Source organism: Daphnia magna, linkage group LG1, assembly GCF_020631705.1.
Source record: "Daphnia magna isolate NIES linkage group LG1, ASM2063170v1.1, whole genome shotgun sequence".
Taxonomy (NCBI): domain Eukaryota; kingdom Metazoa; phylum Arthropoda; class Branchiopoda; order Diplostraca; family Daphniidae; genus Daphnia; species Daphnia magna.
In genome coordinates this window covers 9,933,058-10,003,983 of record NC_059182.1, presented here as the reverse complement: position 1 = coordinate 10,003,983, position 70,926 = coordinate 9,933,058, and the positions used below count along the sequence as shown (strand labels likewise).

Here is a 70,926-nt window from a genome sequence, read left to right as displayed (position 1 = left end):
TAGGTTTTTGGGCGAATGGGTAGGTCTTCTCGGCCAAAAAATTGGATCCGGTGGGTAACGGTTCCTAAGACTTTGTGCCCACTACCTACCCGGGTACCATGTGGGTAACACAATTTCGAAAACCGTTTCCATTATCCGGGTTCAAAACCCGGTTATCCCCGATTTCCTACCCGATTAACCGAGTTTTTCCCTGAAATCAAGTGACGCCCTTTGAATTTCCCGCCAAAAAAAATTTTTTTTGCTACCCTTCCTTTTAATTTAACTTGGGGCTTTGCAAGCCGCCATTTTCCAAGATGGCGGTGGGTATACCCGGTTTGCCCATCAAATCCGCCCAGCCTACCCACTTTGGCAAATAGACTACCCGGATCGCTCATGGGCGACTTTTTTTGGCGACGAACCGCGGGTAAACCGGGTTTTCAAGAACCGGGGCCGAGCCCTAAGTCAAGCATAGACAACGAGGTTAACAAGCACAAGCAATAAATTAACAAGTACAAGTAACAATATTGATCTCGTCTCTCAGCTTTACAAATCTTGATCCTGTCAAAGCTTTTGTTAAGATATCGGCAAGCTGCGCATCTGTATTGATGTAAGTGACGTCAATGACTCGTTCCTTTTGCAGAGCTCGGATGAAGTGAAACTTCACATCGATATGCTTCGTGCGTTGATGAAATTCCGCATTCTTGACGAGTTTAATTGAAGACTGGTTGTCACAGAACAGGGTAGTTGGCGTAGATTTCTGGAGACAAAAATCTTGGAGAAGACGTCTCATCCACACTACTTCTTTTGAGGCTGTGGCGGCTGCCACATATTCGGACTCGGTAGTTGACAAGGAAACACACTTCTGTCGTTGTTTTTTCTAGCTCACAGGACCTCCATTTAACAGCAGGGTAATTCCAGTAGTCAAACGTCTGTCATCTAGGTGCGAGGCAAAATCAGCATCAGTGTAGGCCACAAGTTCATTCCGAGAGTCAGAGCTTCCAAAAAACAATTCCATGACTTGCGGCCCCATTTAAATATGAGAAGATACGCTTGGCAGCCTCCCAATGAGCCTGAGTCGGAGAACTTGAGAACTATGAGACTTGACTGACAGCAAAAGCGATTTCGCTCCTGGTACAGGTAACAGCATAAATCAAAGATCCGACGGCCTCGCAAAACGGCTCCATCAATGTTGGACAAGTGGACATGTCACTATCAAAACCTTTTGATAGACGCGAAAAGGGATCCGCAGGAATGACACGAGTTTTGCAGTCAGACAGGCCAAATTTCTCCAGAAGTCGCTTGATGTAGTTTTCTTAAAAAATGTGGATAGTTTTCTTCAAACAGTCTCGAGCTATTTGAATTCCGACAAAACAATCAGCAGGGCCAGATGTAATCTCGAATTGTTTGGCTAGAAAATCCACTACACTGACAAGTTTTGAGGAATGGCTACTGCAGATCAAACCATCATCGACCCATATTGCGATCACTGTTAGAAACTTTTCTTCGTTGAGAACGTAAATACACTGATCCGCATTGCTTCGAACAAAACCAAAACTAGTGAGGAATCCGTGAAACTTCAGTTTCCAAGCTCTAAAGGCCTGCTTTAGTCCATAAAGGCTCCGTTTCAGCTTGCAGACTTTTTCTTCATGGCCATGAGAAATAAAACCCTCGGGTTGGGCCATATACAATTCTTCTTCTAAGTCTTCGTTCAGAAACGCAGTCTTTACATCAAGCTGTAACATCTCGAGATCTAAAACGTAAGCAATTGAAAGGAGAGCACGTAAAGATTCATATTTCACCACAGGGGAAAAGGTCTCATGAAAATCACTTCCTGGGCGCTGTGTGAAGCCTTTGGCGACAAGCCTAGCTTTAAAGCGACGAATTTCTCCTTGTCCATCAAGTTTCAATTTGTACGCCCATCTATTTTGGATGGCATTTATGCCAGGTGGTAAACTCGTCAGCGTCCACGTCTTGTTTTTTACTAAAGAATCCACCTCCTCTTCCATTGCATTCATCCAATGGTCTGCTTGAGGGGACTCGACAGCATTTTTGAAATCTTTCGGTTCTTCCACAACACCCGCTGCAGCAAGCTTAGCATATAACTTGTTTGTAGACTCATCAATCCACCTCACAGGTGGTCTGCGAACTCTCCGTCCAAGGGAAGGTTCTTGAGATTGATTAACTGCAGAAGCGCCGGTTAACTCTTACATGTCAACTTCGTCATGGCTAGTACTGGAGCAATTCACTTCTTGAGACTCTGTGGGAAGATTTTCTCCATCCTGAATGTTGTTTGGTTCAATTGGCATGTTGAATTGTGGTATTTGAGGCTGCCTGGTTTCTTTTCAAAACAGGAGTTGGCAACCAGATCAAAAATGCTGCTTGGTTCATCAATTTCAACTGCTCGATCATCCAGCTCTTAAAAAACGACATCCATAGAGATGAAAACTTTGCGATTTACAGGATCCCAGGCCCTGAAAGCCTTTTGGGTTTCACAATAACCCACATGTTGACATTTAATGGCTTTGGGATCAAATTTCCTCTTTCTTTCTTTTGGGACATGCAACCCTTCCATACCTCGTATGGAGTTTTACCTTCTACGGCTCTAGTTGCCACTCGGTTGAGCAGATATACAGCACAGTAGGATGCTTCCGCCCAGAGCTTCAAAGGAAGGGATGAGATATAGAGCATACTCCTTGCCAATTCCAGTACCGTTCTGTTAAGTCTCTCTGACACACCGTTTTGCTCTGGTGTGTAAGCCACGGTTTTCTCATGTCGTATGCCATTTTCACTAAGCCACGTTTAAAACTCCTTCCCGACGTATTCGCCACCATTGTCACTTCTTAGACAGACGACTGGGTTTCCAATTTCAACTTCAACCCTTTTCACAAACTGTTTGAAGAGATCAAAGACTTCTGTTTTATGTTTGATGAAATGAATGACACTATAGCTACTGAAATCATCTTTGAAAGTTACAAAATATTTGGCGCCACCAGGGGATGAGACTGATACCGGTCCACAAACATCGGAGTGAATCAGATCACCAATTTTCTTTCCTCTGGTACGGCCAATGGTTGAAAAGGAGAGACGGTGGTGTTTTCCATACATACAAACTTCCCATACCAAATCTTTTCTTAAATCTTCGCTGAGGATAAGCCCATCAGCCATGAAATTGTCAGCCATCTTCTTTATTGTAGAAACTGTGACGTGCCCAAGACGCCGATGCCAGAGATGTATTGAATGAGGTGTCGATTTCGCCAGGGCTGAGAAAAATTTCATTTGAGGTTTAGGTGTAATTGTTTTTCCATGACAGCTGATAATATCAAGAATGTTTAAATTATTTTCTTGACTCAAACCAGCTAACCGAACTTCGCCATTCTTGCTGATCTCAACTTTGCAACCTGAAAAACAGCTTTAAAACCATGAAGAGTGCCTGACTTGATGCTAAAAAGGTTGACACCAAGCTTTGGAATGTGCAAAACATTCTGAAGGACACCATGAATGTAGTTTCCATTTACGCCACACATGATGGGAACATCACCATAGCCAGCAACTTGTAACGGTTGAGAATCTTCACCAATGCCGGAAACGAACCAGGTTCCTGCTTTTACGGTAACGTAGTTGATAAAACACCATCTTTGGTCTGACATGTGTCTTGTCGCACCAGAGTCAGCAATCCAATATAGCTTTTTGACTTTTGAAAAGAAACTGTATGAGCGAAATGCATAATCACCAGACCAACCTTGACTTGCTTCTTCTTGAGTATCAGATGGCACGTGGTGGGTGAATTTAGCTTGCGTTTCGCCACCACTTAACTTGGATGATTTAGACATTTTTAGATCAAAAGCTCTTTGCCAGCACTTCTCTTCGATATGATTATCTCCGTCACAATAGTCACACTTCCTCTTGAACCTTACTTGTTTATTAGATATCTTACTTGAATCACCTTTGAGCTTAAAGCCGGACTGCTTGGAAAAAAAGACTGCATCTGAGGAGCTGCTTGCGCCATATGCTTTTTTCATGCTTTCTTCTTTGATTAAACGGGCAGTGAGAAGCTTTAGAGTCTTCTTGTTGTTCTCCAAATTCTCCCATGCTGACAACAAAGGCCTAAAACTGGGAGGAAGAGTACAAGTAATTTTCGTAATGATTTAAGCTTCTGTGAGAAGTGACCAAGGTCTTCAAGCTGTCTTGCAAAGGTTTCAATAGCAGTAACGTGTGATATCACGTCATTACCCTTCTGGTATGGATACTCAAAAAAATCTCTGAAGTAACGAGTGCACATTTTCAAGTGCAGCTTGCTCGTGTTGACTGGTTAGCCTTTTCCACATCTCATTTGCTGTTTTACAATCAATAAGAGATCGTTGCCATACTTCTCAATGGTGACCACAATAGCAACTCTTGCAGCATTGTCTCGATTACACCAGGATTTTATCTCTTCTTCATTGGAGTGTGACACACCTTGTGCGTCAACTGCGTTTACCAAAAAGGGTTTGGTTTCATCTCCAATTACAATCTTCAATAAAATGTGTTGTTCAAAGGCAAGAAATATTTGAAATTTCCAAAAAGGAAAATTAGTGCTATCAAATTTAACAACATGACTTACATCTTTAGACAAAAAAGAAACCACACTAGACGCCATATTGATAAATGGGGAAAACAAAATATTCTCAGTTATACAATTGGGTAGCAAACAAACTTTGTGCTGGGCCCATAACCTGTTGAGCTTTGGCCAATAAATATACAACAGGACAATCAAAATGCAGCGTTACCTTTTATTGAGACAACTGAAAGAGGACAGATTGTAAAACACTTTATATAGAAGTAGGTGACATTACAGACGACAGAAGGATTACGGGCAGTAACAGGCGGAAACCTCTGCTTGCCTCCTATTTCTAACAGAAACCTCAATCTTTAATTTAAAATGTAGTAAAAAATTGACAATTTCATAACAATTGAATACAAAAATTTTACTTTTTCTTTTAAAACGTCAGTCTCTTTGTTTTCTGGTTGATGTAAATCCGGAAAGAAATGTTCAAATCATAATATTGGATCGCAATTCCATTTAGAGCGTGCTGCTTCCCTTCCTTCCTCCCTGCGCGCAACTTTTTCAAGTCCAAAGCTTGTATCGGAATCGATATCTGAAGATTCGTACCAGTCTGAGAAATTCTTTTTCTTTTCGTCAGAAGCAATTTTGGCGTCGGAAGCATCGTTCATCTTCTTTTCCAGCAAAAAAGATTTGTGTTTATTGCTTTTTACAGAAAGAGGATCTAACGCACTGTAGTTATCGTTTTCGCTTTCCGACTCTTTTTTTATTGTTTTCATGTTTTTCATGCTTCTTTAAATGTTCAGATTCTATCCGATCTATTTCTGCCTCTTCTGCCAAAGGGTTGCATGAAAAGATATCATCTTCAATGTGTGTTTTCCCCTAATGAATATAATTAACAATATGTAGTATTGTTATTTCCAACATTTTATATTCAACATTTTTACCTTTTTGTTTTTCCTCTGAAATTGCCTCTTTTGTTTGATGCTCTCGGAACATACCCGATTGACATCGTGGCAGCCATTATATGAGAACAAGTGAAGGTGGATGCACAGGTGCAAGTTTGGTGCGGTTCTCCATTTTCACCAAAAAACAAAGTAACCGCATGTTTCTGTCCACCGTGTGTGGTCACTGCAAAATATTTTTGTAACGGAGCCAAGGAAATCCGGTTTTGTAGTACAATCAACTTTGCTCTACTAAGGACGGTGGAACTAGGAACGTATTTCTTGGACGGCCTATGGGAGCGCTAATCACCTAAAAATAACAATAAAGTTGAACAAAGTACACTGTATTTCATAAATAATATTCTACTTGCTACCTCGATGAGATCTTTTTTTTTCTCTAACAATTCGGTATCCAGATCAAACAACTCACTATTGTCGTCTTCTAAGGAGTAATCCTTTCTTAAATGCTCCCACAAAAGCCAATTTTCTCCAGCGGAATGTTTCGCCTTTTTGCATCGAAGCAATCGAAGCCGAACAATTTCGGAACAATCTTCTATGACTTCTTCCTCTTCATACCCTCGCTGCTTAACAAATCTCTTTTTCAATAGGGAGTTGAAAGATTTTTGTCGGTTGGTCTGAAGGAGATGGTTTACGCCGTAGTTTTTAAGCGCCCACACTCCCATATTTTTCATGTCTGGGTGTATATGTATTTCAAAATACAACGAAAATTCCTAAAAATAGAAGTATGATGTTAACATTTCATTTTGATGGAGTTGACGACATACCTTCTTCCAAACATGGCGTTGCAAAATTTCCAGACTTGCGCAGTATTGTTCGTTGTTTTCTTGATGCAAAAGTTCATAAAATTGCTCGCGGTACTTGGCTGTATCTGGCTTCGCAGTGATTCCAATACTTTTCAATTTCTTCTTAATATCTCTCCACGCGTGAATATGACATCGAGCGTGAGGTATATCTGGAAAAACCTATAAGAAATGAAGAGCATACCAATGTGAATGCATAACAGCTGGATTGATATAATATATATAATATACAATTATTATGCATTTTTACTTTCTTAAAAGCGTTAACAATCGCAGTTTCCTCACCCGTGCACATAAGTACATTTTTGGCGTCTTGTAGTGTTGGGATTTCTTCTTTTATGACATTGAAGAAGTATTCGTGACATGACTGAATCTTCCTGGTATGTATTAAACACGCCCAACCCATTGTTGGCATAGGGTTGTCGGGTAAATAAATAAATTCCGTGTGTCTAAAGGAGAGCCAACTTACGTAAAAATTCCCCGTATCAAATGTGGTGTCATACTCCATGATGATTGCTGGCAAATCGTTCCGATCAAGTAGAAGTTCGAATTCATGGGCCATTTCTACAAATAATACCAAATAGGAATTACACATATAGAATGAATAAATTTTTTTTTTAAATTGTGAGGCAGGCTTTACGTTGTATTAACTGTTATTTTTACTTTTTGTTTTGATAAAGGGCGTAGATGAGTATTGCCTGGTGTCTTACAACAGAAACGTATGTATACGTATATATACTTCATATACAGTCATGCGTGCAAGTTTCTTTATCAGGCTATATCCTTTCATTTTGTTTGGACTGAAGGGATACTATGGTGCCTACCATACCCTCGTTTTCTTTCCATTCTTCTCTTCCTCTACGTTTCAGTTAATTTTCCTACTTTTAATGTTGCACCTTTTTCGCGGGTTGCAAAGAAAGACAAATAGGAATAGCATAAAAGGGTACGGTAGGCACCAAACTATCCCCTCCATAAAAAAGAAATAGAAGGATATAGACCCATTTGCATGCTAAAGAAACTTCAACGCATGACTGTATACAGTACCCACCAAACGATTAGGTACACCCCCGGTTTTTTAGTGCATTCTTATGGCGCTACGGGTCTTAGGAAAACTTGAATATCTTTTTACTGATAAGGACTAAATTTATTTTTCTTCTTTCCTCTATCAGAAGAGAAAGTGCTCTAAAAGTTATCTTAACATGAAAAAATTGTAGAAGTTACACCCAGGGCGCTAAAGTATCGTTCACATGATTAGGTACACCACTTTTCTCGCCATAAACGCCGTGTTAATACCGGCGTTTCCAAAAATATAAATAAAATACTTCGAAACATCATTTAATTAATTTTGTTACGCCAAACGACGCGTTTTTCTTTACTCTATTAGAATATAGTGCATGTTTTTGAATTATTTGAACTAAAAAAATGCTTCCCTATACCCCAAAGTTGTTACACCGAAATGTTTTACAGAGAAAATTAAGATTTGTGCTTGTGCCACCAGGGGCACTGGGATCAATTTCAAGTGCTCAGATTTTTTCCTTTAAACAAAGCTAGATTTTTCGTATCAAAAAAATAAAATAGAAAATAATTGATTTTTTTATCATAAGAAGAAAGTATTTAATCTGTTTTGATTGTTGCCGTAATGTATAACAAAAAATTCACAGACATTCTTTTAGTTGTTGTTAATAGATAACTACTGCTTTATTTTTTTTTATTTTTCGTATTGACTGCTGGACTTAAAATAAAAATACGTTCAAGGGAAAAATTTGAACACGGTTAAGTTCTCCCCTTTTGCAAACAAATAAATTTTGACAATTAATAATGAAACTTAGCGATCGGCCCCAATTAGCTCTAATCGAGTTAACCGCCCCGCACCGATAAAGTGCATTCGCGGCTGAATTGAGGTGCTACTTTTTCAACCGGGGCGGTGCGGGGAAAAATTTGAGGTCAACTCGTTACCCCAAAGCAATTTTTTTTAAATGCCGTTCTTTCGGTTGCAGAGTAAAAATCGGGGCAGGCGGGTAGAACGAGCAATTATCGGGGTTGTTATCGGATGGATCGGGTGAAAAAGTCAATCGATTATGTTTTTTGCATCGATGAATCGATTGATTGCAATCGGAATAGCTTCCCTGATTAAGTACCTCGATTAAACCCCAATTGAATTCGGGGAGAAGAATTTTCCACCCTGAGCCACGCCTCGATGGCCCGAAATGAGAAACCCGATTGGCAAAAAAGCACCCCGATTGGCTCGAGGCCGATCATTAAATGAAACAATTGAAAATCTTCTTGGCTGTTAGAAGGAAGTCAGTAGAATATAATTTTCGCACATCCATTGCACTTCCAAGGTGACTAGCCGACGGACATCCCTGGAACTACCTATTGAGTACATAGATATCTATCGGTTAATCAGCCATGATTCGGACATCCGACGGCAGAAATGTGCTATATGGGATAGCTCTCTATAGATTACGGTCAGGTTAGACACAACAACCTCAATGCCCATCTCAGCAAAATCGACTTGAACGTTGAACCAAATCGCCGACATGGATGTCCAGCCATTGAAAACACAAGCCAAGTCCTCACATCCTGCAAACCTTTGGACTAACATTACAATCCCTTCAAACAATTCCTCACATCCAACAAAATTACCTGGGAATTCAATAATATCCTTGTCCTGAAAACGTTACTCACACGTTAAATCCAACTGGAAATTCATCAATTGCCAATGGAGTTCCTGCTTCAAACAAAACTTCACCCCATCCTCTGAGCACGGCCCGTACTGAAGTGCGTCCCAAGGACGCCAGACAAGGAAACAAAAAATTGAAACTGTGGAATAAATTTAGGCTCGATTAGAAATAACATTTCAAAAACTTACTGAAAAAAAATACATTTTTCGGTATAAAAAAGGATAAGTTCTTCACATTAAGTATCAAGTTCGAACACAAATTCTTAAACTAACAAAAAAATACAGAAAAGCCCTAGGCACGGCTAGGCAGCCAATGGTAAACGAAGAAATTTTCTCTTCTGCTTGGAATCGGGAACGCAATTTTCTTTAGAAATTTCAGCGCAATCTTGGTTTTTCTCTGGGAATTCACATAGCAAGCAAGGAACCCGGGGAGCGTCAAGGGGCAAATCAGACGCATCCTTGGGGGCGCCAAGTGGCAAATCAGACTAATCCTGATTTTCCATAAAGCCTTGCTTACACTAGAGGTTTTTTTTTAAGCTTTTAATTCCTTAATCTTTTAAGTTCTTAAGAAGTTAAGCTAAGTTTTTAATATTTCAACTTACACTGTCAAGTGACTTTTTTTTAAAGAAGGCGGAGTTAGTTTTCATGTGAACGCAAATAATTATAAGCAGACGAAGTGCTATTTTTGTGTTGATGTTGAGCGTCATCAAAATGGATAACTACGATTTTGACGTGTACCAGTGGAAAACCAAATGTGTTGTTGGATTCACAGCTCTTTTATTTGCAGTAACTCTACTTAAAAAGAAATATCTTATTCGTAAAAGACATCCGATAGGACGTCCATGGGAAAGATCTTTTAACAAAGAAGAAAACGAAACAAAGAAGACTTGGTGAAAGGGGAAATGAATCCCATAGATTCATAATAAGCAAATGGTTTGCGTTGGTTTTTCTTTAAGTCATCAGTCCCAGTGCCAGATGGATCCTCTTTATTTTTTTCTCTCCTCTCGTTCAACCAAGACTTCCTCAAATATTCCCATTTTGATTTTACGTGAGCACCAGCTAATAAAAAAGGACAATGATATAGTGATAAAAATGAAATTTTGTGTAATGTAGGTGATACTTACTGCAACATGGCAGTCTTTCAGCAACAGCATCAAGTACACGGGCATGAACTGTGACATCCTTGTAGTCATCACGAGAAATATCGTAAAGGACTGGATACTCTGACACAACCTGTATCATTTCTTGGATTCTTTCTTCATTCCATGGATATGTTGAATTTCTGTATAACATTAAATAAAATCAAACATAGATAATTATGTTTTAAGATACTTAAAATACTACAAAAGTATTGTTACCTTTTCTTGGCTGAAGATTTTACTCCACTTCCTGATGCTATGTCCAAATCGTAGATAGTTTTGACTGTTTTCTTTCTCGGAGACACTCTCTTTGGTAAACTTACAGATTTTTTCGGAGAAACAGTCTTTTTACTGTTAGTAATTTTATTGACAGACATTTTAAATTTGGAATTCAGACAAAAAACTTTGAAATAAATAAAACTATAAATATAAGAACCTTTGTGGTGGCACCAGTGCAAAAAAATTTGCGAAGAAGTACGCACTAGCCGAATATTCCTATTGACTAGAGCTTAAATTTTCCTAAAAGTTTAACAACTTAAAAGCTCAAATATCAAACCAAATTGATATTTAAGATATTAAGCTTTTGAGTTGTTAAGCTGTTAAAATTTTAAAAATTATTAGTGTAAGCCAGAAAATTAAAAGCTTAAGACCATAATTTCTTAAAATTAAAAGCTTAAAAGCTTAAAAAACCTCTAGTGTAAGCGAGGCTTAAGGCTCTGTGTAAAGTGTAGTTCTACGTGATTGCCGGTACGTGGCTACAAGAAATCAGGTAAATCAGGTAAATCTAGGGGCACATTGTTCTTGGGTCATTCCACGCGAAATCTGCCGATCGATGGTGCGGTCAAAATTGGGATTTCGTTCATTTTTTGGGTTGGGTAAAGATGGGCCAAAAAAAGTGATTCTGAAATTTTCAGAATTATCGCTTTATTAGTTTGGGAGATATAAATATTTTAATTTATGTTTTTTTTATTTTGCCGTAAACTGGAAAAAAACTAATTTTTTGGTTTTTCTTTAATTGTGTCTTTATTTATTATTATAATTTTATGAAACCTAAACCAATCGACGAAAAATTAAATTGTACGTCGATCTTACACATTTATTTTTATTTTTAAGAATTATTTATTATCGGAATTTGAAAAAAAAAATCAAAAATGGTTACACTTTAAAAATTAATATTAAATCAGTGCGACAGTTTAACAAACAGCGTAGAATTTTCCGAGAAACAAGAGTAATGTCTACATAACATATAAAAAAATTGGGAGGGTGTTTTTTGTTAATCGTGAGATATATTGCACTTTATTATCCAAAATTTTTGTGTTTTGTGCGCGTTTTTTCATCCCCCCAAGCTCTTTCGCTTCCTTTTGGTCGGCCATTTTCTACTCAAGGTTCGTTTCTACTATGAGTTAGAAAAATTCCCCCTTCCAAAATGGCCGACCGAAAGGAAGCGAAAGAGCTTGGGGGGATGAAAAACGCGCACAAAAAAACAAAAATTTAGGATAATAAACTGCAATATATCTCACGATTAAAAAAAAACACCCTCCCAATTTTTTTATATGTTATGTAGACATATATTTCTTGTTTCTCGGAAAATTCTACGCTGTTTGTTAAATTGTCGCACTGATTTAATATTAATTTTTAAAGTGTAACCATTTTTGATTTTTTTTTCAAATTCCGATCATAAAAATTTCTTAAAAATAAAAATAAATGTGTAAGATCGACGTAAAATTTAATTTTACGTCGATTGGTTTAGGTTTCATAAAATTATAATAATAAATAAAGACGCAATTAAAGGAAAACCAAAAAATTCGTTTTTTTTCCAGTTAACGGCAAAATAAAAAAAACATAAATTAAAATATTTATATCTCCCAAACTAATAAAGCAATAATTTTGAAAATTTTAGAATCACTTTTTTTGGCCCATCTTTACCCAACCCCCAAAAATGAACGAAATCCCAATTTTGACCGCGCCATCGATCGGCAGATTTCGCGTGGAATAACCCTCTTGCGGTTCCTACTAGAAGGAAGATAGCACGTGGTGTGGAGTGCTTGTGCCTTAGGAAAAACGTGTAGTTTAAAATGGAAAGAGAAAATAGAATTGAGTGTGGCGTAACGGAAAATTTTATATATTTAATTTTTCGGAAGGGGACATTGAACTGTATCTGACAACTACCATGATGGACAATCTGAACACGAGTAAGTACAAGTTTCTCTATGGTTCACGTTATTTAGGACCACTAAAATGTAACCGATTTTTTTCTTACTAATAGATCAATTATATATTGATGAACTGGTTAAAGGCGTCCAGGAAAAACTTCATTTCATGCTTCTTGAAGGCATTGATCCCACCAAAAATTGGCCAGGATCTTATAAGAAGTGTCCCACCAGTAAAATTCCTCGAGGTATTATACATACTCTTCATGTTAAGTCAGTTTTAGCTATATTGATTTTTCTTCGTTTCAACTAGCAGATAATAAAAGCAATGATGTAGTGGAAAGGGTCCACCATGTAACCCAAGGACGAAAAAAGATACATGTTGCTCCGCTTACACAAATGGCTCGGCAGTCTGCTGCTCTACCTGACTATTCAAGATTTTATGGGAACAATGTGGATCCCGATTCTGACCAAATTTACCACCTCAACGACCTAAACGAGGTGCCGAAAATGCCCACCACAGTCTTGCCCCCCTTAAAGAAAGCAACACCCAAATCATCGATTTCTGGTCCTGTTGAAAGGGAGTCAGAAGACGACATCGTCGACGGTCGGAAATGGAACCAAGAGGAGACTTTTACGCTGCTAGACATGACGGAGAATATGTTACCTCAGTTTTCCCTGCTAGATGTGAAAAACAGCTCTTTGGAAAAAGGTAAGATATGGTTTTGAAATCTACAATGTATTCCATCATTATTTTCATTATCACACCGTTTTCTAATAAATTTTTGTGTATTACAGATGGCTGCAAAATTGAAAAATAAGGGCATATCCAACCTTTCTGAAGCAGATTGCAGTGCAAAGTGGCACAACCTTAACCAGCGCTACCACAAACTGACTTCCCCGTTGCATAAGAAGTCCTCTTAATGCATAGCTGGATGGCCATTCATGGAACAAATGGATGCGTTATTAAAAAAACAACCCTGTTGTCACCCTTGAACATGTAGCAGAGGTTGTCGATGGCGAAGTACGAGAAGCCAAGGTATGTATGAAACTCTTTTGGTTATTAAACCGTTATTTTATACGTTCATGTTTAGGGAACCACATGGAGGTGAATCTCTAAAGGCCCTAGTTGCCACTTATAAAGAAAAACTTGTCGTATATGGCCAAAGGCTGTAGAACGGCTATTGTAGAACGCAGAGGAAAAGTAATGCGCTCTTTTCCCTATCATTTTAATTTAAAGCAATTCCGAAGTAGGAATGATATCAGGATAAATTTTTCAGTTGTTCACTGCAAGAAAAATTTATGAATTTTCGTTTCAGAAAAATAAATGCCTTTTTTTATGATTCCTAGTGCCGAACTGAAAGAAAACTATGAAAAGAAATTCTTTAGTCATCGATATATTTTTTCAGAATTCCAGCTTCGACGCGTCACGTTTTGTTTTTTATTGAACCTATTGTTGTTGTCTTCATAGAAATATTCTTCGTTTTCATCAGTTTCTGCGCCTTGCAAAAGCCTCTGGTCGATCCCATCTATTTCGATGACGAAGTTGTGGAGACAGCAAGAAGTTATGATAACGCTGGGAATGAGATCAAGCAGTAACATGTATAAAAATTTTAGTCTCTGCCATTTATTTTTAAATATCGCAAATGCGCGTTCTATGCATGCCCGGTCACTATTCAAAATGCGGTTGAACCTACGACGCGTCTAATCAAAGTACATAACAAAATTGGGAGGTTGTACAGATACCAAACAATGGTGGAAGAATACATATTTATACTTACTTTGGTTAACCTCGTTCTTGGGTATGATTTCATGAGGTAATCAGTAAGCGGATAAGCCTGATCTCCCAATAAATGATAACCAGTTCCTAGAATAATATGTAACACTTAGTAATAAAAGAATGTAATGCGATAATACTAATACCCCTAAGTATTTGCGGTAGTTTTCGTCCTAATGCACTATTCTCAAACACACGGGCATCGTGAATGGAACCCGGCCAGCCCGTGCTTACACTGGTGAATTTGAGACTTTTCGTGCTAATTGCTTGCAAAATAACTGCACAAAATTTCTTTCGGCATGTGCAAGCAGCAAAATGCTTCAGTGGCTGATAGTTTTTGATTAAAGTACTGTCCACAACGGCTATGAAGGAAAGGCATAACAGATTTGAAACTAGTTTGTCCAATGAACGAAAACAAAACAGTAAATGAACTCACCGATTGTGTAGGGAGGCAAAAATTTCTCACTAACATCCCCCAGTTGGTCCCGCTGCGGCCATGTAATAAAATTAGTCGAATTAGCTTTAATAATCAGGCAAGTGGTGAGAAATATAAAATGGGCATCACCTGTGGGACGTTCAATTTTTTCCATGCAGTTCCTTGAACAAGTAAGTTTGCATTTTGTTACCTTTTGTCATGCCAAATCTATCCCCAATTGCACGGAATGAATCTTGGTCTCCCAGTGTCCATATAGTTAAATAAAGTTTCACATCGCACTACTTTCGTAGTCACCTCTGGAAATGTCAGAAATCGCCACTGAAGTTCCTGAATGTGTATTTCAACAATTATTAAATGAATGTTAAGATGTACAACAATAAATATTAATAATACCTGGAATGCCATTCGTGACATCCTAAAATGCTGTTTAAACAATTCGTCTGTGTACCGTTCGACGGTATATTGGTTATAATTGGTAATCCCAACAAAACTAGTCGGTCCCAGACGATGGTTCTGTATGGCCAAAACAACGCTAAACTAGGCGACAATTCATTCACAATCATTTTGATTTCATCGTCTTCTTCGTTCATCATTTCTAAAAACACACTAAGAATGGCTCTTAGTTCCCTCTTTCTTTCTTTCTTTCAACAGTAGATGCTGCTGGCCATGGCTGGTTGCCACTTGTTACAGCTGTAATACATCCCCGTGTGAGGTAGAATGGTATTACCAGAAATGAAGTAAATTATATTTAAGGAACGGAACTCGGAGGCGATGTACCCACAATGATTAAGGTGTATTATTGAACTAAGTCCAAAAGAACTACACGAGAATACACAAATAGCACGACAAGAAATAAACACAAGAGCAAAGACATGATGGGAATAATATAAAGATAGGCTTACCGTCGTAGCACGAGCGTTACGGCGAGTACACGACGGAAGAAACGAATAGGCACAGTTCGTCGAACGTCAAGGAAGAACGAACGAACAGTCAGTCAAATAAAAGGGAACGCTACGATGCGACTTGCAATATTTTAAGAAAAAAAATGTTAAAGGAATACAGTATATAAGAGTTAAAACAAAGAGTAATAATACGGATATAATAAATGTAAAAAGGGAGTAAATATAAGAGAGTAAAATGTGGGCATAATAAGTCAACGTGTTTGTAGGCCTTCGTTACACAGCTTATGGGTCGTTGTGAACGTCCCTTACACACCTTTGCTTCGTTTATTGTTTTTTATTTTGGGAGAGAGTTTACATTTTGTTACAGACAGAAAAAGAGGGAGGGGATACATACTTCACATATCTCGTTATTATACTCTTTCAAGTAGTTTGGTTTCCAATAAGAAGGAAGTGAAATATGTTGATATTTGTGTGTGTGTGTTTAGGGATTGAATTATTGAGCCCTAGGAGTGTTGTTGCTTCTAATGGCGTGTGGAGGGGAGAAAGCCTTTCTTCCACCTTGGCCCTCACTTCATTGTATCGTTGGCAGTAGAGGAGTACGTGTGTCGCGTCTTCTTGTTCTGGGCATCCGTGTGGGCATTCAGCAAGTGTTTCCGCTTCTAGTCTGCTGATGAAGTGATTTAGTTTGTTGTGGCCGCTACGTAGTCGGAACATTGCGGTCTGTCCGTTTTTTGTTGTTATGCCATGGTAGGAACCCGAATGCCGTTCTGTTGACCACTGCCATATTTGTTGATTGGGATTTTAGTCTGCTAAATGTGATGTTCCTGGGTCAATCCACGCGAAGTCGACCAATCGATGTGGCGACCAAATCGTGGATTTCGATGAAAACGTTAACTTTTGTAGATGAAGTGGTTGGTAGTTCACCGCCAATTTTTTTTTATCAATACAACTGGAGTTATTAAATATTTAGTTTTTGTGCTTTTATTTACGCCGCGTTTAGCGCGTTTTTGTTTTTTAGATTTAACTTTAAGCTTTATTTGTAGTTTTACTTAAAAACTATCCATAGTTATACAGGTACTTGATAAAAATCGAAGGATCTTTGAACGATAAATGAAATTGATAAGTTCATTTATCGACATGAACTTTTTAATTAAATTACTGTTAGATTTATCCATTATTAGTGCTCATAGGGCACCTAATTAAAAGGTCTATATACAGAATCCTCTCTGGGATATTTTTTCCCGATTGGACGATTAAATTACTTACATGTTCATCTTTATATTTTTAAAGTTCACCGAGTTTTTCTACTCTCTACGAAAACTGTGGCATTTTAAACATTCATGTTTTTCCGTTGTTTCTCAGATGTCCCCACCATTTTGTCTTACCCCCTTCGTTACTCCCCCCTTTTATGACCTTGGCGGTATGGTTCAAGAGTGCTTGAAGTTGAACCTATACCACCAAGTTCAAGAGCGCTTGAAGTTGAACCTATACCGCCATTTTAATCGTCCAATCGGACGATGTTGTTGGATACTGTCATAGGCCAGGTTCCAAGTTTTAAAGCAGCCCATAGATGATACGTATTATTTGATTCTGTGCTTGTTCCAGTTTCCCTAGTCTTGTTTTTGTTAGTGTTGTCAGGATGATAGATACATAGTCGTAGGCGCTTCGGACCATGGCATTAAATATACGGATGAGTATTGGGACTTTAAGAGTATTTTTTCCATAGGTCAGCGTTCGGGTTAGGTTGGTCCAGTTGTGCATTTTGTTAATGATTTTTTTGGTATGCGTTTCCCACGACATTTTGTGGTCGAAGGTGACCCCCAGGAATTTGTACTGGAGTACAGTTTCCTGCACAAATATCCTGCACAAATATCCGAACAGCGATTTAAATGTTGAAAGCCATCTATTAGCGGGGTTACGGGTTTTTTGTTGTTTTGTTTTTTTAATAAGTAGGGTATACAGGGTGAGGACACGACAGAGCAGGGTTGGGAAAGTCTACACCTTGCTTTTTTTCTTCAGGGCAAGTAACAGGTCATTGGACCTGTGGTGGTATGTTTAGGTAGTCTAGTTTCCATTTTAGTCGGTAGTTGATCTTTTTTCCATTGCTTTCCCCATACAAGACGTTTGGGAAATTGGTCTGTACGACTCAACTTCTCCTGGTGGTTTGCTGAATTTCAGGATGGGGGTCACGATGGCGCACTTCCATGCTTTGGGAAGGAATCCTTGTCTGAACATTATGTTGAGGATTTTTTATAGAGTTTTTTTCGATTTCGTTATTCCATGCTTGCCACTTTGTATCATCGAATTTCCATACTTGTCTTGGAGTTGAGTGTGCTGTAGTATTTAGTCTCAACTCGATAATAACAGGCAAATGGTCACTTCCCAGCAAGGGCCTGTCACGGTGCACAGTGTTAATTCTATTGTTGCATTCCTGTTATCTGTCAAGCTTGGTCTTGTTCCTAGGTGTTGCTAACATAAATTTGTCTTCATTTTGTATGAGCTGTTTCCGGTTTCTTCCAGCGGTGTTTGCCGGATATCCGTCTTCCCATAGGTCTGAGTGGGCGTTAAGGTCGCCTCCGACGATGGCGCTATTTCCAGTGGTGATGAGTATGCTCTCTAGTTCTTCATATTTGCAACTGTTACTATTTGAGCAATACCCTGCCACAACTTCGAATTTATCTTCATTTTAAAATGTGATTGTAACTACTGCTTCTAGGTTTTCATACGATGGAATGTCCAATACTGTAGCTTGAATGTTTTTTTTGTAAGGATCGCTTCTCCCCTTCCTTATCTTACAAGATTTAAGAAGAAAGTGTTGTAGGCTGAGAAAGAGACTTTGTATTCATTCTTCCAATGGGTTTCTCTAAGTATTGCAATATGAGGGTTGTGGTAACGTATTTGGTTTTTGAATTCTTCCAAGCTTGCTGGAGTTTCATAGTCCAGTAGGGACATTCCACGCCAAAAAAACCAAAATTGGCGCGTCAATCACAGTATGCTTGTCGATTGCGAAATTTTATTTTAAAAAAACCACGTGACCTTTTTTCTTTATAGTTGATAATTAATTCAATCTATGTTTTACGATATGAAGGGGGAAATAGCTCCCCTCCCAAAATGGCCGACGTTCATGGGGGGAGAATGCTCAGGGCTAAAAAAACGTCTTGAAATGCAAAAAGATTCCTTTATAGATTGAATTAATTATCAACTATAAAGAAAAAAGGTCATGTGGTTTTTTTACATAATGATAAATGACAGTTCTCCTTTCACGTGGTAAAAATTAAAATTTCGCAATCGACAAGTATTCTGTGATACAGAATTTTGAAGTTGGCAGAAATTTTTTTAAATTCTTTTAACTATACATTTAATTTTTTATTAAAAAGAAAATTAATTTATGAGCTATATAAAGAAAGTAATAAGGAATCGATTGACATTTTAAAAATCGCAATCGAGTGAAAAATAGAGGCAAGAATAAGAGAAAAGAAAAATAAAAATTGTTTCTGCCTTCACGGCAAAATGAAAAAATGCGATTTTTACATCGCAATAACTTTTAAACTAATTAAATGAAAAATCCAAAAATTGGACAATAAATTGTTGGTATATTTTCCAATACACACTCCAATTTTTATCAAAATTTAAATTTTGACGCGCCATCGATTGGTTTTTTTGGCGTGGAATGTCCCAGTAGCGTAGCGCACGCGTCGCGTAGGGTTCCATTCTATAATTTTTAAAGGCTTGTTCATTTCTTGGGTGTTTTCTTATGAGGTTCTGTTGTGTCTTTATTTCGTGGTAATGGTTGAATTTCCACGGTCCTTTTTTTTTCGGTCACATTTTGGGTGGTCTCGTTTTGTTTGTCTTTTTCTTTTTGTCTGGCTAACCTGTCGTTCCTATCCTGAATATACATTTCGTACATTATAGTTATACGATTATCAAGGTTGATGAACCCGGCTGTCATCTGAGTTTCTAGTTTCAGGATCGGTTCTATTAGTGATTGGTTGTATTAGTGTCTCAATCTGGCTGATCTCTTTCTCGACTTCCTTCAGTCTTTTCAAAACTTTAGTTGGGGTAACTGGATTTTCAGCTGCTCGTTACAGTTCCTCCACTTTTTCTTTGAGGCGGTCGATTTCTCCTCTGATTGATTCATCTTCTTTGTCATGGTATGCCGATTCTGTGTGCTTCCTGTCTAATTGTGGTTGGTAGGAATGGATTCTGCTGGCTTCTGATACCGATATGTTATTTTCGTACGCATATTTGATAATCTTTTGCTTATGTGCGAATATTGCACATTTTGCTGATCCTGCTGAATGATCTTTTTTGAAGCATGTTGGGCAATTTTGGGTGGTGACACATTGGTTGTTTGCATCGTGGGTATTAGAGCAGAGTCTACATCTCGGTACGTTTGTGCAGCTATCTTCTGGGTGACCAAAGATCCAACATTTCCGGCAAAGGAAAGGTCTTGGGATCAGTGTTTCGGATCTTTTTTTTTTGTGGCCTGAAGATCAGATACCGATAGGTGGTCAACTACAAACCTAAAGATCAGATCAGATAGTTGAAATAAATGCTGAAAAAAAAGATAGAAGATACTATCTACAAAAATACTTATCAGATACTTTTTTCATATTTTTTTACCCCTGAAGATCAGATAAGATCAGATAACACACTTTTTTTGTGATAAATAAAAAGAAAAAAATTTGCAAAAAAATCCATGTATTTGGTGTCACATATGGTTTTAAGATTAATGATGCAATCACTTCTTCAAGAAGCGTGAATATTCACCAGATGTCACTCGAAGTTGGTGAAAGATTACGAACCTTCCGTATAATAATGGGAATTCTTTTTTGCACAGTCACATGTAAGAACGAAGAATTGCGTAAGCAAATAAGAAATACCAAAATTATTGAGTGTAATCTTTAGAAGACCAATTTGTACCTGTATTGCAACGCGCCAACACTTTGGTGTTCCATGGATTTTGTGGTTCTTTTACCCGACACCAATCTGTAAAAAATTTATGCTGCCATGGCGCCTTCCAAGACTGGAAGGTGAATAAAGCAATGGGCTCTCCGGGAGGAGCCTGCTCCTTTACAGGTGGATGGCGATCCTCTTCTTCCTCACGATTTTCAGCTGCTTGATTTAAACTTTCTATTTCTTTAACTTCGGCTTCTTTATTTAGTACTTGTTGCTGGTGTAGATCTTCTGGAACGCCTACGGATGGTGGAGGAGTTCGTAGAAGAAGAAGCTAAGAAGCGACGTGCGCGGCGGTGGAGTACCATGCATTGTCTCACCGAAATAGACAACCATATGACAGCACATGAGGAAACTTGTTTGACGACACTGCGTGATCTGGAATCGTCCGTTGAGCATCTAGCTTAATGATGATATTTTTTTTTTGTTTGGGGGGGGGGTCCCCTGTATCATGTAACAATGTTCCCGGTTTTCTTTCGGGAGGGTATGTTTTCAATTTAAATCTAGTAGGACTTATATACGTCAACGTAGTTTATATCTTTTTTTGTTGTTTGGGTTTTTTTTTTTGTTGTTTGTCTTTTTTTTGGTAATGCATCCGGGGACGAATGCAGCTAGAGGGGGGGGATGTCACGTGGTCAGTGACCAAGCTATGTGATCCGGTTAGTATTCAATACTACCGGACGTGTGACATCAGTGTTTCCCCCGTATATAGTCCCCCCGTAGACGTGTATCGGGTCTCAGTCTTAGTCTTGTTAACCGTGAATACAACGCATTGCTACAATATACAGAGCAGTGGCCCAGTGGTATATTATAAGGCTAGCGATACTGAGGCATTAGGTTCAAACCTGATCGGAGTATCTTTGCCAACGTTTTTATAGAGCAAATGACTGACGCGTACCCCCTACTATTTTACGAACGCACATTACTATTTTAAGAGAGAAATTGCGGCTGGCGGCCATGTTTATCTCGAAACAAACATGGCTTCCAGCCGCAAAAGCTAATCTTATAACACTAAGGTGCGTTCGTAAAACAATGGGGGTACGCGTCAGTCACTTGCTCTATTGTTGGGAAAACATTGCTTAAATGTTTTTTGACGGGATTTTAGAAATCGGTTGCACTACAGACCAATATTTTTTGAAGTCTAATGTTTCTTATTGTAATTTGAATTGGTAATTAATTTAATAAAAAACGAATTAGTAATTGCGGAGGCAACCCTGATTTCAATAGTAAACAAATTTGCTATCCAGCCAAATATAGTATTGCAGACGATGATAATTCCATTTGCAATTCCAATTGCATGCAATTGCATTTTCGTTTGGAATTTGTCTCGATACTAACCAACAATAGTGAATTCTTTTCAACTTACGTAACAATTACTAACTTGAATGGCATAGTGGTATAAGACGATGTTCATGGCAATAAGGATCTGTGTTCGATCAAGATAACCAACATAATTTATTTTTGGTCTGGAAATTAATCTGGGAAAATGATAATTTGACAGTCGTAATCGTTGATAATCAAGGTTTTACATTTACTATTTTCTATTTCCTATCGAAATTTAAAACACAGATGGTAGAACTAGAAGGTAACAGTGGTATTTTCTTCAATACACAACATATAAACAAATGAACAATAATAATGAACATAAATTTAATGAGACACCATACATTTCTGATAACAAAATAAAACTATAAAACGTTAATATAAATATATAATGATATACATAAAACCAGCTATGCAACATACTGTTTAGCCTTAAGTAAAGCAGACGATTATCAGTTCAGATTTGTATTGTGCAATTAATATCGATATTCGGTAACAAAATAATTGTTCTTTGCATGAAACATTTGTATACCGACTCAATAGCGCTATGGATGGAGACAACATTCGCATTTTAAAGGTTTGGGGTTCAAACCTACCAAAATCCCAGGTAAAAGCTTGATTCTTTATTTTTTGTACTATTTGTTAACAATACGCCATCTGTTGAACATCGGAAAAACTACTTGGGAAGTATCGATACAACGATATACCTAAAAATATCGACTATCTCACATTTATCGAAAAATATCGATATATCGTTAAAAAGTTTAGATAGCCGCCCACACTACCCATATGCTTATTGTGCTGTTCAGTTTGCAGTGGCCACTTCTGAGCCTAAAAAGTGCAGTTTGGATTTTTCTTCTTTTGTGGGTGTGCCATGGGCACATTCCCATTCTCTGGCGGTTGGTCACTCCAGTGTTAGTAGAAATTGTTTTTAGTCTGGCTAGTACATGTTGATTATGGTTGTTTTTATTTTCAGCAGTCGTTCGGCTACATTTGGACAGTGGTTTACCTGGTAACCTACGTTTGTGTGTCGTCTGGTGTTGGATAAATTGTCTGCAGTTTCATTGCCTTGTATGCTTAAGTGGCTGGGTATCCAGTAGAATTTTATTTTTGTGCCTGCTGAGTTAAAGTTGACTATTTGTTGTATTATTTTAGGTATTGTGTTGCTGGCTGCACATTTGAAGTTCCTGATGGCCTCTAGGGCTGCTTTGGAGTCGCAGTAGATGGTGATCATACTCCAGTCTTGGTGGTGTACATGGACTAGGGCCTGATTGATGGCTTCTAGTTCTACGTTAAAGCTGTTGGTTGTTTCAGACAGTAGGAATGATTCTTTTATTTTCAATTTTGGTATAGAAAATGCACAGGTGGACTTCCTGCTTGTCGTGCATGTGAATCCATCTGTGTATATGTATAGATGGTCTGGTGGTTCATCCTTGTTGAGTGCTAGGAAGGTTGCTGACGTGAGGTGAGGGTCTTGTTTAGCTGTTTTTTTGCTCATAGGGAACATTTCGACGGAGATTGAGAATAGTTGCCATGGTGCTATGGGGTCCGTGTGTGGCTGATCATTTGGTCTAGTTTTTGGGTATATTCTGTTTGATGACTTTAACTCTATTAAGTGTCGGATAGTTGATGGGTTGCTTCTAGTTTTCCATTCCTTGGTGGTTTTTTTACAAATCGTAGATTGTCTGATACGTTGGATTCCATGGTTTACTGCATAGCTTCGTTAGATATCTTTTTCCTAGAAGATCCCATCTTTCTTGCATACAAGTTATTCCCGTTTCTGCCTGCATTAGTGCTATGGGTGTTGATTTTATGCCCCCGAGGATAGATCTTAATATACAGTTTTGTGTTGTTTCTAGTTTTAGGATTTTTTTTTCGGGGCCGATGAGATGACTACGGCTCCATAATCTATTTTGCCGCGGATGACTGTGGCATAGATACGAAGAATGAGAGTAACTTGTAGCGGCTGTTTGCCATAGGTAAGCATTTTCAATAAGGTGGCTCTTTTTTGTGTGCTAGTGTTGATGTGTTGATGTGTTGGTCCCTTGATAGCCTTGAGTCAAACAGGATACATAGGAACTTTTATTGTTTGGTTACTTTGAGGCGTTCGTTGTTGATGAGTAGATTTGGCTCCCGTTCTTCTTTTGTTTTCCTTGTAAATATAACAGCTGCGCATTTGGAGAAAACTGGCAACTACGCGCGAGGGGAAAGGGTGAAACTTTTATAGGAATTGAAAAATTTTCATTTTCAAATCGAAATTAAAATGATTTTTCAAATAGCATGGTATACTAAACTATAAATGCGCTCATAGAGCTAACGATGTTCTTTTTTAAAAGCCCTTTAGAAACCACCTAGCCTTATTTTCCGTCCCGTACAAGAGAGCCAAAGTAGTCCCATTTACTACTACCTCTCTCTACTGTGTGGAAACTTTTCATTCCAATTTTAAATAGCCCTTCCTGTAAACAAAAAAATCCCCAAAAAATTCATGATAGAAAACTTAGATCTAAGAACCCCCAATCCAAAAATCGTTTTCGTCGGACGAAAACTTGATTTTTTGCAATTTAAAAAAAAAACGTTTTCCCATAAGCTTCTCTCAGCCGCTCTCAGCTGTGCGGAAACTTAAGGAAGTTACTGTAGCTACAATTGATTTTCTTTACTATTTTATTCTTCGTTTTATCTACTTTTTTTGCAATTTTCAACTTTTTCCAAGGAGCCGTCCATAAATGACGTCACGCGCCAGAGGGGGGGAGGGGGTTCATGATTCTGTGATGGTCTGTGACGGCAGGGGAGGGGGGAGATTCTTAAAATGTGATGGCACAAACAAAAACTCGCCTTGCCAATTTACTCAATGGAAGACATTTATCGTCGCCATGGGAAAACGAAGAAGGATCCGGAACAAAAAAATAATTTTTGTCTATTTCTTATTTTTTTTCAACTATAAAGAATTTGCGATTGGATTTCAAGTTCGAATTCAATAAAAACCAAGAAGATTCAAAATATAATGCTTTTTTCTTTAATTAATTATAGCCTATAAATTTTTAGGGGGTAAAGCGATTTGTGACGTCATTTTGAGGGGAGGAGACACATTTTTGTGACAGTCCGTGACAGAAGGGGAGGGGGGAGTCTAAAAAACTGGAAAAACGCGTGACGTCATTTATGGACGGCCCCCAATAAAAAAAATTTTTCTATTTTTTTTTCCTTTCTTCAATTCGACTTTATCATGTCATCATGTAGTTAAATACAACGTATTTTTCCAATTCGAAATAGTGGACAATTGTATATTAAATCCGTCAAATATAGGTTATAGTTTGATTAGTGCACTACTGAATAAATGCTGTTGCGGGTCTTATCGCGAGCTATTGTGAAATTATTCAATAAAAAAACAGCAACGGGATAGCCTAGTTTGAAACCAAGTACCGGTTAGGTTGATCAATAATAAAATAATATAAAAATAATAAAAGGCCCGCAATGGCTAAAATAAGTAAAATAGTTGTAGTGCGAAAACGCTACGGCGGGTTAAGTTAGGTAAGGATCGCATATTTCCGTCGTTGCCTTTGCCACTAGATGGCACCACACGAAAGACTGATTGTACAAGGCAGTTTTCATGGCTGACTTTCTTGTTCTTAAAATGCTAATAAAACAAATAACAAACGACAGCCGCCCTCGCCATTTCTAAACAAACACAAATTAAAAATTAACTAACCAACCTTCCATCACGAAAAATACCTTAAACAATACAGTTTTACATGAAGAATCCAACTATAGGAAAATTTCACCCAAAAAACGAAAACTCGCGACACAGGAGGGTCCCTAAATCCACCAACCTGCCACCAACCAATCAGAACCCAACTTTCACGACCAAAATTTGAATTTCGATCAAACAAAAAAATATATAAAATTAACAAAGAAACCTACAGATTTGGAAACAAGCCTAGGGCACGTAGTTTTAGAATGTGAATAACATAAAAAAAAATAAAAACGAAAAAGTTCCCGTTTCTACACGCAAAAATCCCCCCCATTTTACAGCCAATCACCACCCGGCTGGAACCCCTGGGGAAACAATAGACAGTTTGGGGCCCATAACCACGGCATAGCCTTCTAGCTTTACCAAGGTAAATCTCTCAGGGATCAAGCCCCTTCGTGGCGCCTTTGAGATTTTTAATTTTCTTTTCATTCTCTTAATTTTAAGAAATGAAATTTTTGAGAAAAACGATATCATGAAATAGCCTAGTGAATTGACTGATTGAGCTCATAAACAGCGTAAGATATAAATGAAATGAAATTATATATAGTCTCGTCTATTTTTTTTTACTAATTGAGCCTGGCGTTTCACAAGCAGACGAGCTATAAAAAATAATACTGTCGTCTGCTTGTGAATCGAGCTAAATTCAATCAGGGTGTCTTTTTTTGAAACAAATATCTCGCGAATAAGGATAATAACGTCTCCAATTATTACTTATGTATGAAAGAGAAAGTTCTTCTTTAAATTAGAAGCAATCGCAGCTTCTAATTTTAGAAGCGAACTTTTTCCCATCATTTCGAAGTTTTCCCTTTTTTTCTCCTTTTTGCTCCCAATCTCCCCGTTAATTTCGTCAATACTTAAAAAAATTAGTTAATATACATGTAAAAAACAATTCTACGTCGAATGAGATAGGTCGCGTCGTGATCGGAGCATCACAAGAGCGTCAAAGTCTGAAAAACCGTTTTCGTCACCCGCCGCCCCATTCCCCAGGGACCTATCAGGTTAATAGTATTTGGGTCGCATTCGGAAGAAATGTCTCTCGGTAAAATGGCGGTAAGCCTTCGGCTTTTAAAAATAAGAATTTTCATTTCGTATGAATCCCCTGATGTTGGATTCGGACATGGCTAATGTGCAATATATTTGGAATTCTTGCACTGATTTGAGTTCTAGTAGTTGTTTGGACATCGGGTAGACATTGAGGTCACCCCGATGTGTCCATTTGGTTCCTTCTCTTAATGGTCCCACGATGTTTATCAGGGCATTTAAGAAGGGTTTTTTCTCTGCTAGGCTTAATAGAGTGAATGCTTTGGGCTCGCTTGCTAGGTGGATGATGACAGGTGCTCGGCTGATGGGTTGATAAAAAAGGTCCGTGAATCGGTGGTGGCTTCGTCGTGCGTTGTGGGTATCCGTGATTTGTTTTCTTGTGTTATTACACTCCTCTACTTCCATAAGTTGGTCGATGGCCCTGGATACAGGTTTTAAGTCTCCTGGGGCTTGTCGGGCCATAGCGTGGTTATGGGGTGTTAGGGGGAGTGGGGGATAGGGACACAAGTAAGTTTTCACTGCTTCGGGCTAATTAGCGCGCACTTTTCGACACGAGTGTATGGTTCCGCATCCAAGGTGCAACTCCGATCACTATAACAATTGTTAAAAGTTTTTTGGGGGTGTTTTTCAACGAAGCTATAATTGCGAGCGTCAGATGGTATCGTCGTAACTCTTGTTTTTTTTGTCTGATTGGCTCTTACTAGGGAAAGCCTACCCGCCACAGGAGGTATTTGAGTTTACAGGCCTTAAAGGCGCGTTCACACCAGAGGTTTTCGGCTAGCCGAAAGATGAAAGATGAAAAAAACGAGCTGAAAAACGAGCTGAAACGAAAAAAAATTTCATCTTTCCAAAGACGAAACTTTCTAAACTTTTCGGCGCCGAAAAGTTTCAGCTTGCCGAAAAACGAAAGCTGAAAACTGAACAGCCAATCACAGCTTTCCATTTGATGCGCAATTAATTTTTGATATTAGGTCAACATCATCAATGCCAAATCTGGCTGCTGTCATTCTTTCAAGATGCCGCCATCTACCAAGATGAACAAATTTGTAGTGTGAATAGTCGAAGATGAAAACGAAATTTTGTCGTCTTTTGGTTTTCATCTTTCATCTTTCGGCTAGCTGAAAAACCTCTGGTTGAACGCGCCTTTAAGCATTAAGTAGCCATTGGTTCTACACGGTCCCTACCCATGGACTACTCTATTGTTAAGGACGGGCTCTTCGACATTTCCTATGTCGGCCATGTAATTTTTATTTATTTTTAATTAAATTCAGTTTTAAAAAATAATTATTGACTTACCAAATGTCCCTATATTGAAAATTAACCTTTAAAGAGATATTAAATATTTTCTATCAGAAAATAGGGAAATTGGGTGGGCCGCCGGTGCCATCTGGGAGCCAAAAATCCTAACTCATTGCTTGTTTCCCGATAGGGATTCTATCAAAACTCGCATTTCCCAACCCCCTGATACAGGCACCCCTACCCTTCTACAACGACCGGTGGATCGACCGACACTTTTTCTGAGACTTTACCCCAGAGATGGCGCTGATGGCGCGGCGATTTAAGGGGTGTCTACACTAATCTTTCGTTCGTTTTTTTATTTTAGATGCTGATCCGCTGAGATTGGTCTCCTTTTGTAGAGGAAATAACGCAGCAGCTCCCGGTCGAGTCCCCGTTTTTATCGGCTGAATGGCAAAGGAGTGCGGAGCAGTTTAGTCGGCCCATTCGAGTCGATTTCAGGGTCTCGTACGTATCTTTTATACGTTTTGTTATTTTAGATGCTGTGGCGCAAAACTTGACGTCATGTTGTAGAGGAGATAACGCGGAGATTAACGAAGGGGTCGTGTCAATTATCGGCTCAACGATAAAGGAACACGGAGCAATCTAAGAGCGACTCGAAGTTTTGGGAGATTTTTTTTCAGAGAGATGGCGCGTCGGTCATGAAGATAGGGAAAAATCAGGCCGCGAAGTTGTTTTCAAGGCGGGGCTTTGTGCGTCGCCTGGCAACGGACTGGTTTTTCCACAGGCCGTGTGAGGCCAAGGCCTCACTGTTAAAAAAGTCATTCACTTTTCGAACGAAAAAACCTTCGAAATGTCAACAACCCAGATCGAAGGTTAATAACCTTCGAAAAGTGAAATAGTTTCCACGTTTCGATTTACGCCAAATGAAACTTTCATTTTTCGAAGGACTTCGAAAAATGAATGCTTAAAACTAGTATGAAAGCTGCCCTCGGGCATATCGGTTTTGGCAACCAATGCGAGTAAAAAAGGGTTGCATAAATTTCTACAATATTATTTTAAATAAAAAAACTCGTATTCATTGATATAATTTCCGTTTAATAAGAAACATACATTAGGTTTTGACATTCCGCGCTCGATCAGCACTTAGATCTGCCACGAAAGTAACACACTTTAACAATCTGGATTAACATTCAACAGGTCGATTTGACATAATTAGAGGCAGGATGGACACAACGAGCACGAGCTACGAACATTTTACTCCGCATTACATGCAGCTAATTTGCGCAAATTTTGGACAAATACCGTTAATGAATTTGCATATTTGGTATCCGGGTCGTCCGCAGCAAGCACTTCACTTTGAATAAACTGTAATGTGGTTGACACTTCCTTCGCGTAGGTCTGGTGAAACACATAATAAGTTGCTATGAGGGAAAGGAGGGCCTCCATCGATTCTCCAGAAACGTATAAATACGGTTTGCTATCAGCAATGATATGGAACGAAGACCCGTGTTTGAGAATGAAGGGTGACTCGCGATGGGGCTTCCTTATTGCTTCAGCCAAATTAACTGAGTCCTGATTGAAAAAGAATCAATTAGTTTATAATCAGAGGACAATTGAACTGTACGAGAAAAATGTTACCTCATGGCAGTCGAAGAAAAATCTACAGGAATCCTTCAGTTTTCTAGTTGGCAGTAATGATGGAAGCAGCTCTAGGGCTGCGCAAGAACTAGTTTCTGTTTAAAAGTTTTTAGTTAATACTACAGAAATGATTAAACGTTTAAGTATACAAACCGAAATCAGGTGAATCCAAAGAACGATAACGATGTAGAATTTCAGCAACTTTATTCGAAATCTTTTGCTTCCCAGCAATATCAATGATGTTTGGAACTAACTTGAGCCAGTTTTCTCGAAAGATCCTGCATGTTCCCGGTCCACATATCAAATCGAATTCTTCCAGTAACTATCGAATAATAAAATTGATGATTACAATAAAATGTGTTGATTAAGCTTAGAAAGTTACTCATTGTTGTAGTTTGAGAATAGGGCATCGGGTATTTATAACAGGGAATACGCCTTGAGGAAGCACATTGGTTTCGAGCTCCCTTCTTCGACCAGAAAAAGTTGATTCCCAAAGCTGCAATAAAGCTGGAGTAGCAGTTGGAGACTCGTTTGTCAGCTCAAACATTTTTTTAACATTTTCGTGGTAGGATAGCCAATCAAAATTTGTGTCTAACAAGAGAATTGTTTTAATAAAAGCATAGAATTGTGTAGTAATAGTTAAGCGTATTACCATCAAATTCTTCAACACCCCTGTGATTCCTTCCGGGCCCTAATGTTTTCAATGACATTTTGGAAGCCTTCACCTTTCTGGTGGGGTTTGCAGTTGGGACAACTTTAGCGAACTGCAGGGTGTAAAATTCTCCTTCTTGAACGACTTGGTAGAATTTTTCAGCGTCTTTGCCGAAAGTTTTTACTTTTATTGTTCCCGAATCGTCTTGAAGTCCAAAAAAGAACATCCTTTTGTTTTCCTTGATTGGGAAAAGTCTCGATATACGGGATGCCCTTCCTTTAATTTTCCATCTAGAATTGTAAAAGCTTAGTTGGTTAACGATTTGTCTACTTAACAGGAGAAGAGTTTTACTTACTTGTTGAGCTGTGGATTGATGTTTTTAATTCTTTCAAACGTAGGTTGTGCAGTGTTCATTGGTACTGTCTCCATTTGAGTACTGCATCCAAGTTGAACATTTTCGATTTCCGGCTCACTGTCACTATCACGGGGCATCTTGCTTGAATGAGGTTGGCAGTTGACTGAGCCTCCTTAATGAAAGCACGATAATCGTTGGTATTGTAACGTTTTTTTTACGTCTAGTGGACTGGTTTTCTAATAATTCCGTGTGATTTTTTTTTCTTTTTTTTCTCTTTTTTCCCATGAAAAGTTGGAGGAGTGAGCATTTCTGCAGTCGGTGATTCTTCGTTCGTTCTGTAGTGACCATCTAGGAATCCAACAAGACCTATTCGTATTCCCTAAACGTGTTTCAAGGTTTTCTAAGATTTAAACTTGCTTTTGTGATTATCAATATTTTAAACTTTGAAATTTTATTTTTTATTCATGTATTAGTAAGGCAAATTTATTATCGCGGTTAACATTTGACGGAACATATCAGGATCTTTAAAATACATCAAAATGTAACAAATTGCTTTCAAATTTCGTGTTCAATCCATGTTTGTGCCGGTGCTTGATATTGGCGGGCTGGAGCATAGCCTTCTCTATTAAGAAAGCCGAAAGGTTGGGGCTTTTTTTTAAAGCAATTTTGGCTTCCCTGCCTCCAATTTTGCCCATCCTTCAAGTGTACCCACGGGAGCCGTTTTATTGCCTAGTGGCGATTTTTAAAAGTTAACTTTTCGATCGATATGAATTCATTCCTTCTGGAATGAATGAGGCATCCCTCAACTACACAGGTTATGCCCATTCTCGCCGAGCCGGAGACAAAAAAATTTTATTGTACGGCTGCACGTGTTGAATGGCTGCGAATGAACATATGCAATAAACAGGAATGTATGCCATTCCGTGTAACATCGTCATTAAAATCCCTCACGGAAAAATATAAATGGGTCGTTCATAAATTACCGCTCATAAATCCGGGTGATTCTCCCCCTCCCCCCTACATCATTTTTATCACCAGATGGCTCCCATGGGTACCCTTGGAGGAAGGGAATGGGAGGAAAGGTGAGCAAAATGTGCGGGATAGGGACTTTTGGGCTAGTTGCCCAAAGGACTCCAGGTTTTCCGACACTTGGACTTCTGGCACTCGACACTTGGACGACCGGTTCGCGACAGGAGGACATCTGTCTAGCGACGATAGGACTACTGGTTCCCGACGTTTGGGCGCGACAATCAATGTTGCTGAACCCAGAAAGTCCTTTACGAGATTACGACAAGTGAACTCCCGGGCCAGCGACGTTTGGACTCTTTTTCTTTCGGTAAGTATTTTAAATTCGATTTGTCTTCATATTTCATTGTAATTATTGTCTAGCTTATATTTATCTTATATTTATAGCTTGGATTTATCGGCTAGATTATAGATTCTCTTATTACTGTAATGTAAAAAAATTGAATACAATTACGTGAGTTTAGAGCCACTTGCAATAATTGTGTCATTGTTTTATTTACTTTTTGGACATGTCCTTTAACGAAAACCAAAGTGTTGTTTACGAATTAGTCGAGAATTTGTGAAATCGCAAGAATGTCTGGCCAGCGAAGACCTGGAGTTCGTGGACCTCAAGCAGTTGTTTAAGGGGCTTCCTTGCCTGTGTTATTTTTTAAGCCTTGTGTTATTTTTTAAGTTATTATTTTTTTTTTCCTTATGTCCTGCCGAAGTGTAACCAAGCACTGTTTAAATTTACGTTTGATCGTGATTGCCATATGTGAATCTACTCAGAAAAATTGTACAACCGTGAACGAAGAATTTTGTATTTATGTTGTTTAATACATTAACATTTGAAGTACAATCTGTTTGTGTTCTGAAGTCTGACTGGAACAAACATGGTTACCCATGTTCGTTCCATTTCAGAATACAAGAAGGGTCAGAAGTCTGACTGGAACAAACATGGTTACCCATTTTCGTTCCATTTCAGAATACAAGAAGGGTCAAAAGTCTGACTGGAACAAACATGGTTACCCATGTTCGTTCCATTTCAGAATGCAAGAAGGGAAAGAAGTCTGACTGGAACAAACATGGTTACCCATGTTCGTTCCATTTCAGAGTACAATATTTACATAATTGTAATTAAACTTTTCTTCTATAATAAAAATAAATAAGTTATCCAGCCGATAAATGTAAACACAAATATCTATACAATAATCATAGTCAATTAAAAATACCTATGTTATTAACGATCCTTCAGCTGCAACAAATAAGCAAATCCGTGCGTCACTGGATTGGGAGTCCTTTTGTCGCTGGATGAGGAGTTCCTATGTCGTAAAGAACAGTCGAAAAAAAAAGAAAACAAAAACAAAAAGATTCCAAACGTCTATTACCCGGGAGTTCGAACGTCGATTGCCTGGGAGTCCACTCGTCGTTTAACTGGAAGTCTTTTCGTCGCTGAGTACTGGTCGAGTATTCTGCTAATTCGGTTCAGCAACATTTTGTTGTGTGTCCAAATGTCGGGAACCACTAGTCCTAAAGTCGATGGGCAGATGTCCTGGCGTCGTGTGCCAGATGTCCAAGTGTCGGAAACCTGCAACCAAAAGTCGTTTACCCTGGAGTCCTTTTGGTAACTCGCCCAAAAGAGTGCATGCCAAATGTGCTTCACTTTTCCCACATGCAAGGGATAGCGTTCCTTTCGGCTTTCTCTAATAGAGAAGGCTATGGCTGGAGGTACAGTTAGAAATGTGAAAGGATTGGTTTGAATTCGAAATCCGTGACCTGTCTGGGAAAAAATTGGAATAGATAAATAATAAATAAATTACACCGAAAACGTGAAGTAATGAAGTATAAGAAATTTTGATGACAATCAAAAGTCGGGCTTACATTTGCGTATTTTTAACACAGATACCAAATTGTAGCAGCCAAAATAAAAATTGAGAAGACGAGGACGATGGCAAGGATGATACTGTCCTTGTCTTGGAAATATTAGATTCGACGGAAATACTGTGACATAGGTTGATGTCGACTCGGTCATCTCGAATAGATCGCCGTCTTCTGAAATGTACAATTCGCAACAATTCGTAGAGATTGCAAGAGCGACGACGATGATACAATGAACAGATGTCATCGTGGAAGATAAATATATTGATGAGATTCTGTCGAAAATACAATAGAATAAATGAAAACAAAATCAGGACGCTCTTGTAATTGGCATGTTTAAAAAGTTCTAGCAACATACTACACATTATGATTGAAACGCGGATATGTCCACGTCCTACTTACGAATCGATGAAAGCAGTATCCAATGGCGTTCGACAGCAATACTTCACTAAATAAACAAGGAGATGTAAAGGATTCAGCTTTTCACAGATATATGGAAGCGTTTTTGCATCGTAGGCATACTGCGAAAGCTTCACGAATGACTCCATCCTGTAGTTCAGAGGAATTGCGAGAAAAAAAAACCGCCATGTAATGAAAAGTGTGTAATCCGTTGGGACGTAACGATACTAAAGCGTCACGATACTTTTGCAAATCTTACTTCATTATAGGCTTACTGCGAAAAAAGCAATAATACAATTAAACAAAAAATGTAAGATAATAGGAAATTTTGAATGTTATTTCATTATTCTTGTTTAAAATTGAAAATAATTATCAAAATTATTCAACTGTTTTAGAGAAGGAGGATTTTCAAATTATCTTTGAAATACTCAAACATAACAATGAAAAAAAAATCGTATGCAACGAATGTTGCAGAATGGGGGAAAATGCTAATTTTAAGCTTCCACCACATTTACACCATATTTGCTTGACTTTCGAACTGCTTAATTTCATAGTGTGAATTCTTCTTGTTCCCCATATTAACCAAACTTTTAGCAAAGATATCTATAATTCTGCCTGGAATGATGCATCACCGTAAATATAGTTTCAGCTAGAAATACATCTGATCGATTATTTATCTCCAATTCACATAAACTAATTAGGTAACTTTCTACCATAGCTGAAGGACTGCTGGAGTTTCAGCTTGGTTGGCTACAACGATTTACATAAGGCTATGATCCTATGTTTAAAATTGGCTAAATGTTTTAAATTGAAAATCCAATTAATTAGAAAAATTCATTGAAATGAAGATTACATTATGAACATAGATAGACTTGTGTGTACTTCTGAATTTTTGACTGGATCCCAACCCTCTAAATGTTTGTGGAGATGAACTGTTACGCATGGTTTCCATTATTACACCTGATACATTAAGAAAAAATAGTAAAAAGTTGAAGAATAATAATCTCTAATTGATAATTTAGCCTACAATTGACGCCAAGTAATTTTCGTTTGCTTGTACCAATACAGTCTTAGTAAAACTTCTTGAACTTTGCATCGCAAAATTCTTCGGGTGTAACCAAAATACGCCCTACGCGCTTGCGCGACACGAATGCACAACGATTCGCGCAAACACTAAACAAATGTTGCCGAATAAAAACGCGCATTGTAGAGAGCTAGACACGCAGGTGAAAACGCGCATTTCACAGAAATGAAGCGCGTTTCAGTGACACCCGTCATCTAAGCAGAGATGTGCACAAGCAAATTTTGTTCAAGCAATTTTCGATTAATCAAGTAAATTTTTGCTCGAGTAAATAAATAATTTTTTTTTCTTGCTTGGGTTTGTTTGAACAAAAGTCAAACAATTTCAAACAATTTTTCCATTGTTTGTTTGGTTTTGTTCAAAAAATTTAAAAAAAAAACTCAAAAGTTTCCAAGTTTCCAAGGAAATGATGACTAGCGCAACATGTTTCTCAGTGACAGTAACCAGTCAATCAGATGACTGAATCCTGAAGTTCGACACCAACAGAAAACTCAATGCGGACAGCAAATACGACAGCGCCATCATTCATCTAGCAAAAAATCAAAATATCGGCTTTGTACGGCATCGTCTTGGATGCGGAACCTGCTACAAATGGAACCCGAGAAGAGCTTCTGAAGGCTGAAATGCAAAACTTCCTCGCCATTCCAAGATTATCTGCCGATGAAATGGACGAGCTAGATATCTTGCCTTGGTGGAAGAGGCGTCAATACGATTTTCCGCTTCTTGCAATATACGCCAGACAAATATTAGGGATAGTTGCTACCTCGGCACCGTCTGAAAGAGTCTTTAGTACCGGAAGAAATGTTGTCACTCAACAACGCCAGCGTTTGGATCCACAAAATGTGGACAAATTAATCTTTCTCAGTGCAAATTCTGCCACAAAAAAAAGTAAACACCTGTGAATTCTAATCAAAAATCAATGTTAACTGTGATTACTGTTACTATTATTCTAAGTCTTTGACATCCAGTCAATAAGGAAATAAAATGTTTTCGAACCTGTAACGTTTAAAAAAGAAAGTCAAACCTTTTGTTTAATTGTTTCTTGGATCTCTGTTGTTATCCAAGAAAATGTAACCGTGTTTTTTTTTATTGGAGCGTTGTCTGCGTTGCCGAAATTTTTTTAAAGGGTTTTTGTTCAAACAATAAATTTTGCTCAAACAAACTGTATTGTTCAAACAATTTTATTTGTTTATGAACAATTTTGGACGAGAAAATTGTTTGGCAAATTGTTCAAATAATTCTCAATTAATCGAGCAAACAAACAAAAATTGGCAATTGCTTTTGTTTGCTTGAGAAAGAAAATCTTTGCTCGCGCACATCTCTGCATCTAAGTACGACTTCGTATATCTATCTTGTAGTCGTCTGCTAACACGTTCAAGGTGTGCATTCTAATACCATAATTTATGTTTCCTACGATTCATTATCATAATTTATAGTTCCTACTACTGATACTAGAGGTAATATTTTGCTTCATCATCGACGATATCCCGCAGAAAAACAAAGAAAATACCACATTCTTCGAACTCCATTTATTAACTTAACATGGAATTGTAACACCAAAACCAAACAACTACACAAATAAAAATACCTACAACAAATCACCATGAAAAGACAAATAACCACCTACAAATGCTTATACGACACATACTATAAACAAGCACAGATTTAACAAAACAAATAATACAATATTCATCTGAACAAACACTGTATGACACTAATGGAATGTAAACCACCACAATTTCAATTCAACCCCGCAACACTCGTAACCATTTTCCAAAACGGGAAACATCACCCAAAACCTTCACAACAAACACATCCTAAAAACAACTATCCTTTTCACCCTTAACTTCTTCAAAAACATGATTTTCCTCTTTTTCTCGCTCACATCAACAGTTACCAAACAAATCAGCTATTCCACAGAAGCGCTTCCACCTTGTCCACCTTTTCTCTCGAGGCTTCTTATTCTAACTTTCAACTCCATCAACTTCAACTGATCTTTGTTATAAAAATGAACAGCAAGCAAAACTGCAAACACGACAACAGAACCTGTAAAAGAAGGCAACAAAACCTTCCACACATCGAATTCAACATCGAGATCCGCAACAGTTTTCGGTAATTCTTCAATATTCAACATCTTACTCGACAATGCCGCATCAATCTGACGACCAAGAAGATTTTTCCAAGAATCAGACCCCAGCGGAACGGAAAAACCAGAGGCAGCCATAAGGTAAGACTATTGGTGGCATTACTAGGTAGTAATACCTAGTATTACCTAGTTACCTAGTAATACCTAGTTTTTTTTCACTACTTTACCTAGTTCTACTTTACCTAGTTTCTCTCCAGGCTACTTTAGTAATAGTAAAACCTAGTTAAAAAAAAAACTCCCTAGTAATAAGAAAAACATTACCTAGGTAATTTGACTTTTTTTTTTTACACTGTTGTCAAATGATTAAAAACTCAAAATTTCTGTTAATTGTAATTTGTCGCTTATCGCTATTCATTTGTTTCCTTTTTTCCCTTTCCCTGACAGAGCCTGACGCCTGACTGAGTTAGTCTATCAGTCTATCTACTGTTTATTGGAAATTACATGCAATTCTGCACCTGAATAACTCAAAGTTTAAGTATGAATATGAAATAAATGGTTATTTTACAAGCATTTGTTAGTTTTGTAATGTATTTAATTGTATTGCAGGGACTTATTTAGTTTGTCTAGCATTTTTTCATTGGAATTGTCACATCCTAAAGTGAGTCAACTTCATTTCACTTGCAACTGTTGCAAGCTGCACCTGAATAACTGACGTATGAATTTGTTCATAGTTGTACAGGCATTTCTTATATTTTTGATATATTGTATTGTATTGCAGGTCACATCCTAAGTGAGTCAAGTAGTCAACTTCATTTCACTCGCAAGCTGCACATGAATAACTTTGAGTGTGACTCTGACGTATGAATTTGTTCATAGTTTTAATAGCATTTCTTATGTTTTTGATATATTTTATTGTATTGCAGGGCCTGATTAAGTCAGTCCATCTACTTTTGATTGACAATTGTCACATCAACTTCATTTCACTCGCAAGCTGCACCTGAATAACTCTGAGTCTGACTCTGAGACTGACGTATGAATTTGTTCATAGTTTTTAACCTAGATAAACTAGGTTTATCTAGGTTACCTAGTTTTAAATTACTACCTAGTTTTTTATTCCTACCTAGTTTTCTTGCCGCTACTTTTTACTATTACCTAGTACCTAGTTTTTCGGCCACTACTTTACCTAGTAATTTTATAAAACTAGGTATTTAGTAACAGTATTACCTACTTTTTTTTCGAAAACTCGGTAAAAAGTAATAGTAATACCTAGTTTCAAAAATAACTAGGTTGCCATCAATAGGTAAGACGCAACAAAAGCGCATACAACAAGAACGCCAACCGTCACCATCCAAAACAACTTGACCAACAAATTCCACTTTTAAAAAACTACGATTTCATTCAATAACCAAAAAAATCACTTACTGAACACAAACATACCATGATGGAATACAACCGACAAAACTCCACCGTACGTACATCACACACAACCAACGACGAAACAATGACAAACACAGGGATGCCAATTTAAATAAATTTTCACTAAAAAAATTTTTTACGCTTTGAAACTATTGAAAAGTACACGGAACAGTCCATACTTCTTTAAACGTTTCATTTTAATTCACAATCCCAACAAACTAAAGGCAGTTTTTACCATGTCGCAGAGTTAGATTGTAACTATGAAATTTACACAGAGGAACAACATGGCAGACAAATTTCAAAAATGATGTCCAACGACATTATGCCAACCTCACAACTTTGTGATTGAAATTGAAATTCAAATTTAAAAAAAAATTCAAAAACGAACGAATTGTTCCGCGAACCTTTCGAAGCGTACTCTAGCGGAGACAGACAAATAACTTTCAGAACCAAACACAAATGGCGCTAGTAGCCCAGGCCGAATTTTCAAATTCCTATCTAGTATTTACATGACTCCATGACAGAGCTTCTGTGATTCGCCACCAGGTGGCAACATAGAATCGACGGGTAGTTTTCAAAATAGCAGGGAGAGATAGCGTTTTCGATAACACCAAAGCATAGCGGGAGTGACGAATATCATCCGAAGTTGAGGCACAACTGACGAATAGAATCCGAGTTCAAGGTTTTCGCTTGAAGGGTGCAGAGGAGACTTTTCGAACCAAAAACTTGCCATACCAAACATAAACACCCATTACCTAAAAACAACATTCCTGCACCAGAAAAAACAGTCCGCCTTACAATAACTAAACCACACCATCAAGCAGCACGACATGGAAAGAAAAAACCAACCACCCACAACCGATTCAAACCACCCGTCCCTATCGGGAACTTCCTGAACGGAGTGAGGGCCCCTAGTTTTCTTTCTACAATTTCAAGTTCAGTTGTCAATCAGCAAGATCATGCGATTTTAGTTGATAGATGGCACCTGACAATTTCGAGTTCAGTTGTCAATCAGCAAGAACTTGCGATTTTTGGTTGATAGATGGCACCGGCGGCCCGCCCAATTCTCCCTCCTACCAAAATTAAAATCGCAATATCTTCTTAAATGATTCGTTTTATAAAGAAAAAATTTGATGGTTACAATCGCCTTTTAAAGCTGCATTTACTGGTGTATTTTTTATTTTTTCATGAAAATAGCCCACAACGACACCCTTTAACAAGGCGAGATAGGGAAAGAGTCCCGTCCTTTAGTTAGAGTAGTCCATGCCTGTGTTGACTTTTTTGAACTAATTTCTGCTAATAATTTATTTTCAGAAATGCGAACGGGAATCATTGATGAAATGCAGGAAAATCAACTTTCTGACGAAGAATATGTGATTTATCGCACAAAAAATAGTCATAAACATGATCTTGCTACAGCTAAAGCTTGGATGATAACTGCCAAAACTTTGTTTCCACGAAATTTTGCTGTTCAGGTATGTGTGTCTCTTTGTTGTTTAAACTTTCTTTCTGTGCTAACAGTGAAGATAATTTCGGATTCGTTGTTCTTTCAAACTGCTCTGTTTGCTCAGCTTGAGGCATATACTACTCAAAAATCTGCCAACAATCCCAAAGAAGCTGCCAGATACTTTTCCAGCTTGTAAGTATATAGCTTAATTACTTTTCAATCTTCTTCAGCAATCTTATATATCACAACTGCAGATTCTTTGATTTTCCAAATGAAGCTGAATTATGGGAAGAGGTGCAGCAAATCACATGTGCACTACAGAAAGCCAATGGCAACATAATATCACAGTTTCATTGTGACATGTTTTCACACATGCTTACAGGTAAAATAGTTTCATATTTTCAGTTGCTGACTTTCTTTGATTTTAAAAGAAGCCAAATCTTTTATTCACAGAAGTGCAACATCAGCTATTACTTGCTATGGCAGAAAGGGCAGAAGATACGTTGGAACATTGTCGACTAATGCTAGTTTTGTTGTCCATGCTTCCACAATTTGTTGACACTCATGGAGTAGGCTGTGATCTTACATACATTCTGTTAATTTAAGAACTTCAAAAAAATATTCTTGTTTGATAATGCAGAAAAAACTAGCAGATACTTTGCTGACAAGTGAAAAGCATAGTACCTACCAAACTCCTGTTAATTGCTTTAGGAAACTGTTGGTAGTGGACTTGCTACCAACACTGCTTAGCTCAAGGACAATTGATGTACCTCAAAAACAATTGTATAGACTTATCTTGAAATCAGTTGATTTCTATGTCAGCTGGTTTGCCAGTGGGTCAACATTAATTCAGGTAAACCATTGGTTTGAGATCTGTTTTACTTTTATGTTAAAGTTTTGTTAATAGGGAGTGGAAGAATCTGAATTAAAAGCAGAGGAAGCTTGGACAAATCTCTTTAAAATAATGTTTGCCATGGGCCGGAAACTGGGCTGGGAACTCAGTTCTATGTTTAGTATCAAGTATTTTTTGTGTCATGTCACATAACTTTTGTTGTTTGACAATTAGTACCCACACTTTTTTTGCGCGACACTTTTAGCAACCGGGAACTGATGTGTCAAAATCTTTGGTCTTTCTACCATTCCACACCTCTTGGGGGAAGACAGTCCAAACTTTCGCCAGTTAATATACTGTACTACAGTGGTGCTAGTGGAATCGCTATATGAATATGTAAGGAAAATAAATCCCTGAGCTTTCAAATTCCAAATCAAGGTAAAATTTACTTAACTTCTATTTAGCACAAAATAAAATGTATGCAAAAATACTTTACCCATGTATTCTAGGAAACAAGGTAGATTATACACCTTTATTACTTGTACCTGCAATTCTCCCTAGTAGGGATAATGACCAAGAACCAGTATTGAAACGTCGGAAGGATGATAGTTCCAGCTCATATTCAACATTGAACGTGACTGTGACAAAAGGATGCCATGTTCCAACGGCAACTACTTTGTTATCAAGCTTCTTAACCGCAGTTAGTTGCTGGGAACTTCTTCAACAGACGGAAGAACTTCGCAGCGAGTTTGCAAAAATTTGCAGTCACCTGCACACAGAGACGTGGCTTTGGTTGCCCAGTTTCGTTGCAGATGTTCTTCTATATCAAGGGCTGTATTCGGAAGCCTTGACAAAATTGCAGTCTTTGAGTTCAACCCTACTTAATCCACAATCGTTGCTTTTGAAATCTGCAGGCATTTCTTTTTGCCTAAGAAATCATTTTGTAAGTCTCTTTGCGTCTTAGTTTTAAGTTTTTTATTTTAGAAATCGGCATAAGTGAGAAAAACAAAAGATGCAACACGACAATTTTTAATTCTTCTTTATAGGCTGCCACGGAAAAAATTCTGCATGTTATTGCAGATTTGTCAGCAGAAAGCAGTGATCCATCAGGTCATCTGACTATTATTCCTTGTTCTTCAAGTCCTCACGGAAAGGTGTTCATTATTTGTCAAAAAGATGTTTAGCGTTTTAACCATCCCCATATCTTTCATTCATTTTAAAGCCACCATTACATTTTATGGCGCTGAACCACACAGAAATCGTCCAATATTCTGTCAGCATTCTGGTGGCATGCTTTCGGGATCAAGCTTTCAGGAATGGCAACTGCGATTTCGCTATTGGCCATCTTATCGTTTTACTACAGTATGATTGGCCGAATAATGCAAGCCTACTAGAGGAAAGTTTAGAAAAAATTCGGCGACAAGGACAGTTTGCCTATAAGCTTTTTTCTTCCTACGTAATTCAAGTTGACATTCTGGAAGAGATAGCATTTCTGGTTACGGATCAAGGTGGAGCCATTAATATGGATATATTTCCTCCTTCTGCTACACAGCTAGCCACGTAAGTTAACCTTTCTGGCCCCGAGGAATTCCACTTGGTTTGCATTTCAGCAAGTCGCAGGATTTTTACCTTATTTCATAAATTTCATCTCAAATTATTGCGTTAATAGTTTTTATTTTATTTTACCAACTTTTCGTCTTCGAATTACTTTTCTAGGCAAAGGAGAATGACGACTCGAAGAGGAGATTTAGGCGCCAGAGAGGACTTCCGCGCGGCTATGAAACGGCAGATGAGTCGAAGTCAAGAAAATATCCATAATCTCATCGTACAATTCATGATCCGTGAAAGAGAAGCCATATTACAAGCAATGAAAGTTTAAAAATACCGAATCGTGTATGCATAAAATAAAACGTAAATTTATACACTTCAATGTTTTGCACAGTTAAACATTCTTGTTTCGTTGCCCACAGATTGGAATTTCAGGAAATCCTCGACACATTCCGCAATACGAGTCAAGTAAAGGGTACTCGGTCGTATGTTGGAAATCATGTTTGTTAGCTCAGTTTTGTTAACTATCCCCAATATACTTTCAACAGATATGTCTTTGGCTGACAAGGGAAAACGAGGAATTAGATTCAATGAAATTCGTACCCAGGAAAGGTTCTCCAAATTTGATGATTCGAATGTTACGTTAAAATCCGAGTAACCTGCATCAAATCTGATAGATCGAGGGTTGGCCAACAGCTCAAATTTTTGCGAATCCTCAGTAGCAAAGTCAATGAACATGCGAGTGTGCTCCTCAACAATATACATTAATTTCGGCAAATCTTGCGTATTACTGCATGCCTCTCTAAGGTTAATGTTTTCCAAAGAGTTTTCAAGAATCATCAAGCCGAACCTAGTCCATTTTTTATCAACGTCTTATCGCAAACAGCAATAAAAAAAATTAATTAAAAAGAAAATGATGAAAGGCAAAATAGATATTCAAATCTACCTTTTCTGGTGTCAATTTCAATATCTTCCACGACGTAATGCTTGACATTTTGATAGGTATATTCAGCATCAAGTTTAAGTTTCAAGGTGAGATAGCTGTGAATTTTGGTAAAGACTAACAGACTGTCAAAGAATGCAACTTCCCAGTTGAACTCCTTAGCAAGCAATGAACATTCATTTGATTCATTGAAATAAAAACATTTCATTTCTTGAACAGGTTCTTGAATACCATTACATTTCTGTAGCATGCAACTGTCTGACTGGACCAGTTCAGTGCTTATAAATTCAGTTTCATTTAAAATTGTTTTTAAAAGCCCTAACGAACAATTGGGGTTCATATCTTCCACCATCTTTTCGTAGGTTTCATGGCATTCTTCTCTTGACTGCTTAACTGTCGCATTTTTGGACATACAGGAAGGAATTGTATCTTCTTGAACTATTGGTATTTCAACTTGTTGAACAGATATTTCCATTGGATTTTTACCAAAACAAAAGTTATTTTCAACAAGAATGGGCTGGGGGCACAGCAATGTTAATTCTTCTATTGTTGCATGTTCTTCGTCAGCTGCTACACCAGAAATTTGGACAACAGAGTCAGAACACACTTCCATTTCAACTTCTTGAACACTGCTTTCACTTTTGTTGCATTCATCATTTGCTATACTTGTGATGTCCATACAGTCATACTCCCTTGATATTTTTCTAGGTTCGATTTCTTGTGCAATGCTTTTAATTGTGTCACATTCAATACTTGCTAAACTTGTAATTTCCATGTTATCATGTATAATGGATATTTCTCTCAGTACCAATGTTTGTTGACCTATGTTTTCTTTTTCAGAATGCCAACCAGCTATTTCACCCATTTTAGAAAATTCAGTTTCATCCTGAAGTTGACTTAATACTTTTTCCAGCTTTTGAACCGTCAATACTTCATGCTTTTGAAATTCCCTGAGTAGTAAATAATTTTACTGTCTGATGAGCATTAGAAAGTGCAAAGAATAAAGGCATACTTTATCTCATCCCTTCCGGCAAAGCTAACCCGCTTCTTAAAAGATTTCCGCCGTGAAGACGTAAAATTTTCCGTTTGATCTTCTTCATACTCAAAAACTGGTGGTTGATTAGATGGAATCATGGCTGATTTTAAAATCTAAATGCAAATTGTATACAAGGTTACTTAACAAGGAACTCATTTGTAAAGTTATTTACCGAATTTCTTCTGTTTTCTTTATCCATTGTGATTCTTCTATAAAGAAATGGTTGACAAGTAACAACTCACAAGTGATGAAAACAGTACTAATACGAAAATATGCTACAAAAAAGTTTTCAAACTGAGCAGTGTTGCCCGGCTGTGAAAAACAAGATTTCTCAGTAGGGCCATGGGTCGTATCTAGGGCTCGGCCCCGTGTCCAATGGGTAGGTATTTGGGCGAATGGGTAGGTCTTCTCGGCAAAAAAATTGGATCCGGTGGGTAACGGTTCCTAAGACTTTGTGCCCACTACCTACCCGGGTACCATGTGGGTAACACAATTTCGAAAACCGTTTCCATTACCCGGGTTCAAAACCCGGTTATCCCCGATTTCCTACCCGATTACCCGAGTTTTTCCCTGAAATCAAGTGACGCCCTTTGAATTTCCCGCCAAAAAAAATTTTTTTTTGCTACCCTCCCTTTTAATTTAACTTGGGGCTTTGCAAGCCGCCATTTTCCAAGATGGTGGTGGGTATACCCGGTTTGCCCATCAAATCCGCCCAGCCTACCCACTTTGGCAAATAGACTACCCGGATCGCTCATGGGCGACTTTTTTTGGCGACGAACCGTGGGTAAACCGGGTTTTCAAGAACCGGGGCCGAGCCCTAGTCGTATCAAGTAGCTGAGATTCTCAGCTTGGATCATTAATTTCTACTGATCCAAGCGGAGAATTTGGAAAGACACTAGCAGACGCCTTTATGCAGAAAAGCAGACGGATAGTGCCAAATGCTGCATTATTTATTTTTTTTTTGTATAACGAGAGAGGTTCTCATTTGTCATAGATGCCTGTGGAGTAAATGGCTATGATTATAAATTGATAAGTAATTTAATAAATGCTACATTAACTTTAAAAATAAATGTTTTCTTTATTTATAAGGAAGGTACTGGCGCGGCAAACGTAAAATGTATTACATAAATTTTTTTTTTCTCTATTACCTTTCGGTAGTAACCGAGTCTCAGGAAACTTTGGGCCTAGCCCTAAGCTCTAGCCCTCGGTCCCGGTGCAAATTTGAGTTGACCTTGACCAGCTAACAACGGAACATACTGGCGCAACACAGAAAATTTCTATTTTTCAGGTTTTTCACTATCGTGCCAGCACCTTCCGTTATTAAACTCGTCAAGGTCAACCCATATTTGCACCAGAGCCGATCCCTAAAAGCTCTAGTCTACATAGACTAAGAAAAAGGGAGAAGAGGCTTCAAGAATTTGCTGAGACAATGTGATCCAAACCATCTAGTCGAAATTTTCACTGAGACCAGCTGAGACAAGCTGAGGTCTCAGCTACTTGATACGACCATGGTCTATAGAGGTTTTTCCATTTGGTTCGTGTAAGTAGAGGGAAAAAGTCGTGCGGCTAGTCGACTAGTGCGCACCATGGCGGGGGATAGCCGAAACTTGCTGCAGACTTTGCTTGATCCAACATATAGACACAACTGTGTCTATTCGATTGACACAGATTAGACACAGTTGTGTCTATATGTTGGATCAAGCAAAGTCTGCAGCAAGTTTCGGCTATCCCCCGCCATGGTGCGCACTAGTCGACTAGCCGCACGACTTTTTCCCTCTACTTACACGAACCAAATGGAAAAACCTCTATAAACTGGAGGCTGAAGAACTGTCGACTGCTAGTGCTGTTTTGCTCGTCTCGTCTGCTAAACCTTGAGAAAATTTTGCGTTCCCTTGTTTCGCTACGTTAGCGAATGAAAATAATTTAAATTACAAATTTGATTACGTAGTTGTTTAAATAGTGGTTATGTAGGACAATTTTGATTAGCGAATCGGTTCGCTAATGAACGTGCATTAGCGAAGAGGTTCGCTACTAAAAGCCGTCTGTCCAGTCTGAATAGCGAACTAACTCGCTACTAGCTAATCGACCGGGCAGCGAACTTCTCACAATAGCGAAGTAGTTCGCTAATCACCGGGCCCAGTAGTCAACTGACTCGCGCCATTATGCGGTCATTAGCGAAGTAGTTCGCTACTGGAGATCATCCTACATTTTGAATAGCGAATCACTTCGCTATTATAAGCCCCCTACATTTTCTATTAGCGAAGTAGTTCGCTAATGGAGATTATCCTACGTTTTATATAGCGTATCACTTCGCTATTATAAGTTCCCTACATTTTCTATTAACGAAGTAATTCGCTAAAAAATTCCCAAATCCATTCACATTAGCGAACCGCCACGCTAATGAAATTCCCAAGAAATTAAATTAGCGAAGTGGTTGGCTAATTCAAATTCAAAGTCTCAAAGAAAAAAAAGAGAGCGACTATAGAATCATTTGGGGACGAAGACCAGTATGACATTGCCCATGAAAGTGAACCTGACGAATCTGATGAAGTTGACCGTTACGTTGGTTTATCTGTTTGGATAGACTGCACGGGAGAAAATGGGATTTCTCTTGGATGGTTTGAAAGCCTTATTAAATCCAAAACCAAAAACGATGAATATTTGGTTCGACTCGTTCAAGACCCTGAATATTATGCAATTTTGCCTGTTTATTTGATGAAATCAAGTTAGATTTGCGGGCTGCGTCCCAGACAAACCCATTTAATTTGATTTACTATGATGTTTTTCACTTTCTTTATTTACAGCAAAACTGAGATAAAAATACAATTGCGTCAGCAAAATAATTTTTTTAAACATGTTTAATTTTTTATATACAGCGAACCGCTTCGCTATTCTTTAAGACTTTGAATTTGAATTAGCCAACCACTTCGCTAATTTAATTGCTAGGGAATTTCATTAGCGTGGCGGTTCGCTAATGTGAATCGATTTGTGAATTTTTTAGCGAATTACGTCGTTAATAGAAAATGTAGGGAACTTATAATAGCGAAGTGATACGCTATATAAAACGTAGGATAATCTCCATTAGCGAACTATTTCGCTAATGGAAAATGTAGGGGGTTATAATAGCGAAGTGATTCGCTATTCAAAATGTAGGATAATCTCCATTAGCGAACTACTTCGCTAATAGAAAATGTAGGGGGCTTATTATAGCGAAGTGATTCGCTATTCAAAATGTAGGGGGATCTCCATTAGCGAACTACTTCGCTATTGGCCGCATGATGGCGCGAGTTAGTTGACTACTGGGCCCGGTGATTAGCGAACTACTTCGCTATTGTGAGAATTTGGCTGCCCGGCCGATTAGCTAGTAGCGTGTTAGTTCGCTATTCAGACTGGGCAGACGGCTTTTAGTAGCGAACCTCTTCGCTAATGCCCGTTCATTAGCGAACCGATTCGCTAATCAAAATTGTCCTAGATAACCACTAGCTAATCCAATTTGTAATTTAAACTATTTTCATTCGCTAACGTAGCGAAAGTGTGGAAACCCGAAAATTTTGGGGCATCCGCTAGGGGCGCTGACTACCCGGGTTAGTCATTATTTTACCGCGTAAACCATGGAGAGGGACGACTGAGTGGTCTCAGTTCGTAGTTAAATCATCGAAAAAATCAGTTTTAAGCTAAAATAATTACAAATTAATTCGTGTTGTTTATCTATTTTTCAATATCCCATGTAATCAGCTCTAGTTTATTTGTTTTCATTCGATGTAAGTGACACCATGAGCATGATATGCGAATCCCCAATTCTTATGCAGTGCTATTTTCTCTTAATCTAATAATTTAACATTTCCTTGCAATAGGACAAAGAAGATGCCGAACCGTGGTTATGTCCCCGGATGTAAATCTGGTTTCCCAGATTACCCAAAATATCTTGGTAAATTTACCATGTTTAGTGCACCTAAGGATGGAAAGTTATTGAAGCGTTATTGGAATGAATTCATCCCCAGGAAGGGAAATTTTAAACCTTCTTCTAAAGTATGTTCATATCATTTTGCAAGTGACGATGTTTTCAAACAAACAACGCCTTCATAATAGACTCCTTTGACCAGATCATCGCTGCAGTTGCGAAAGATGGGATGGGGGGGAGGGGGTTCCCAAAATTTGTTGTTCTGAACACAACCAACAAACGGTCCCTTTCTTAATTTTTTAATACGTAGAAATAAGGTATCACATCGAAGCTAAGCGGTACAAAAAACATAATTCAGGAGTTGAAAACGAAGCATCAAAAGTTACATACATTGTCATTGACGGTAGTTTAAGTAAAAAGCCGGAGACGGATAATGAGATAAATGATAAAGCGTTGAATTATTTTTTTTTATTATATTATATTAGGTTATTCTTCCTAAAGTCGTATTCCGGATATCTCGTTTGCTTTAAATAAAATAAAACCCCTAAAAGTAAGTAGATTTTGTACTAAAGGCTATGCCTTACGCGGTAAAATCGGCAAAATGATGACTAACCCGGGTAGTCAGCGCCCCTAGCGGATGCCCCAAAATTTTCTCAAGTTTTAGCAGACACCAAAGCAAGCAAACGACAGTTCTTCGACCTCCAGTTTATAGATCATGGTAGGGCAGTGGGCAGCAAACGGCGCAATTTTTCAAAAAAGGGTAAATTGAAAACATAAATAATAAAATTCCCAAATCTTACTGCAATTTTGATTTTGGTCCCAAAAAAACGGGAATGAAAAGGAGCCCTAGTGGATTTACTTTTCTAGCACACGAACTGATAATAAAAAATTATAAAAATAAAAAAAGGTGTTTTGCCCTATCACCCCAGTAGACGACCGGCCTCCTAGACTAGTGAACCTAGCGAAGAATCCTGGAACCGCTTAGTAAACGCCCGCCGGTTTTAGGATAGGCGATAGTGTACCTTACTATTATCATGGGTCGTATCAAGAAGCTGAGACCTCAGCTTGTCTCAGCTGGTCTCAGTGAAAATTTCGACTAGATGGTTTGGATCACATTGTCTCAGCAAATTCTTGAAGCCTCTTCTCACATTTTCTTAGTCTTTGTAGAGTAGAGCTTACTAGGGATCGGCCCTGGTGCAAACATGGGTTGACCTTGACTAGTTAAATAACGGAAGGTGCTGGCACAATAGTGAAAAAAATGAAAAATATAAATTTTTCTGTTTTGCGTCAGTATGTTCCGTTGTTAGCTGGTCAAGGTCAACTCAAATTTGCACCGGGACCGAGGGCTAGAGTTTAGGGCTAGGCCCAAAGTTACCTGAGACTCGGTTACTACCGAAAGGTAATAGAGAAAAAAAATTAATGTAACACATTTTACGTTTGCCGTGACAGTACCTTCCTTATAAATAAAAAAAGCTATTAATTTTTAAAATTAATATAGCATTTATAAAATTACTTATTAATTTATAATCATAGCCATTTACTCCACAGGCATCTATGACAATTGACAACCTCTCTCGCTATACAAAAAAAAAATAATGCAGCATTTGGCACTATTCGTCTGCTTTTCTGTATAGAGGCGTCTGCTACTGTCTTTCCAAATTCTCCGCTTGGATCAGTAGAAATTACTGATCCAAGCTGAGAATCTCAGCTACTTGATACGACCATGGTCTAACATTAGTGTCCCAGAACTGTCGTTCACTAGGTGTTTCGTCTGCTATTTCCGCGGACAAATTTTGGGGCACTCGCTAGGGGCGCTGACTACCCGGATCAGTCATAACATTCTCTCCATAACGTTGTAAACAATGGGGAAAGTAGTCGCTTGTGACTGTTTTTCGCGCTGTTTTCTTCTGTATTAAAAATTTAAAAAAAAAAGCTATACAAATAAAGGAAACCTGAATCAATTCCTCTTTGTATTATAAACCTTAATATACATTAATATACATTAATAAACCATCTTAGACAGTTTGCGCAGCTTATGCTGCTCTTCTTTTAATTTCTGGCTAACCTCATTTTTTAACCGTTTCGCTTCAATGTGATATCGGATTTCTATGTATTCAAACATTAAAAATGGGACCATTTCCGTGCGATGTTTGTCGCAAAAAATATTTGTTGCATATTTGCAGCAAATATTGTTCGAATCTCTAGCCATTTTAAAAATCAAAACCCTCCCATTCTTTGCCTTCTGAAATGCCCGCTGTAGGTTCCCGTCTTCCCCGTCACAGTCTCTGCCCTTCGAACTTCAATCTGCCCGCCAAAACGCTTGCTGTAATTGCCTGTCGATCGAGTCTGTGTCTCTGGCCGTCTTATCCCTCACAGTCTCTGTCCGTTGACCCCCACTCTGCCCGTCGCCCCAATCTCTGTCCACCAAAATGCCCGCTGTAGAAGTCCATCAACCCTTTCTTTGTCACTGCCTGCCCTCCCCCTCACAGTCTCTGCCCGTCGACCCAGTCGTTGCCTCTGTCTGTCTACCCCCTCACAGTCTCTGCCTGTCGACCCACTCACTGCCCGCCAAACTACCTATTGTAGTTGCTACCTTATCGTTACCCTTGCCCGTCCTTTCCCCTGCAGTAAAAATGTAGTTGCCTCACAGTATCTGCCCGACGGCTCACATGCCACCGTTCTAAGCAACGACTGAAAATTGCAAATTTTCATGTTTTAGTCTTCCAAAGCCCATCCCAACGATTCACCCTAGCCTACCCCACCAGCCAATCATAGCAAAAGCACGGGTATTAGGCTCCTTTTTTTTCCATGATGTTTTATAGAGTATAGACTAGTATAAGGCGGCCCGTCCCAGGACGGTAATAGGTGAAGTCTAGTATTCAGTGTCTGCTTTTACGTTAGTCTACTTATACTTTTATTGTCTCCTGCACGTGTTCTACTTATACTTTTATTGTCTGCTGCACATTAGTCTACTTTTACTTTTATTGTCTGTTGCACGTTAGTCTACTTTTACTTTTATAACCCTTATACTTATTACCCCTTAATCAACTTTAAGCCTCTTAATTCATGTTAAGCCTCTGAATCCACGTAAAGCATCTTAGTCTACTTACAACTTATTAATCCACTTAAAGCCCCTTAATCCACGCATTGTCAAGACGTACCTCTCATACACGTATCAAACAATGGAGGAAAAACAAATCACGGTTGAGCGCACTTGGAAACTGCCCCCAAGGCCATGCCCGTGCTCCTTGCTTGGTCCGTAGACCGAGGCGGAAATTAGTTCCTCTTATTATTTAAAAAAAAGTCATTATCACTGGGCTGGTGATTTCTTTATCTTTTGCTATGAAGTGTTTTCAGATGAGTACTTCTTTATAGGGCTGTTCGACATCTTTTTTAAGATCTGTTGAAATCGTGAAACGCAGCAACTCATGTATTTTTTCGTCTGCTACGAGTGACTTGTGTAGTTCTGCGAAATATTAATTTAAAAAAAACAGTGATAGAAAAGGGGGTTGTTTTGAAGTTCTGATGTGTTTTCTTTATATATTAGTTCGTTATACTGTTAGTGTTTAACTATGTCACTGTCTAATTATGCCAGTGAACTTAGTATTGAGGCCAAAACACGTTATTTGGAAAAGTTACAAATGTTTAACAGTGATTGTCCATATTGTATTCCTAATTCTCTGTGGAAACACGGTTTAGACTGTTGTCCAATTAGGTAGTTGGCAATTTCGTGATCCGGATCCTCCGGATCCTCTGAATCCATGGTGTCGATGCTCCTATAAATTTTCAATGCGCCAGGCATCTCTGTGATGATTTGGTTGTTCATCCGAAGACAATCTTCATTCTTGGGGCATAAAATTGCCTGGTTCGAAATTGAATCGACCACTCCATCTTGCAAGAGATCCGATGGGTCTCCAACGACGTGTTCGACCAAATAACGTTTAATTTTGAGAAAGTCTTGTGGAATTTCGATGACATCTGGGTTGTTGAGCCTCGGTATTTGAGGGAGGGTTCCATTTCCGAGCTCGATGAGCCAATCTGCGTAATCTTGACTGCCAGCTGTGGTGTGCATGTTCTGCACCAATCGAAGTTCATGGAAATGTGGCCAAATCGCGTTATTGATGATGGTGGCTTCAGCGACTTGAACTCTGTTTCCATGTCGGACAACGGGCAGGCACTGTATGAAATCGCCGCCGAGCAAGAGGACTTTACCGCCATAGGGATCGACACGATTTTTCATCACCGTTTGGAACAGATGATTGATTGTGTTGAGAGCGTGGTTGGTCTTCATTGGGGCTTCGTCTGAGATGATGAGATTCGCGTTCCTAATCATTTGCGTATTATAGGTGCCTTCTTCGATTTTTGATCGTTTTGTCTCTGTAATTGGAGGGTAGATCTTGAACTGCGAATGGTAAGTCGCACCATCCAGCAACAAAGTCGACACGATCCCCGTCGAAGCCACTGCGATGACTTGTTTTCCTTGGCCCTGGAGTACATTGATGAGTGTTAACCACCGAAATAAGCGAAACGAAAATGTGGTTAACTCAGTGGCCAAAAGGGCCACGCTGCAATGTATTAAACACGAACGAGGTTACAAATACAAAAAAGGGAGCGACTGGTTGCGACTGCAGACACGACGAAAACGAACCAGAGTGACCTCGTTGCCGCATCTCCCTCCGTCTTCGACTACGGTGGAAATGCAGAAAAAGGGGAAAACAAAAGAAGGGCGCTAACGCGAACAATTAGCTTCAGGTGTAAATGGGGTGGCGGAAGTGTAAGGGAGGGTAACAAACCAAAGGGTATTAGTTTAGCCAAGGTCAGACAAGTTCAGACTTGTCTGACCCTCGGCAATGACACGAACACACACACACACACACACACACGTACACACAGACATAAAAACAAAAAATAAAATTACATTTATACCTAACGACTTCTGTCGTTAACAATGAGAGTGTTGTAGACAAAAGTTTTGCCCGTTCCTCCAGGGCCGTCTAGGAAATACTGTCTTGTGCGGTGTTGGTGACATCGTTGACAGCAGCCATGATTTGATCAAAGGCCCCCCGTTGACCATCGTTGAGTTGAGCCAGCATCCTTTCACCCATCAATCGCTTTTGTTGCCTCACGTTGTCGTCGTTTCCCAGACAGCACGGTTCCGTATTTAAGACGTCTTTTAGTCCATGAGAGGGGACTATGCATACCGCATTAAAGACGTCTCGAAGGGGGCGAGTAGGAGGTCCGTTATGGTTTTCATGTCCCCAGACAGGGATATTTCAAGGCTAATATGCGGGTTTTTTTGGGCGCTTAACTGGTTCATATAAAGGATATTACAGGGCTTATGTTCGTTTTCTTTTGGGCGTTGATTGGGTTTATAGAAGGACCTAACTGGGATAATACTCGTTTTACTTTGGGCACTATTAGGTTCATGTGAGGGACATAACTGGGCAAATGACAGAGGAAAAAAAATATTTAATACAAAATTTTTTTTGAAAATAAAAAAAAATGTCTTAAAAGTTTTCATCTTCTTGGTTTATTAGATCAATTTGGCAATTAAAGAACATACTGCTGTAACAGACTTGGTTGAGATGGTTAAGGTTAACAAGTAGAGATAAAAAAAGCATGTCAAGAATAAAAATGTAACTGAAATATCACGGTGGTCCACATTCATACTATCAACAAAGCAGAGTATCACAATTATTTGGGTTGATTGACCTATTATTGTTGCAATATTAAATTGAATACTATAATACTTCACTTTGTAACAACTGAGTTTTGTATTTCAACGTGCTCACACACTTATCGAACAACAGTACAGCTAAGCATGAAGGAATAGGGCTAAACAGTAAAATCACTCTAGGTGTTGCTAAACAGCAACCTTGAGGTTTGCATAAAATATCGCAATATTTCAATATCCCCACTGAAACCGAACATGGAAGAACTTGAATCTTGCTCCGCATTTCCTGAAAAATAGGACCTCCTAAGGGCTTAGTGAGAAGATCTGCCAGTTGAAACTTTGTGTTGACATAATCCACATTTAAGGATCGTTCTTGGAACTGCTGGCGAATAAAATGATACTTCACATCAATGTGTTTCGTCCGACGATGAAATTCCGGATTGTGTACTAACTTGATAGCTCCCTGGTTGTCACAGTAGAGAGTGGATGGACCAGTTTGTTCACATCCAACACTTGCAAGTAGTCCACGCATCCAAATCAATTCCTTTGTTGACTCGCACATGGCTACAAATTCCGCCTCCGTTGTCGAAAGAGAGACACACTGTTGTTTGCGACTGGCCCAGGATACACGACCTCCATTGAGCACAAGGAGATAGCCAGATATGGAACGCCTAGTGTCCACTTTGCCAGCATAGTCAGCATCGGAGTAGATGGCCAGGCAATTCGACTCATTCGTACCTCTGTCACCTCTGTAGACAATTCCATAGTTATAGGTTCCACGTAGATAAGCCATAATCCTTTTTACTGCATTCCAATGGGCTTTCTTCGGATTCTGACAAAATTGGGCAACCTGCCCCACAGCAAATGCTATATCAGGACGAGTGCACACCATAATAAACATCAAACTCCCCACTGCTTCTTGATATAACCGTTGATCGGCGCAAACCGTTTCACCATCATTGCCTTCCGATGAGAGGATTGTGTAGGGATCGGCCGGTACGACCTTTGAGTCACAGTCTTCCATTTTGAACCGTTTCAGGATTCTCTTGATGTAATGAGGCTGACTAAGTTGGATTGTGTGTTGAATCCTGTTTTGTTTGATGGAGATGCCAACGAAGCAATCGACTTCTCCTGATGTGATTTCAAAGTTTTTGTTGAGTTGACTGACCACTTCATTCAGTAGAGCTCGGTGTGTACCGCAGAGCAGTCCATCATCAACCCAGAGTGCAAGGATCATTTCAGATTCACCTTGGCGTTGAAAATAGACGCAAGGATCCGCTGAGCTCTTGATAAATCCAAAGGTTTTAAGAAATTGGTCAAATTTTTCGTTCCATGAACGAGAGGCTTGCTTTAGACCATAAATACTTTTTAGCAAACGACAGACATCACTTGGCCTACTTGTGTCTTCGAAACCCTCGGGTTGCTCCATGTACAGTTCTTCCTTGAGGTCTCCGTGAAGAAAAGCCGTCTTGACATCAAGTTGAGGGATCTCAAGATTTTTGGCCGCTGCAATAGAGATTACCATCCGAAGTGACTCATGGCGAACCACAGGAGCATAGGTCTCATTGTAGTAAATGCCCTCTTTCTGGGAGAAACCTTTGGCAACCAAGGTTGCCTTGAAACGTTCAATTTGTCCATCTGTAGAGTACTTTACTTTGTACACCCATTTGTTCTTGATTGGCTTCCTCTCTGATGGTAGGCTGGCCATGCTCCAAGTGTTGTTGATTTTTAGTGAATTGAGTTCTTCCTGCATTGCAATTTTTCATTGATTTGCTTGAGGGCCGTTCATTGCTTCTTCGTATGTCTGTGGTTCATCAAGAACTTGTGGTACATGCTGATCAAAGCTTAGAAAATTTGTATCTTCTATCAGTCTTTGTGGTCTTTTGATGATCCGTGTAGATTGACGTGTTCTAGTTCCGTTGTCTGGTGTATCAGTACTTTCAAAGCCATGAAAAGGTTCTTCGTGTTCATTGGCATCTTCTGTTGTTTCAGCATTATCAAGAGTCTCCCCAGGCAGAGAGTTGAACTCGGCGGCACGTCCAGTGGACACTTGCAAATCCCCGCCCACTTCAAACTCAACTGGGGTGACTGGATCACTAAAACTCTCAGTACTGCTTCTTTGTTTTGAACTCAATTGTTCGTCAAATCGTACATCTCGTTCGATCTTAACCTTACGATGAACTGGATCCCACAAGCGCAAGCCCTTTTGCGTGTCTGCATAACCAACAAAACAACACTTGAGACTCTTGGATTCAAACTTGGAACGTTCTTCTTTAGGCACATGTAAATATGCATCACATCCAAAAACTCTAAGAGGGGAGAGATCTGGTTTGCTGTTGAACCAATGTAAGGTGTCTTGTTAGGAGTAGCTTTAGATGGGACACGGTTGAGAACATGATTGGCGCAATTGACTGCTTCAGCCCACATTTCTCGTGGCAGATTAGATGTGAGCAACATGCTTCTAGCAGATTTAACTACTGTCCGATTCTCTCTCTCCGAGACTCCGTTTTGTTCCGGTGTTCTTGCAATACTGGTCTCATGCCGAATTCCATTTTCTTTAAGCCAGGTATCAAGTTCCTGACTCATATATTCTCCACCATTATCGGAGCGAAATGTCACGACAGGATAGCCAGTAAGAGTCTTCATTCGGGCTGCAAAATTCTTGAAATGATTTGTCACTTCCGATTTAGTCTTCATGAATTCAATGAAACAATAGCAAGAAAAATCATCCTTAAAGATAACAAAATATTTTGAACCTCCTATTGAACTTGGTGTGATTGGACCACAGACGTCACTATGAATTATCTCTCCAATTCTTGTAGCACGGGTGCGACCTTCCTTTGGGAATGGTTGGCGATGATGTTTGCCCATAATGCACCCTTCACAAATTGATGTATCTTGACAGCCGAAAGTTAATTTCATTCCTTCAACCAGCGACAATGATTGCATCTTCTTGATGGTTGGAAAGTTGACGTGGCCAAGTCTTTCATGCCACAGTTGAATGTTTCCATCTCGTGCAACAGCAGCAAAATCCTTTGTCTCCTTGGTTGGTTCTGATACAACAAAGTCCATTCGATATAATTTTTCTCCTGAACGAGTGCCTGATGCAACATTTTTACCATTCTTTGACAAGGTTACTCGATCGTCTTGAAAGGTAGCAGTGACTCCACGTTGGGTTGCAACTCCAATGGAAAACAAATTAGCACCAAGATTAGGAACATATAAAACATTATGAATAGTTCCTAATGACCATTTTCCACCTATTTTTCTCTTAATGCGGATGCTCCCAATACCATGAGCAGAAAGTAAGACATTGTCTTTGCCAATACCTCGAATTGTCCTGTTACCAGGTTTGATAGATTGGAATGTTTCAAAGAAATACCGTTTGTTCGTCATATGAGATGTTGATCCGGAATCCGCATACCATTCATGCTTGTCCATTTCAGGGATGTTCGAGACAAATGCATAGTCATCATCACTGCTCGGAGTATTAGATGGATTTGTTTGTTTAGTATGGCCAGAATGGGTTGCAGCGTAGGCTGTATCGCCAGCATCTCGTCTTCCTTGGATATATGAAGCTTTTCTCCAACAATCTTCTTCACGATGGCCTGACTTGTGACCATTCTTTTTGCAGAAGCCACATGGCTTTCTTTGATCTCCATTTCCAGGCTTGTTGTAAGATTTGTTGCCTTTAAAACTTGATTTTTCCTTCTGGTTTCGCGAGAAAAGAGCTGAATCACTTTTGTCAGCAGTTCCGTGTCCTTGAAACTGATGAAGAGTTTCTTCTGCTTGAAGTCTTGATGTTAACAATGCAACTGTTTTCTTGTTGCTTTCAACATTGTTCCATGCAGAATGAAAGTGCCTATAACTTGGTGGCAAAGTCATGATAATCTTTCCAATGACCTGTTCTGGTGGCAATGAGATTCCAAGATCGCTTAAATCTGTTGCCATTGTTTCAATTGCAGTTATATGACTTGTAACGTTACCACCTTCTTCATACTCATATGCATAGAACTTCTGTAACAAGTAGTGCTTATTTTCTTCAGAGTTTTGCTCGTGTTGAGATTTCAATCTGGTCCACATTTCATGAGCAGTTTTGCAATTAATCAGTGATCTTTGTGCCTGTTCTTCAATAGTGGAGACAATGAAGCAACGAGCTGAATTGTCCTTCTTGTTCCACAACATGATTTCTTGGTCTCGTGCAGCAATCAGGGCTGCATCACCGCCAGCAGGCAAAGGTGCTGGTTTTGTTGACTTACCAAGCACAATATCACACAGCTCATGGTGCTCTAGAATGAGGGTTATTTGAATTTTCCAAAATGAAAAATTTGTACCGTTAAATTTTGAAACATGAGACACATCTTTTGAAGAAAACACTCCAGTTTCCATTTTTCTGTTTATAATATTTCTTAGTAGCTCTGTAGGTTAATTGACAGCACTCAAATGGCAATGGGCCCATAACCTGTTGCAATATTAAATTGAATACTATAATACTTCACTTTGTAACAACTGAGTTTTGTATTTCAACGTGCTCACACACTTATCGAACAGCAGTACACCCGAGTCCATTAATATGTGCCCCCTCGGAATGGCGGGAAAACTTTAGCACCGCTGTAAATTTCGAAGACGGGTAGTATTTTGCAGCGGCATGAATAATAGCTGTGTTCCGGTATTCTTGGTCCCCGAAAATTAGGTAAAAATATGGTTTTCGAAGCAACCAGAGGTTGGGGAAGGGGATAGAAAAACAAAAAAACGAAAAAAAAATGAAAAGGAGTAACTGTCGTTTAGTTAAAAAAAAATTTTGTTCAGTATTAGAAATGGCAAGGGTATTAGAACACGTTGGACGATTTATCGGGCCTTTACCCGAATTACATCGTGACAGTTATAGATTATCCCCAGCAATTCGAAAAGAAATAATAAGACTATACAGGAATAATTTTGGAAGTGCGAAAAGAATCGCTAAACATTTAAATATCCATAAGGTATCGGTTGTCCGCTGGATTGATCGTTACGAAGAAAGAAAAAATTTAGAACCTAACTTTAATGTTAATGGTCAGCCTAGACATACGACGGAAAACGAAGATTTTTTATTAGCTTGTTCAGGTTTGAAATTTGTTATTTAAACTTATATTTTATCAGTTTTGACGATTTTTTTTATCCGCAGCGGTTCTTAACAATTTCAGCAATTCTCGGGATATTGCGGCACATGTCAGACTTGATCATTTATCAAAGAATTCCATTACGAGGCGGCTGAACAACTGTGGGATGAATTCACGTATTGCTGCAGTTAAGGACATTCTAACCGAAGAACATCGAGCAGCACGCTTACATTTCGCAAGGCGATACGTTCATTACCTATTAGAATTTTGGCGATGGGTAGTTTTCACGGATGAAAAATCATGGTCATCGGCCGCGCACGGACAACTCAGGGTTCGCCGATCAGCCAACGAAAGATTCGATCGGAAAAATATTTATTCGATTAAAAGAAGCGGCAGAACAACGGTAAGCGTTTGGGGTGGGATGTGGTTGGGTGGAATAACGCCACTTTATCGCGTTACCAACAATTTAACTTCGGCTCAATACGTGACAAGCGTATTAGAACAAACTTTATTACCCTACGTGCTGGCGGAGTTTCCAGGTGTAGACCCCGTTGTTTTCGTCCAAGATAAGTAATACGCTACTACTTTATGTCATTTTACTATACTAATATTTTTGCATTTAGTTCGGCAATTCACTATGCACGGCATACTAGAGAATGGCTAGCTTTGCATCCACAGCTCATTGCCCTAGATTGGCCGACGAAAGGTGCAGATATGAACCCGATTGAAAATATTTGGGGTTATCTCGTCTGCAAATTAACGAAATCTAGAACCGGAGACGGGTTGCCGTATCACGCGCGTGATGCCAACAACGCTAATTTGTTATTTGAATTAGTGCGCAATGAATGGGAAAAACTTGCTGATAACGAGAACATTCTTCAACATTTAATTGAAAGTATGCCAGAACGTCTTCAGAAGGTTATTGATGCTGAAGGTGGATGGACAAGATATTAACAAATAAGAAAAAAACAGAAGCCTTATGACAAGCTATACTTTTTCTATTATATTGAAATAAAATTCTTTTGTTTTTCATCAGTTTTCGTTTTTTTGTTTTTGTTTTTCTATCCCCTTCCCCAACATCTGGTTGCTTCGAAAACCATATTTTTACCTAATTTTCGGGGACCAAGAATACCGGAAAACAGCTATTATTCATGCTGCTGCAAAATACTATCCGTCTTCGAAATTTACAGCGGTGCTAAAGTTTTCCCGCCATTCCGAGGGGGCACATATTAATGGACTCGGGTGTACAGCTAAGCATGAAGGAATAGGGCTAAACAGTAAAATCACTCTAGGTGTTGCTAAACAGCAACCTTGAGGTTTGCATATAACATCGCAATATTTCAATAATTATTCATCCCCCGACAAATTCTCTTCTTCATCGCCATTGTCTTTTCCAATTTTAGACGGCGCAGCTTTCAACCATCTTGCAATTTTGCTGTTAATCTGGTGTTCGCTAAGACGCAAACCAGGTGTAGCTTGTAGGCTTTCTATAAACTCAAATAAGAAAAGATGAAATGAATTCCGTCCAAATGTTAACTAAAACACTTACCAACAACCAGCTGTTTGACTTCAGTGTTCTCAAAACACCGTTTTTCATCGTTTTGACCCTTGAAACAAAATTGTGAAGCTACTGAATACTTCACCAACTTGTGCAAAACTTTGCCGACAGCTCGGTGTTCCGTCCCTCGGTGTCCGTCCCCATGAGGTCAAATAACGCAAGTGACTTGACAGGAAGACACATTTCTTCTTTGATTCCTCCCAATTTCGGTTCGGCTGGAATTGTGTTGTGCATCACAACTGGTAGTGTGTTTTTTATATCAACCTGAGTTGCCTTTATTTGTTCCTGTCCACGCAGGATCCTCAACATTGTCTGCATCAGTTGATCAAGCTGTATTCGTTCATCTGCGGAGAAAGCAATTGCAATTAAAATGAATACTTGATGCATTTAAAATGAGGATATGGTATTCTCTTACCATGAGTAATTGACGCAATCTCTGTAGATGCTGATGAAGTCCGATGAAAAGTTGTCGTCCTATGACGATATAGTTGCATTGCATCGGAATGCCCATTTGTTTCTTCTGGCCTTCGATTTTCGGTGACTGAATTTTAGAAAACCCCAGCAGAATGCTGCTGATGGCTCGGCCCAGCTTCTTGAATATCAGCTATAGCTGATTGTTGATGAACTGTAAACAAAAAATTATAAAATATTAATGTGCATACTGTAATTACATGAAAGAAGTATTCTCACCAGGTGGTAGAGACTTCCTTGCAATAAATGTTTGACGGGGGGCAATCATTTGATTTATTCCAAGTGCTGCTGGAACTTTTGGAATTTTTGGGAGATTGCTGGCAGAAGAACTGTTTGTTTTTTTAGTAGCAGCAGTTTCTTTTGTAGCTGTCTTCGATGAACTTTCATTCTCTGGCTCCACAACTTCGAGAACACTCACTCGAGTTCTATTCTTTGCATGTCAGACTTCCCCAGCTACTTTTGAGATCAATAAATCTTCATCAGAAGATGGTGCTGAAGACGAGCTAGAGCCATCACCAAGTATTTCGACGCGTTCTGTTGACGAATTCACTGATGAATGACGACTGGGTGCATCACTATGATCTGATGTTCCATAATTTGCCACAGTGCAAACCACAGTACTCGCAGCACCCCTGGAATCCGACGGCTTTACAATGAGGGGAGGGGGAGACACAGCATCAACAACAGCTGCCCTACGTTTCTTTGCTTCAGTGCGCCCACCTCTTCCTCTTTTTTCAAGATCAGTGCTAACCACCTGTTCACCATTAATTGCATTCTTCAATTGGTCTTGTGCTCCTTTGTAAGTGTCTGAAAATAAATGAAAAATAAGGATAAATTTCTAAAAAAGTTAGTCGTAAAGAAAGACACTTGAAAAAGGATAACTTTCTCAAAAAGTTATTCGTAAAGAAAGAAACTTGAAAAAAGAATAACTTTCTCAAAAAGTTATTCGTAAAGTAACAATCTTGCAAAATATGGATACATTTCTCAAAAAGTTTACGTAAAGAAAGAAACTTGAAAAATAAGGATAAATTCCTCAAAAAGTTTACGTAAAGAAATAAATCTGAAAAATATGGATAAATTAAAAAAAAGTTCTTGAAAAGAAATAAACTTACCAAACTTAGCAATTATTGTTACATTGAAGATCGTCCAATTTTCTTTATCAACAACAGCTTTCTTTGTTATCAAATTTACCAATGCAGTAGCATTCTCTGCTGCATTATCATTTGGCCAATAACATGTGGTTTTATTCCCCGTTTTCTTGATCCACTCCAAAGGGGCAATATCAAACTGACTCGTGTTAGCATGTAAATGAAATTTGACTATGGCAAAAGACTACAACGAAGATGAATTAGTGAAAATCAAGAATAAAACAATCAGTTTATTACTTACGTACGTGCGTTGCAGCAAGAGTTGAAGGCAAACCACGCCTCTTCGTTCCCATCATTTATTAGATAACTTTAGGAATTCGACGGGACACAGATTTTAAAAGATAGGGAATAAAGGCACACAATTCAATTTGATGAAAGAGTAGCACCACCACGATATAACAGTTTCTTACGGTAACAATGAAACACTTATTCCAATTTTTAGTTGTGGCTCTTATGACGTTATCTCCCATCTTTTGTTTCCATACCTCTTCTGCTCTTTCAGCGTTGCCACTTGCCAAATCTCCAGAATTAGTCTTCTTAGAGCATAAGCGGGGAAATTGCCAATTCGTTTTTTGAAGAATAGGGAATGCCAAAGGCTTTGCATTTGATTTCTGTTATGGGCCATGACTTTTGAGAAGATAAACTCGAAATTTTCACTGTATAAATGCCGAGTCTTGAAGATTGAAGTGGTTTTGAAAAGAGATCCTTTTTCCCACGATTGTTTAATTCTTTGCCAATTATTGTGATAACGTTTTCTTGCTCGATAATGTTTAACATTTTAACAACCGTTTCATCTTTTAAAATAAAATAGCTGTTAGCTTCATCACATTTTAAAGTTATAGATATGTAATGCAAAATTTTATATTGTTTTCCGGCGCCTGTGCTCAGAACTGGTCCATTTGTGTGTTTTTTTTTTCAAAACTGTTTTTCCCGTATCGATTTTGTTGAATTCTATAAAATTACGTTCTTCTTCGGCAATTCGTCTCACGATCTGACTTAGAACACGTTCATGTTTTCTGATCATTGATTTAATTTTCTTCATATTATTTTCAAAAGGGAATGAGCTGAAGTTTTCCAAATGACCAAATCTCATCACATCATCTGGCAAATGTAATAGGCAGTGAACATTATATGAGATGAACCATTCGCCATAAATAATTTTGCCCTCTTCAACAAAAGCAACTAACAAATCTTTTGCATAACGTTTGTATACAGGTTCCTGGCACAGATGTGGTTGAGAAAGAATTTTGATAGCTGTATGCAGAAGCATAAAATTATCATAAAAATCTTCCAGGGGCTTTCCTTTAAAAATTTCTTTTAAAATTGCTGGCCCGGTGTACAGCAGAAATTGGCGCAGCTCAGTACCTTTCCAGCGGGGTAGTTCAGCCAATACTCGTGGTTTTCTTGCGAAATCATAAGGAACAAAGTTTTTGATCATCACTAATGCAGCTGATATCCGCTCAATATTTTTGCGACCTATTCTAGTAGAAAGAGGGCCACGAATCCAAAGCCACAATAGTTTCCTCATTACCCCGAGACACACACAATGCATGTAATCTACAGCGAATGAGGTAACCATATCGATGTCCAAACGTTCCAGTAATGATGTTCCGGTATGGTGCCCATCTTGAGTTTTGTTTATAAAATTTTCGTGACTTTTAAGTGGTGCCGATGTCTCTAAAAATACTACGCGCCCCGCATATTTACCGTGAACTTCACATTTCGGACAGCTTTCGTATCCTGTGTGAATTTTAATAAACTTGATAAGGGCATTTGCGGGGGCATCACAACTGAAGCCAAATACCACTATTTTATAACTTTCCCATTATGAAAAAATCTGGTTTGTTGGAGTTCCACTAGTTCCTTGACAAAATCTTCAAGGTAGTCATTTGCGTTTTTTGGTTTACTACTTGCATGAAAAATCCCAATAACGAACGGAGGCCAGTTGGACATTGGAGCGTCAAAGAATTTACATTGAATTGGCCACACTTGACTTCCCGATGCTTTTGCTACTGGAAGTCCATCGCTGTTGAAAATGAAGCGGAACACTTCGGGCAAAACATTTTTAAAAAGAAAACCATATTTTTGGAGCATAAATCTTATGCCAAGAGAAAGACCGAAATGAAAATAATGCCCTGGTTCAACACATTTAAGGACCGTTTTTTTCACAGTATTAAGCAGTGTCCTGCATGTTTTAGGTAGATCCAGCTCTTCGTATTCTGGTAGCGCTGGTAATACATGACTTAGGAAAGAGTCAACGGCATTTTGTTTTATTTTAAAATCCACAGCCCATGATGCAAGTTTAGTTGTAAATGTGTGTGGAAGCGGATCACAAACAACAGAATCACTATCATTACTTTATAAATCGTCGTTAAGCAAATTTTGAAAAATAAAATCGTCGTCAAAGTCGTCATCACTTAAAATTTCACATTCGTCACAGGAACTATCGAGCGGTTCCGCATCGCTCTCGTAATCAAAATCAATTACTGTTAAAGTCTCAGAGAAATGCATTCGGAACTGAAATGCACCAGCACCATCTGTAACTAGTTGATTAGTAATCAAATCTCCTTGTGTATCACCATCTGTTGGCTCGTCGGCTATTTCTTCACTTACAGCAGTTTCAGGCAATCGATTGTATTCTTCCGTTCGAACTCCAGTAAAAGAAGATTCTGCTTCTATAGACAATTCAATATCTTTAAGTGCAGTTTCAACTCTTCTTCTTTTCTGTCTCGGTCCAACACTTTCCATTTTTTAAATATTAAACGATGAAATCAGATTTTAAAAATCAAATTTTTCACGAAGCACCGACAAAATGTACCGACGATGAGACTACTACGACAAAACTTAAGTTGCCAAGTCTATTTTTGCTGTAAATTTTCATAAAGAAAGAAAAATAGTTTTTTTTATGAATATGCGATTGCGACGTTATCTAATTTAAAAATTAAAGCCCAATTAAAGGTGCTTATAATACCGTAACATTCGGTAAAATAAATCCCAGATTAAGACCGGAAAAAGCCATCTATATGATGGCTTATCTTGGGAATTTCGATTACCAAATTTTCACTCACAGTAAAAAATACCCGACGTTCAAAAAAAAAAGAATTGACCAATTTAAAGACGTGTTTTAAACGAGTTGTATTATGAAAGGGGAAGACCAGTATGCGATCGAGAATAAGCCGTCTTTTTCCGGGTGTTTTTAATGGTTTTGTGCTGACGTTTTTTGTCCCAAAATAAAACGCGGAGTGTTGTCTGGGAATTCTTTCCATTTGGGCTTCAATCAGTTGGTTGATGAGATGGAAGCCAGGAACAGGAAAGAAAAATTCTTCCATCGTTTTGTTGTTGAGACGTAGCTTGTCCTGAATCCATTTCAGCGTCATATTTTTTGCTACATTGGCATCATGTCCGCTCCTAATAAAGTCTTCCATGAGATGATTGAGGTTGGCATCAAACAGAGTCGCGGCGTTTGTAGGATTACAGTAAAGGCAAATGTCGACATAGAGTGGCTTCAGTTCAGCTGCCATTTGGAAAACGGCTGTCTCTTCCATGGTCGTTGACCACGCCCTATCGTCTTCTAGCCGATTGAGTGCAATGGCTGCTGATTTGAAAGTGGCATGTTGTAATCCGTCAACCGTTCGAAGATGCTCGAAACTTGTCGCTCCCTTGACGTTGATGAGCAGTAATCGAAGGCAATGACGCTCCACTTGCTTGACGCCCACCGTGTAGAGGCGCCCGAGGATTCTAGCTCTTCTGCATCTAGGTTTCCACGAATTGGTTTTCTTCATGAACACGTAGTGGTGAGGGATTTCTCGGTAGAAATACTGTCTTGCAGTTGTCGTCTTCGCTATTCAGCTTGAAATATGCCGTCAGGTTGGTGTCTTTGGTGGCAGCGTTGATGGCGGCCTGCGGTTCATCGCCAGGCAGGAAAAAAAACTGACTGTTCTCGGGGCAAATGGACGGCAAGTGGATGGCATGAAACCGGTCTGATAAGGGGAACTTGAAGATTCTCCAACAGACTTCTGGTGCGCTGAAGTAGCGCGCATCCAAATGGCTAGTGATTTCATACCACACAGCTGTTGGAACGTCACCTGCCTCCTATTGAAAAGTTTCTACTTTCTTGTTAATTTTGATGCAGTCATATCCCTTGTAGACATATTTGAATATGTACTTGACGCTGACGATTGACGCGCAGTATTCCAAGTTGATGTGCGAGTCGAACTTCAAGGACAGCCAGGGGTTGTATGGAACGACCCATCTATTATCCACTTCGAAATGCGTGTGTCCTCTTTTCAAGCGATGCACGACGCCTGTATCTCTCCTTCGATACGTTGGGTAACCATTGTCGTTGACAATCGTTTTGGCCTCCTTGGGAAATAGTTTCGTGCAGATGTTTTCGTCCATGCAAGAAGACTGTTTGTTGGTCGATCCACACGGCCCGTGGATCATGTGGGCCATGACGATGTTGTAGAATCTTGGATGGGTTGTCTTGTCCGGTATTTCGGCACAGAAGGTTTCGTCCACGTCTTTTGCCGTTGCAGTTGCGTCGCGCTTGTAGATCCAGATGAGCATGTCACAGTGTGGTAGGCCACGCTTTTGAAATTCAATGACGTGAATTCGATCGGTGGCAAATCCCAGAACCTGGCGCTTTTTGATGTCGTTAACCAATTCATTTTTCTTCTTCTAAATTGCTCACCGGGTTTGGCACGATCCCGTTTGCAGGTTTCACACTCGTATCTAATCCTTTTGACTAGTTCTCTGCCTCTTGGTATCCAGAAGTGCTGTCTGATGTAACTAATCTGGTAGTCTGTTCCAACGTGCTTCAATAAAACGTGGAACGCTCGATCGATGGCTTTTGTAAAACTATGTTCCGCGGGTAACAATGGCGGATGTAGCTCCTCGTAGGGCAATTTAGGTCGCCCGGCTCGTCCACCGAGTCTTAAAAGACCGTCTTTCCCCAAACTTGGTGCTAGGGAGAGTAAACTTGAGCTGGGTTGAAGCCATTTTCCTTTCTTGAGGCGACGGATCTCTTCGCTGTATGCTTCGTATTGGCATCTTTTTACGAGATCGTAGAACACATTACCCAGTCTCACCAAAGCTGGAATATCTTCTACACCGATCTTGACATTTTCCCAATCGAATGTTGCTGCAGTGACAGTGATCTGATGTGATCTCACCGGCCGTATTTCTTCTACCACAGCGATCCAGGGTAAATCGGCTGGCCAGTTCTCCTCTTCTTCTCGTAGGAATATCGGTCCATTCCACCAATACTTTGGAAGGGCTTCTTCTTCGATCGTCGAGCTGGTAGCGATATCAGCTGGATTTTTTTTTTGCCTGGTACAAAACGCCATTCTTCCGAATGCGTCAGTGTTTGAATTTCTCCAACCCGATGACTGACAAACATCTGATAACTCGATGCGGTCGCCTGAATCCAGTTCCTTACAGTGCTGCTATCGGTCCACAAATACCGACGATGTAAGACTCGGGTGAGTGCACCTTGCACCGAAAGCGCCAAACGGGCTGCTTGCAAAGCAGCATTTAGTTCTAGCTTTGGCACCGATATCGTCTTCTTAGGTGCTAGTTTTGTTATTGCCCTCACGTGCCGTACTAGTACTCGTCCATCTGAGTACTGATTCCGAATGTAAATCACGGCAGCGTAGGCTTCTTCCGATGCGTCTCCAAATGCGTGAAGTTCCGATCGGACCATATTATCTTCATCTGGGAATAGGCAGCGAGGAATGTTGATGTCGTTGAGCTGCGTCAAGGTACTGAACCATTCGTCCCACCAATCGCGGTCTTCATTGCTGACGTTATCGTTTCACTGGAGCCCTTTTGTTCCAAGCTCTCTAATCTTGATCTTGGCTTTAACAATAAGAGGCGCGGCCATCCCTTGTGGATGAAACAGACTTGCCACTTTACTTGCAATGCCGGCGCGAGTGTAGACTAATTCGTCCAACCCGCTTACTCTGAAATTCAACGTGTCCGATTTCGGGTTCCAGAAGACGCCAAGTACTTTCTCAGAGTCGGTACTGCTTAATAGAAGTTCAGAGAGATTTGAACTAACACCCATACTTGTAGGTGCAACCGTTTTCAGAAAGGCGCCGGAATTGGAAATCGAACCTTGAAGGTGCATGTCTCCCTTTGCTAAAGTTTCTTTAACACCTACAGCTTCTTCAATACCCTCCTCCTTTGACTTGGCGGAGCTAAGGTAGTCGTCAACGTACATCCTTTTGTTTATTGCTTCGATTACTCTTGGATCATCACTGAAATCGGAAGCAATTCTTCTGGTTGTACTTATCGCGATGAACGGCGAACAGGTAGCACCAAAAAGGAGTCTCTTCATTTCACAGACGCGTGCTTCTTCCTCTCCGTTTCTTCTCCAGAGAAACCGGAAGTACCGTGCGTCTTCTTGTCTCAGCCGAATACGGCTTAACATAGCTTCTATGTCAGCTGCCCACGCAATCTCACCTTCACGAAACTTGAGGATGACTGATGGCAGTGGGGTTTGTAAAGCCAGACCGCTGAGAATACTGTCGTTCAGGCATTTTCCCTTGAACGGTGCTGCAGCGTCAAACACGACGCGTAGCTTTGTACATTTTCTCACCCCATGGTGAGCGAGATAATACTCCGGTGGGCCGTAGTTGGCATCTTCCAACACAATAGCATAGCCCTTTTTGAAGTTCTTTTCCATGGTCTTTGTATACTCCTGACCGTAATCGGGTTCTTGTTTGAACCGGTGCAACAGGGTTGCCAATCTTCTTTCAGCCAACTGGCGGTTATTTGGTAAATCTGGCTCCCCAATCTTCCAAGTGATGGGTGTCTCGTAACTGACGGCTAATCTGCGTGTTCCGCTCTCTAGAATGTTGATAGCTTGTCTATCTGTTTCGGAAACGCAATCGATATTGTACTCCGTCCCAAAATCTTCGGTATCGCAAAAGCGCCTCATCTGCTTCGCCAACGCCGCTCCTTCTTCTTCGATGTTTGCGAACACTGCATGCATCCTGACTGTCAGATTTCTGATTGTAGTCCCGATTACTTCTCTTACGATCCATCCAAGACGAGTGCGGATCGCTGTTGGTTCGTTTTCTCGTCCAATACGGGATTCAGTAGCTGTCGTCAGGTGTGCTTGATCTATGCCGAGAAGAATATCCACGCGTCCGCCATTACTTTTCACAGGAAGGTCTGCCAAATGTCTCCAACGTTTCTTCAATGTGTTCCAACCCACAAGCGGCACAGGACTCGCGACAGTAGGCATGGTCGAACCTTGCAGTGTCACTAAGTCGCCTGCTGGCAGTCTTGCTCTAAGTTGAATACGACGTGAAGTGTACTTCTTTACGACTCATCCAGCGCCATCCACGGAGAGTGTTTGTGGATATCCACTTAGCTTTAACCGACGAATGAATCCTTTTTTGAAAAGGGTGCTGTCGCTACCTTCGTCGAGAAACACGTTAGTTTTTACAGTTCTTCCCTCAGCATCCAGGACATCAAGTTGGATCATGCCGACGGCTGCATTTTGTATTCTTGACTGGCCGGTACGTGCAGTGGCTGGCCGAGCTGATTGATCTGCATCTTCTGACTGGTCGTGGAGCAAAGCATGGCGCAGACGTCTGCAATTGGAGAAAGAACAAGTTTTCTTCACTCTGCATTCCATGGTAGAATGTCGAGACTTAATAGAGTTGAAACAGAGACGACGTCGGATACAAAACGATAGTCTTTCCCTAGTCGTAAGGTCCTTAAACAGCTGACAATCTTCCAGTTTGTGCGATCTTTCGCACTTGAATCAGTAGCTGTTGCCAGAAGTGTAGCTGCCGTTATCTCTCGTCTCAGTGCTTGTCTTGTTGCTACGGGAGTGCTGCTTGTCTCTCGTTCTCCCGGTAGCTCCTTTCAGCTGATCTGCTGCAATGCTGTATGCGTTTTGATACGCGGCGGCACGGTTGCAAAGCCAGGTACCAAATTGGTTCAATCCTCGTGTTTCCAGTCCACTTCCTCTGCCGGCGTTCCAAGCCAAGCGATCATTCAGCTGTAGCTTGAAGCAGATTCTTTCGATTACATCTGCGGCGGCGGTCTAACCTATCCTGCTGAGATCGAAGAGATGGGTTCGTACTTTCTCTGCATAGCGCTTATACGATGCAGGATTGTTCTTGTGGATTTTGAGTTTTTCCAACGCTTGAATATGGGCTGCTCGCATGAAATCACGCCGACCGTAGTTTTCTTACAGTCTAACCAGAGCCTGAATGTAGGCAGCTTCACTGCCTCCCAGACCATAGACTACGTCTAGACAGTCACCACGTAGATGCCTCTTCAATATGGCAAATTTCTCCCCAGCTGCTTTGGATGTGTCGTGAACTAGCGCGCGGAATAAATCTATCCACGCAAACCACTCCAAAGCTTTTCCCCCCAAATCAGGTAACTCTGCTCGCACTGCTGAATTCGATCCGGATTCCATACGGATAGGTGGGCGTAAAAGACCAAGGCGCTCCATGTCGATCCAGTCATCTGGGGCCTCTGGATGTTGTGGGTAAGTTTCTCTGGCTGCTCCCCACTGTCTGTTGTCTTGGCACCATCTATTAACTGCATCGTTGTTGCCGAATTCAGCAAATGAACTATAATCTCCGTCCTCCTCTACGTGGAGAGATTGTAATGCTCGTTCTGCTTCCTGTAGATCCAACTGGGCTGCGTTGGCTCTCTGTTGGGCTTCAGTTTGGCGCTGTGTGTGCGTAGCCACTTGTGTTCCTGCTAACGGGTGTTGACTACCGTGTAGAAAGGTCCGAATTTGATGGTGTTCATCTTGGTGCGATTGTCCGTGTGGCTGCTGACTGCTCTGTTGCGGGAAATACCTTGCTGGTTCCGGAGGTGGGTGATTACCTCTGCTTGACGGTGGTAAATGCGCGTGCGAGGCGAGATACCGTTGGAGCTCTAACTCCACTGGTTTAACTTGCTGAACATACCTAGTATGTGCCTCGTGTTCCCGGTCAAATTCTTCCGGCTCTGCCCCTTCTAGCAGTCGACTGTTGATGTCACGCGCTTCTTTTAACAACTCCCTTCCGTACTCTACAAGGACTTTCAAGCCACTTCACGATTCTCCTTTTC

The 70,926-nt window shown here is 39.4% G+C and overlaps 5 protein-coding genes, 4 long non-coding RNA genes and 1 pseudogene across 10 annotated transcripts; 4 read left to right on the top strand and 6 right to left on the bottom strand.

The window, feature by feature from the left end:
* The first annotated feature begins 22,442 nt into the window (after positions 1–22,442).
* Positions 22,443–24,373, top strand: LOC123471378. The gene is made up of 3 exons (XR_006645849.1): positions 22,443–22,564; positions 22,630–22,721; positions 22,806–24,373. It is a non-coding gene; the product is annotated as an uncharacterized LOC123471378 (long non-coding RNA).
* Positions 24,374–28,798: 4,425 nt separating this feature from the next.
* Positions 28,799–30,160, bottom strand: LOC123471159. Its single transcript, XR_006645283.1, has 5 exons — positions 29,966–30,160; positions 29,696–29,904; positions 29,467–29,635; positions 29,314–29,408; positions 28,799–29,247 (listed from the first exon to the last, which is right to left on the bottom strand). It is a non-coding gene; the product is annotated as an uncharacterized LOC123471159 (long non-coding RNA).
* A 2,825-nt stretch (positions 30,161–32,985) lies between these two features.
* Positions 32,986–33,733, bottom strand: LOC123469837. Its single transcript, XR_006643189.1, has 3 exons — positions 33,606–33,733; positions 33,207–33,478; positions 32,986–33,105 (listed from the first exon to the last, which is right to left on the bottom strand). It is a non-coding gene; the product is annotated as an uncharacterized LOC123469837 (long non-coding RNA).
* Positions 33,734–37,131: 3,398 nt separating this feature from the next.
* On the top strand, positions 37,132–38,373 carry LOC116930457. 2 transcript variants are annotated; one of them, XR_006643188.1, is made up of 5 exons: positions 37,132–37,304; positions 37,376–37,482; positions 37,548–37,627; positions 37,693–37,799; positions 38,070–38,373. It is a non-coding gene; the product is annotated as an uncharacterized LOC116930457 (long non-coding RNA). The 2 variants fall into 2 exon arrangements; XR_006643187.1 differs by having other exon boundaries at positions 37,134–37,304; positions 38,056–38,373.
* Positions 38,374–39,465: 1,092 nt separating this feature from the next.
* On the top strand, positions 39,466–42,790 carry LOC123469822 (integrator complex subunit 10-like). Its single transcript, XM_045169167.1, is given in 14 exon segments — positions 39,466–39,660; positions 39,757–39,824; positions 39,887–40,014; positions 40,086–40,201; positions 40,273–40,485; positions 40,540–40,652; positions 40,730–40,786; positions 40,788–40,876; positions 40,879–40,902; positions 40,974–41,407; positions 41,511–41,618; positions 41,687–42,024; positions 42,181–42,375; positions 42,435–42,790. Coding segments are annotated over 13 exon segments (2,010 nt in total). The 5' UTR covers positions 39,466–39,501; the 3' UTR covers positions 42,344–42,375; positions 42,435–42,790.
* On the bottom strand, positions 42,333–44,324 carry LOC123469825. Its single transcript, XM_045169172.1, has 4 exons — positions 44,164–44,324; positions 43,968–44,104; positions 42,959–43,905; positions 42,333–42,884 (listed from the first exon to the last, which is right to left on the bottom strand). Exons 1-4 carry the CDS (start codon positions 44,188–44,190, stop codon positions 42,391–42,393), a joined length of 1,605 nt encoding a protein of 534 aa, XP_045025107.1. The 5' UTR covers positions 44,191–44,324; the 3' UTR covers positions 42,333–42,390.
* A 7,190-nt stretch (positions 44,325–51,514) lies between these two features.
* Positions 51,515–52,937, bottom strand: LOC123471549 (ATP-dependent DNA helicase PIF1-like). Its single transcript, XM_045173120.1, has 3 exons — positions 52,898–52,937; positions 52,819–52,828; positions 51,515–52,457 (listed from the first exon to the last, which is right to left on the bottom strand). Exons 1-3 carry the CDS (start codon positions 52,935–52,937, stop codon positions 51,515–51,517), a joined length of 993 nt encoding a protein of 330 aa, XP_045029055.1.
* A 5,446-nt stretch (positions 52,938–58,383) lies between these two features.
* On the top strand, positions 58,384–59,636 carry LOC116931614. The gene is made up of 3 exons (XM_032939210.2): positions 58,384–58,669; positions 58,731–58,968; positions 59,289–59,636. Exons 1-3 carry the CDS (start codon positions 58,384–58,386, stop codon positions 59,617–59,619), a joined length of 855 nt encoding a protein of 284 aa, XP_032795101.2. The 3' UTR covers positions 59,620–59,636.
* Positions 59,637–60,012: 376 nt separating this feature from the next.
* LOC123466297 lies at positions 60,013–62,302 on the bottom strand (annotated as a pseudogene).
* Positions 62,303–67,654: 5,352 nt separating this feature from the next.
* LOC123471498 lies at positions 67,655–69,091 on the bottom strand. Its single transcript, XM_045172914.1, has one exon. The coding sequence runs from the start codon at positions 69,089–69,091 to the stop codon at positions 67,655–67,657; it is 1,437 nt and encodes a 478-aa protein (XP_045028849.1).
* Between the last annotated feature and the right edge of the window lie 1,835 nt (positions 69,092–70,926).

Coding starts and splice junctions, on each gene's coding strand:
- LOC123471498 (XM_045172914.1), bottom strand. CDS start 69,091: ATGCCTACTGTCGCGAGTCCTGTGCCGCTTGTGGGTTGGAACACATTG.
- LOC116931614 (XM_032939210.2), top strand. CDS start 58,384: ATGGCAAGGGTATTAGAACACGTTGGACGATTTATCGGGCCTTTACCC. Junction 58,670..58,730: donor TTTTTTATTAGCTTGTTCAG/GTTTGAAATTTG, acceptor TTTTATCCGCAG/CGGTTCTTAACAATTTCAGC. Junction 58,969..59,288: donor TTCACGGATGAAAAATCATG/GTCATCGGCCGC, acceptor TTTTGCATTTAG/TTCGGCAATTCACTATGCAC.
- LOC123469825 (XM_045169172.1), bottom strand. CDS start 44,190: ATGGATAAAGAAAACAGAAGAAATTCG. Junction 44,105..44,163: donor AAGAAAACAGAAGAAATTCG/GTAAATAACTTT, acceptor ATTTGCATTTAG/ATTTTAAAATCAGCCATGAT. Junction 43,906..43,967: donor GCCGGAAGGGATGAGATAAA/GTATGCCTTTAT, acceptor TTTACTACTCAG/GGAATTTCAAAAGCATGAAG.
- LOC123471549 (XM_045173120.1), bottom strand. CDS start 52,937: ATGGCTGCTGTCAACGATGTCACCAACACCGCACAAGACA.